The 72,089-nt window shown below is 32.7% G+C and overlaps 6 protein-coding genes across 7 annotated transcripts in view; 4 read left to right on the top strand and 2 right to left on the bottom strand.

The window, feature by feature from the left end:
- LOC8264793 (TBC1 domain family member 8B) overlaps nt 1–2,985 on the bottom strand; it is a 10,038-nt gene extending 7,053 nt beyond the window's left edge. Inside the window, exons 1-5 of the mRNA XM_048375373.1 lie at nt 2,518–2,985; nt 1,835–1,904; nt 537–1,145; nt 285–461; nt 36–149 (exon numbers count right to left, since the gene is read on the bottom strand). Of these exons, the coding sequence (XP_048231330.1) occupies nt 36–149; nt 285–461; nt 537–1,145; nt 1,835–1,904; nt 2,518–2,585 (1,038 nt within the window). The 5' untranslated portion in view covers nt 2,586–2,985. The remainder of the gene's footprint in view (nt 1–35; nt 150–284; nt 462–536; nt 1,146–1,834; nt 1,905–2,517) is intronic.
- An 18,522-nt stretch (nt 2,986–21,507) lies between these two features.
- Nucleotides 21,508–24,692, top strand: LOC8264794 (CDP-diacylglycerol--glycerol-3-phosphate 3-phosphatidyltransferase 2). Its single transcript, XM_002525009.4, has 7 exons — nt 21,508–22,209; nt 22,906–23,003; nt 23,113–23,163; nt 23,279–23,392; nt 23,548–23,604; nt 23,750–23,835; nt 23,991–24,692. The coding sequence occupies exons 1-7, from the start codon at nt 21,657–21,659 to the stop codon at nt 24,109–24,111; spliced, it is 1,080 nt and encodes a 359-aa protein (XP_002525055.1). The 5' UTR covers nt 21,508–21,656; the 3' UTR covers nt 24,112–24,692.
- Nucleotides 24,693–31,910: 7,218 nt separating this feature from the next.
- LOC112535718 (receptor-like protein EIX2) lies at nt 31,911–33,218 on the top strand. Its single transcript, XM_025158422.1, has one exon. The coding sequence runs from the start codon at nt 31,911–31,913 to the stop codon at nt 33,216–33,218; it is 1,308 nt and encodes a 435-aa protein (XP_025014190.1).
- Nucleotides 33,219–33,385: 167 nt separating this feature from the next.
- Nucleotides 33,386–41,260, top strand: LOC107261725 (LRR receptor-like serine/threonine-protein kinase FLS2). The gene is made up of 7 exons (XM_048375365.1): nt 33,386–33,492; nt 33,585–33,724; nt 33,856–34,673; nt 35,381–35,473; nt 36,637–36,797; nt 39,747–39,850; nt 39,973–41,260. Exons 1-7 carry the CDS (start codon nt 33,386–33,388, stop codon nt 41,148–41,150), a joined length of 2,601 nt encoding a protein of 866 aa, XP_048231322.1. The 3' UTR covers nt 41,151–41,260.
- A 14,914-nt stretch (nt 41,261–56,174) lies between these two features.
- LOC8264800 (disease resistance protein RPM1) lies at nt 56,175–58,350 on the top strand. Its single transcript, XM_048376241.1, is given in 5 exon segments — nt 56,175–57,255; nt 57,468–57,599; nt 57,689–57,937; nt 57,940–58,046; nt 58,048–58,350. Coding segments are annotated over 4 exon segments (498 nt in total). The 5' UTR covers nt 56,175–57,255; nt 57,468–57,541; the 3' UTR covers nt 58,132–58,350.
- Nucleotides 58,351–66,950: 8,600 nt separating this feature from the next.
- LOC8264803 (protein IN2-1 homolog B) lies at nt 66,951–70,859 on the bottom strand. Of its 2 annotated transcripts, XM_002525018.4 has the most exons (10): nt 70,590–70,858; nt 70,404–70,478; nt 70,215–70,275; nt 69,823–69,909; nt 69,047–69,145; nt 68,872–68,971; nt 68,713–68,789; nt 68,418–68,525; nt 67,278–67,358; nt 66,951–67,165 (listed from the first exon to the last, which is right to left on the bottom strand). In XM_002525018.4, the coding sequence occupies exons 1-10, from the start codon at nt 70,808–70,810 to the stop codon at nt 67,154–67,156; spliced, it is 921 nt and encodes a 306-aa protein (XP_002525064.1). In that variant the 5' UTR covers nt 70,811–70,858; the 3' UTR covers nt 66,951–67,153. The 2 variants fall into 2 exon arrangements, with proteins under 2 accessions (XP_002525064.1, XP_048232021.1); XM_048376064.1 differs by lacking the exon at nt 69,047–69,145 and having other exon boundaries at nt 70,590–70,859.
- Between the last annotated feature and the right edge of the window lie 1,230 nt (nt 70,860–72,089).

Below are 72,089 nucleotides of genomic sequence, written 5' to 3' on the forward strand. Positions count from 1 at the left end.
CACCAAGTACCAAAAGCACCATAAATTCCTAATACCTGACAGTACCCAACAGAGGGGTTGTGCCGAGCATATGCTGTAAGCAACCGTCTCAAAGCATTTCTACCATCATTATCCAAGGCAGGATGACCTGGAAATGTCCGAGGCAAATCCTGCATTAAAACCAATAAATTAAGAATCTTCAATTGATAATGATAAATAAATGAATGTAACACCCACAACGAAATGAAAGAGCAACACCAAATTGAAAGACCAACACCAAAATAGAAAACGGTGCACGCAATGACCTTCTCAATCTGCCCTTTCCATTTCTCAGGTACACAAACGGGGTCTGTAGTTGACACCTTAGCATCACTATCTGACTGCTGTTCTACATTATTTCCTGAATTAGTTTCTGAAGCAAGAAGATCCTGGTAATACTTATCCACTCGCCGCACCCTCACACCCACAAATGCTTGCCAGAGCTAGAAACACAAAAATAAAAACAATTGTCAAGCTCATGGGCCAAGAAATTGAAATCAAATGAGTGAAAAGCATACCTCTCCCCTGAGTGCCATTGGAACACCGCCACGAACAAGAACCTCCAGTTCTTCTTTCCAGGGGAAGTAAGATTCGAGAGGGGTCCCATCAGCTGCAGTAGCACCTGTGCCAGATACGCTTACACCATCACTTGAAGAGTTGTCTTGAACTGGATCTGATCTTTCCACATCATAAAATTCATCCTCAGAATCCTCTTCGGATGCTCCTTTTGCTGATTTAGCATCTTCATTAGGAGGGTCTTTTTTGGGATCAAGCTGGTCTTTTGGTTGATTTCCCTTCTTTTTTACACGAATGCTCATCATATCTTCAATGGAACGAAGGGAAGGTCTAATCTCAGTCCATATTTGCACCCTATGGACTCTTGTACTGGCTATAGACTGTTTCTCTTCATTTTCTGTAAGATTCTCGAGTGAAACATCAGAACCAGGCTTGTCACTGCTAAAATCATCATCTTCAGCACAACCATTCCTTGTGTCCTGCTCTGTTGTTTCAGTAACCAATGCCTTATTTACCTCGTCCAAAGATAAATCATTTAGCGGCAACTCAGCAGATTCTGCTTGTCGTTCCAAGAAACTCTTCCATCTATCTGATCTTTCCTCCTCTTCCTCCTAAAGTTAGGAGACATAACAATGGGATACGATTATTTCTCCACCTTTGTTGGAAATAAATTTTCTTAAATATCCATTTGATCCCAAATGTGGGAAATTAGAAAACTTTTAGAACATGAATACTCATTTCACTAAAATTATGACGCAACAGACATTAGTGCAACCAATGGTCTACTAAAAATAATTTATTCTTAATTCTTGTTGCTGCTAAGGATATCAGTACTCCAAGGTCACATTTGGTATGCTTCGAGATTGGGAGTCAAATCCATTTCATAAAATGGGATTCCAAGTTTTGTTTGACACACAAAAAATTCAAATACTTTCTTCTGTAGTATATTTTATTTAAAATGGCTGAATTTATAGTGAAAATCATCTCTATTTTCATGTTCTTCGCGAACTGCAAAATCTATTTGGTTATCTCAAAAAGAAAAGGGAATAAGATTTCTTAGACTTAGACAACTATTTCTATCTCCATTCCGTAGCATTTCCAAGGCACATCAGACATGCCAAAGGGTTTCCTTTTCAATTCCAATGACCCATATTTTCAATGATAAAAAGATTAATTTAATCAGCGGCTTGCTCAAAAAATCATAATACTCGAGTATTTAGCAAATAGATAGTGATTAAAAATAGTAAGAAACCAGAAGGGCAGAAAAAGAAAGAAAGAAAGAAAAAAAAAAAAAGCAAACCTTGTAGATATTAGCATATTCCCTGTATCTTTGTACATGCTGAGGTCTGACTGCAAATCCATATGCATCCCTGTCAACACCAGTATCACAATTACGACCTCCATAACAAAAACTCAAAACTAGTATAAAGAAACAGACAAAATATACCCAAAAACCTTCTCCCTCAATTAAAGTTCTTATGTAGCATATACATCATCAGCAACCACAAATAGTACATAGTATGATAACTAGATTATTGAAATAAATATTGCAATCTAAACCTAATCCCAATGCAGTACAGTAGTTAGTCTCTATTACCCTGCAAAGAGAGAGGAGAAAAAAAAACTAGATTCTCTTTCCCATATCAGTCAACATTGTCTCAGATTTACTAGAGAGTAAACAAAAAAAAAAATTAGCATACCACATTTCATACTTACACATTGGCAGTAAAATAAAACAGAAGTCAAAAAACATATAGAATTTACTAACTGATCACTCAATTCCAGTAAAAGAAATACATAAATACAAAAGATCAAGTTATATATAGAAGGATCAACGCGATCAAACCAATTGTATCGCTAATTTTAGAGCAACGAGCGGGGAAATGTACGGACAAGTAGAGAGTGGAAAAATCGACGCGTGGCGAGAGAAGAAATAAAGGAGATATCGAAATCTCAGTAAACAAAATAGATACGATAGGATACCTCTTGTGCTCAAAGGCGATAAGCGGGTTACCAGGCTTAGCGACCTTGGTCTGAGAGAGAGACCTCATTTTTCAGTAGCAAAGAGTAGGTACGTGGATTGATCTGATTGGTCGATTATTGCTAAATTTAGAGATCTTTTAGATTCTGTTCTCTCTCTGCAACTGAATTTTAGAGAAAAAGAAGGAAGATAGAGAGAGAATGCGTGTGGTATTATTGGTTGCTAAAGCTTATTGGGGGGGTTTTGGGGTTTTGGAAGAAGTGAAGTGTAAGAGAGAGAGAGGGCACATGCAGAGAAGAGCGAGATTAGCGTCACATGATTGTTACATGTGGTATGGGTTAGTGAGGGGTGTCTGCGTGTGTGTGTGTGTGTGATTTCTTTGCACAGAATCCGATATGTTTAGCACGGAAAGGAAAAGAAAACTAATCCAGCACTGGAGATTTTTAGAGATCGGAATGCTGTCTTTTTTCGTAATTTCGTGTTTGTTAGAGATCCCCCCAGCACTGTGTAGATCTGAGAATTTCTGATTCCCTGTGATCATGTTCATGGTAAACTATTTTACTTTCCTTGCTGGGATCCACCAGAAATTTGAACAATAATTTTATTTCCTCATTCCCCTATTTACATCTCATCGGTGTAAAATTCTATTTAGAAAATGGGTTTTTTTTTTAATTATTAAAGCTCATTTTGTGAATAAAAACAAAATATGTAGAGATAAAGTGTCCATGATAGGACAAAAAAGAAGGGACAGCTCACCTTAGAAAGTAGCTTCATTAGAGTAAAAGAATAGCATAAGTTGTATAATAATTTTAATTATTTCATGAAATTATTTGTTTTTAATATTATCTTTCTTTTGTTACCATTTTGATCAAGTGACTTTAAATTATTAAAGATAATCATCCAGAAATATAAACTATATATTAAGAATAATTTTTAATAATTTTGATAATTACTTGATAAATTAATTTATTTACATAACCATTTCTAATGCAAATCATAAAGGATATAATTTTTTTCTTTATTTGTTAATATATGGATTTACTCATATTTTACTTTCGCTCAAACTACAAAATAACCGGTTTATTCATCCCTCAAAATAACTTTCGGTGTAATTCCTATATATTAAAATTTTGTCCATCTAACTTTGATAATGAATAATTTTAAGTGATTTTTTTAGTAAATTTATGTAGAGTACTCATTAATAATCAACGTGAATAATTAATAAATCTATAAAATTTTATTTTTAATCTCTACCAAATATTAATTTAAGCATCAGAGTAATTTTTCAGACACATCATTTGAATATTTTTTTTACATATTTTTTAAAAACAGTTGAACCGATTATGAAATTAAAAATTAATCAACTCACATTTTTTTTTTTTTATATGTGCTATTGTATCATAGAATCCATACTATTTTATTTTCTTATACAAAGAAATAAACTACCTAAAATTTCAGTAAATGTTTTGCACCTAGTTAAATGACTTCACTCATAAAATTAAAGGTGGGTGTTAGCCTGAGGAGGGATACTTAGCACACTATTTTTTATTTTACAAGTGGGTTAAAGAAATATAATATCCAATTTTTAAAGCAAATGTGAATGTGACAATTTATGGTATCCCTCACTCGATGATCATTGTGTCGGCAATCAAACTTTTGCCCTCTTCATCAAACATAATGAAGACTTATCCTATGATTCATTTCCTATCCTATCCCACTATATTATATACATATGTATATATTGTTATTCTTATTATGTAAGAAGAAAAATAAATATAACCAGTTACTGCAAGAACATAAGATGAGTGTGGTCCCATACAAGTAAGTATACCCCATTTCATTTAATTATTGGTGCTCTATCAGCTACAAAAAAGTTGCAACTTTTTGTCATGACCAATTTGACCATTGCCAAGATGCTTAACAAGGAGCCTTTGTTTGACTCATCCATCACTCCCTGTTTTTTTTACCTTAAATATATGTCAAAAGATACATGTAAGCGTCTCACTTTCAGTAAAAGAATAATTAAATCCTTTAAATTTAAAATAGTTCAATTATATTTTTAAAATTTAAAAAATAAAATAATTACATCTTTAAAACTAATTTTGTATATTTTACCGTGTAATAGCAATATGAGATCTAGTTAATTTTAGCGCTAAAAGAAACTGCTTTAATTTTTCTCAACTCACATAGTTTAGATAGGAGGAGTTATTAACTTTACTTTTAGTGGGTAAAAATAAAAATAAAAAAAAAATTGATAATTTATCTTTCAATTTGATAAAGAAAAATTCCCATCATCATTAGTTAAAATAGTAAATAGCTCCAAGAGTATAATTGCTCCATTTTTTAAAAGTTAGGGAGGTAATTGCATTTTGAAATTTAAGAATTTAGTTGCAATTTGACAAAAATTCAAGAGTTTATCCATATTTTTGCCTACATATATTTTTTCTGAATAAGTTAAATTTAGCTCCCAAACTTGTTACTCAGAGTTAAATAAGTCTTTTTGGCCTTTATGATTCATTTTAATTCAATACTTGATTTTTTTGTTGAGAAATAATACTTAATATTTTAAGGTCGTTTAACTCTTTTTCTATAAGGTGGCTTGCACACTTATATTGAATAAAATATATTTTAAAATTATAAGATAATAATAATATTTATTTTTATAAATTCATATTTTATTATTTTAATGTACATTTAATTTTTAAATTTTAATTTTTTAGCATTTTTTCTCTACAAATCCAGCACCGTCACTACTCCATAAGTATTAAATCTAACAATTTTATTTTATTTTTGAGTTTATAAATGGGAAGAGAGAACGCAAAGATACTTAATTTTTCTTTTAAAATCCCTAATAAAATATTATGGAATGAGCATTTTTTAGCATCTTTGCAATTGGTCTTTTGATATGCTCCTGCGTCAATAATAATAACACTAAAAACAACAGCATAGACACTACTTAATTTTAATTTTGATTTTTCTAGCCTCCTTGTTGATGTTCTCGTTATTGATGTTTGTGTCGATGTTAATGGCTACTGTTGCTGGTGATTATTTTTTGAACCAAATAGTAGTTGGTTCGTTGTAAGTGGTGTTGATAATTATTATTGATAGAAGGGATAGTGTTATCGTTAATGGCGGTGGTGGTTATTGTCATTGACAATGGCGATAATGTTAACACCGGTGGTGGTAGTGTTGTTAACCACAGTAATGGTTATCGATGTTATCCGTCGCGATAATGTTGTTATTAACCGTGATAGTAGATTTAATGAGATTAATACAATGAGTTTGTATTGAATTTTAATCAGAAAAAAATGTCATTAGTTATTAAATTTTTTTATTTGTTCACTTTTATTTAATATTTTAAATTAGAAAAAAATATTAAATAACTCATTTAATTATTAATTTTCTCAAATAAATAAAATAAATTTAAAATGTTAATATTTTTAGACATCAAAATAACTTATTTGACTCGAGTGAACTTTATTTCTATCTTGTCTATATGCCATTTTATCTTTTTGCAACAAAATATCAATAGATTCATTTATATATATATATATATATATATATATATATATATTATATATATATATATATATATATATTATATATATATATATATATATATTTTCTTCTATTATATCGCAATCGTTTCCGGATAAGAAAAACTGGTAAAATCACCAATAACAAACTATGACAACTCATTTGCAAAAGCTAAATTAACTTCTTAACCAAAAAAAGTAAAAAGCATAACTTTAAGAATTACTTTATTTTTAATCAACTTCATTATTTTGAAAATGATTTTAATCTTTTCGAACTATTTTTAATAATACAAATTAATTTTCATCTAATTTGTTATAATTAAATTTTTTGAATATATTATGATTCTCATAATAGGTAATTTTTAGTTTTATATTATAGTCTTTTACTTTATTAATAGAATCAATTAGTCAATCTCAATAACAGAATCACCAAAATAGCATCTTTATTATTATTTTCGAGTCAAACTATACAAACAAATGATAATTATCAAATATTTGGGCTGAAAGACTCAAGAATTTATAAATTTAGCTAAGATTAATAAATTTTAAATTATTAATTAAATTAAAAGAAAAATTTTAAATTTTTATTTAAAGTTAAAAATCATTATTAGAATAATATAAATTTATTATAAAAAATATATAACAATTTATTATTTTTTTTAAAGACTGGATTTTAGAAATTTCCACCCCCTAATTGAAAAGTTTTAAAATTCTAAAAAATGAAAAGTTTTAGGGAATGAAAAATAAAATTTATACTATTTTTTGTTTACTAAACGATAAATTTGAATTAAATTTATAAATTTTATAAAATCTCTCATCTAAAATGTTTCAATTTAAATTACCATTTAAAATCTTGTTTAATGCAAAATTCTTGATTAGAAATTAAATGGATAACATGCAAACTTTCATACTTTCACTTGAATCTAGCTACTTAGCTTTATTTTTCATATATATTCTTCATTGTTTAAGGTTAACTCCACAAAAAGCCTTTTATTGCTACTTTTCTACCCACTTTTCCCGACATCATGCTCACTCCAAGGCATCATTTTTGGCTGTGTCTTTGGCAGCGAGAAAACCGAGAGCAAGGATCAAACCTTATTCTTTTCTTTTTCTTTTTTTGCAATTGCATATAAAAAATTATATGCTTTAATATGAATTAGATTTATTCGAAAATTTTATAAAGTTTAATTACACTAAAAAAAATTAAATTCTGTCAACACTGTTAATATTTACAAACAATTACCTAAACAATAAATTGTATTTTTTCTGATATATTCTCACATAAAAATTATTTATAAATTATTTTATCATATAATTTATTTGTACGTTGAAGAAAGCTTAAAGTGTTCGAGTAGCGAATACGTACTTTTGCAATTAATTATTTGAAAAGAATATGCCAATGTATTAATTGGTTCAGCTTTGATTAAAGTGTTGTAACATTTTTTATTTGGCATTTAAACCAAATTATATTGATGTGAAAGAAAATGATAAATTTCATTAGCACTACCTGATTCGAAGTCTATTTCTCATTCAAATTTCTAAATTTTTAATTTGTACATAAAACTCCTCTTATTTTAATTTTTATAACACTAAATTTACTCTTACATGCTTTTAGAAAAAAAAATTATTTCCTTTGAAATCATAACTTTGACATGGATTTAATATTTTTATAAGAAGTTCATAATAGAATAAAATTTTTATATAGTTATACTCTAATGAGTCTATATCATCATAAAAGATTTGAAGTAATCACATTATGAGTTTTCTTAATAAAAGAATCTCATTTTGATTTTAATGTATTTTTTTATGAATCAAATATTAATAATTGAAATCAATTTAATTTCTTATCCTATTTTTCGCAACTTAAAGAGAGCTAGAAGTAAGAGATGTAACAAGTATAGAAGAATCTTTTTTTTTTTCGAATTCTTCTCCTTATGCAACAGTTGTAACAAAGATCTTTAATTCTTCTCATACAATAAGCAAGAAATAAAAATAAAAAATAAATATCTTTATCTAATTTTTCGAGTAAATAGCCTCGTTGATACTAAAACTATACTAAATATATCCATTTAGTACCAATTTTTTTATTTATTTCTTTTTGGTACCACGTCTATTATTTTTGTTTCAATCGACAGTACCAATTGAAAATCTGGCCATAATTTGCACATGTGGCAGCTGACAGTCCACGTAAGCTTTCCATAAAGAATTTACATCACAAGCTAACCGAAGTCTTTAATCTTAATCAACAATGTGGGCCTCACCACTCATAATTTTCACCCTCAATTTGTAACCCTAACTTAATTTTTTCATAAGATCTTCACTCTCTCCAAAGCTTACGAGCTTAAATTAGAACCCAATTTATTAACAAATATTTGAAGAAGTTTATTTATATGGAATTAACTACAGTGGTAAGCTAAGAAGATAATAACCCATTTGATTTTTTATGGGTTCTTTCATCTGCTACTCTTTTTTGTTTATTCAATAGTAACATAGATTTCAAAAAATAATCTAGGTGATACTAGCAGCACCACTTCTTGCTGCTATAGAGTAAGAAGGAGAGAGTTTGGTATTATTTATGCACTTTCTTGTCTAACAAAGGCACGCAAAAATATTTAAATAATAAATTCTTTATTTTCTTTCTATCCTTAAGGTATATTGATGTTTTTGGATAATAGATTTTGTGTGGTTTTGAGTTATTAGCTAAAATAGGAAGCAAAAAATGATGAATAAAGAAAAGAGAGAAGTATATATAGAAAAGCAAGATTTTCTCTGCAATTGGGTGTTTCTTCTTTTTTTTTTTTTTCTTTTTCCTTTCAGTAACAAACAAACATAATAGAGAAAGAGAGATAGAAATGGGTTTTGAGTTTTGAACAAAGCAAGAAAGAAAGAGAGAGAAAGAAAGAAAGAGTTGTTAACTTTTCATACAAAATAACTATTCTCCATATGCAACAAGCAAATAACATAAAAAATTTGGAATCAAGGAATTGGTAGAAAGAAAGGGGGAAAGACCGTAAAAATTAGAGTTAGAAATTGAGAAAACTGATAGAAATATGGGTCATTTAGAGTTGGTGGGGCTAATTGGTGACTAAGATTAAGAATCTAATCACCAGATGTTGTGGAATATTAGTAGCATACAACTAGCTGCCAAATTAACAAAATTTGGCTGAATTCCTCTTTAGTACTATCAGATGAGAAAAAAATAATAGGTATGATACTAAAAAGAAATAAATTGAAAGTCTGGTACTAATTGAAAGTAAGTGGCAAAATATTGGTATCAACGTAATAATTTAACATAATTTTTCTTTTATGAAGAACTTTTGAAATAAAATTTAATTTAGCCCCTGAATTTTGCAATAGAAATTAGTTGTACTTTTTTGGCTAATTTAAAATTGAGTATCACATTTTATGCTCAAATTAATCCTTTTTTTTTCAATAATGAGAGAGTGATTTATATTCTCTCTTTATAAGCAAATAAATGTTAATATTTATCATTTTATAATTTCAATTTATCACAAAAAAATAATATTTATCTTTTTCAATAATTATGACAAAGAAAAAATAACACAAATAATACATTTATCAAAAAAAAATAAAATCACAGCCAATGTCACTCTTCCTTTTTCTCCTTCAACCACCACCGCATAGAATCATTCCTCTAATTTAATAACAATTAATTTTTAATAATAAAATTTCTCAATCTATTAACAACCAAATTTATTAAAAGTACAATCAAGTTAAATTCTCTAATCTCAACTAATTTTTAATTAAAAATTTATTCCTACCACCTTCTTTTTCTCTTATTGGAAAAATTTTACAATTACTAGAAATAGTATATTTAATATCAATTATATGGCGTCTTAAAACTTAATTTCAAAAATACTGACATTCATAAAAGAAATTTCAAAAGTATCAACTTTATTTTCTATAACAAAATCTTCAAAATAAAGAAGAAATCAATAAAGATCCAATAAAAATAAATAAAGACAAGTTGATTGATGTAACATTAGTTCAGAAAATGATTGTGAATCCAAAATCAAAAACTATATTCAAAAAGACCAAAAAAAAAAGTAAATTTCAGATCTTTAAAATAAAATTATAAATCTCATAATGTTGTTTTATTTCTCTTGAGATTTTTATTTATTTTGATCGATTTCATACTAATATTAATGAAATCCACATATTTATAAGAGTTAAAAGCTGATTACCGGATCCAAGTTGATTTAAGAAGATCAAATCTAAAAAAAAAAAGTAAAGAACAAACCTATAAATTTTGTTGATCCATCATAAAAAAAAAACATACTAGAAAAATATATAATAACATGAGAGAAAAAAAATATTTACTTGTTAAAAAAAAATGTCTAAGTATTGAAAAGATAAAAAGAGAGAATATTTACATGAAAAAAATAATGTATATCTTAATGATTTCATTAGGAAATAAATATATCATACATATATGTCTTTTGAAAATAAATTATTCTCATATTTTAATTGATTTAAAGTTAAAATTATAAAATAATCAATGTTGCAAGGGTTATATAAAGTTGATTTGAAAAAAAATCAAATTTGGAAAACAAGATAAACAACAAAACCAGCCAAATGTTGATATGTTATTTAAAAAATAACCAAAAGTAAACCAAAAAGCAACATATTAGTGAAAATTGTATATTAAATTAAACTGTAAATTGAATTTTATATCTTAAAAAAATATGGAGATAATACCAGTGTTCATTTAACACAATAAAAGATGGGATCAAAATATGAATTTTATAGCTTTGAAGTCAATGGTACTCTTATATAAAGGGACTGCAATTTTAAAAATTTACTGGATATGATATCAAATTAACTCAAAATTATAAAAGAAGAAAAGTTGTTGCAGATTAAATATCAAATTAAAAATGGTAATCCGCCGTTAAAGATAGAAGATGATGCAAATCTACAATTTAATTTGGAGTTGAAGAAGAAATAAATAAATTTCACAAGGCACCCTTTTTACATTACTATTTTAGAGAAACGGTTGCAAGATACATACTTTGGATCATGATCAAGATCAAATAGAGAAATTACAAGAACTGAAGCAGCTACAGAGAATTCGATCCCTATAAGTGAACAAAATTCAATAGTTGTATATCAAGAAAATACAATTAAAGATTTTGTTGATCTTGCGAATCTTATATGTAAAAGCATAATTCAATAAAGCAACAAAACTGAAAAAGAAAAAGACCAAGAATCTGAGACAATAAAATCTTCTATAATATGCAACATAAGACACATAAAAATTAAAGAAGGATAGATCTACAAAAGTAAGCAAACTTTTAAAAATATATTGAGTTTCTATGCTATAAACAACCATTTTCAATTCAAAATAAAGAAATCACATCAATTGGAATATATTGCAAAGTGTGTCGATCAAAATTGCAACTGCTACTTGAGAGCATCAAGAAATAGTAGGAAAAACATGTTTGTAGTCAGAAAATTCAACAAAAGTCATAGTTGTCCTCTGAAAATTAGGATGCAATAACCGCCAACTTCAAGTGTCGTTGCAGATTGTATCAAGAAAAATATCTCAGTACAAAAACCATATATGCTCCATCAAATATTGTTAGAGATATGGAGATAGAGTATGATGTCACTTTGAATTATGTACAAGCATGGAGAGCGAATGAAAAAGTTATGGAGAAAATAGAGGTAAACCAGAAGATTCTTATTCAATGATTCTGAGTTTTTTTACATATATTGATAAAAAAAAACCTTGGATCAATTGTTAAGTTGAAAATAAAAGACAATAGCACTTTCCTATATGCATTTGTTGCCCTTGATGCTTTGATAAAAGGCTATATACACTGCAAACCTATTATGGTAGTTGATGGAACTTTTATGAAAGCAAAATATAGAGGAACACTTCTTTTGGTAGCAATACAAGATGATGCTGATAAGATCTTTCCTCTCACATTTTGCGTAGTTGACTCTGAGAATGATGCATCTTAGTAAGGGTTCCTTACAAGAATAAAAAAAGCATTCAACTATAGAGAAAGTATGTGCATGATTTCTGATAGACATGAAAGCATAGAAATAGAGATAAAAAAAGACATACATTGAAGCTAGTCATGCATTTTGCATCTACTATTTATTCAACAACCTAAAGGCAAAGTTCAAAAAAAAAATCCAATGAAGGATCAAAGAGCCATTTCTTGCAACAACAAAAGCATATATTGAAGAACAATTTAACTATCATATGAATAATTTAGACAAGGTTGATCAAAGGCTTAAACCTTATTTGAACAATATCAGCTATAATAGATAGTTTAGAGCATTCTCTATCAACAATATATATTCAACTATGACATCAAACATAGCTGAACCACTCAACACAATCAACAAAGTAGCTAGAGGGCTACCTATTACAACATTACTAGAGTACTTATGTACTTTAATACAAGACTAGAGTTACTCAAATTAAAAAATATACCACAATCACTGTAAAAATATTTAAAGTCAACAAAATAACTACCAAAACAACCAAAACAAAAAATAAAAATAAAAAAAGAATAAAAGATTACTTGTCTACTTGAGTAGGCGTTTATCAACTATTCACATATCAAATGGATGAACCAAAGATTTTGCTCCGATAACACCAACACAAAAATCAATATAACTTCTTCCAAAGAATGTTGCCAGCTTAACAAAATAATAAAGCAGTAGTATACTATAAGGTTCAACCACTTCAGCAGCAACCCTATCATTCCTACCGGACCTTAAAGAATTATAGACAAAAATGCACATGTTCATAAAACTCAATCTAGCGAGTAATGTTTTTCACTCTTGATAAATATAGAAAAAAGTACATGATCAACATCTAACAATGGAGTATTGCAGTACATATAGAAGCCTTGAATATACTCAGCTACTAAGTTATCAACAGAAATTACTGATTCAATATTACCACTCTTCAAATACAACGCATATATACTTCGTATGCTTTGATCAAACAAATTATCAATAGTGGTCAACTTGATCTTGTAGCTACTAGAATATTTTCCTTTATTCCTCAAATAATAAAACCAAACATCTATATACTGCAAAAATTAAAAAAAATCCAAAAAATTATAAAAGATAAACAAATTTTTAAAATATAAATGAACTGGCCACCATACTACAAAACATGAAACCACATTTTCTCATATATTAAATTAACTCCAAAATTTAATGGTGGAGAAATCAAATTCTCTGCAACAGAATATAATTTCTTCTTACAATAATGAAAAAAAGTAAAGAACAGTTCACATAAAAAATATATAAATACAGAGATAAATGGTAAAGAAATATACTTAATTTGCTTGTTCATTTCTTCATGGAGCCATAAATCAAAAGCTTTCTGATCTTGAAAATTTGGTGTCTTACCAATATTATCATCTAGTGGAGATATGCTACTGACAATAGATTTACCTTCCTTAAAATTCAGAACTCCAAAATAACCAAATTCATTGAAAAATAAAGATTCATGAAAAAACCAGGCTTAATCTGCTATTTTTGTAAGTTCAGAGTTGCAATAGAACATGGTTGAATATTAGGATTTATATAAGGAACAACCTCTCTAGCTATAATAAGAGGTGCCTTAAAAAATAAAAACATAAAAAATAGAAAATAGAAAGATTAAAATAATAATAAAGCATGACTAGAATTACTAAAGAAAAACTAAAAAATAAATAGACATAAATAAAGAAAAAAAAAGCAAATAAAATAAGTTACCTCAGCTCCCTTGGAAGCAATAGTTGACTTAATAATGGAATCAATATAACCAACAAATTTTGAATTAAAAACTTCATCACTATCGAGTTATTCAATACCTTCTTTTTTGCCAAATACTTCATCAACACGACTTGACGCACAACTATCAATAGACTCTCCATTTATAAGATTACCACCCTCAGCGACATTCTTATCATCGCCACCAATACTTGCATCACCTCAATTTGTATCATCATCAACACCATCATCACTATTTTTCTTATACCATCTTATGTATTACCATCACCATCACAATCTTCATCATCTTTATTTGTATCTTCTTCATATTTTTCTTTATTGTTTTCACTATCATCTCAACATCAATATTTCATTCACCTTCTTTCTCAGAATTCTCACCAGTATCAACATTAGAAATCTAAATAAATCACATATAAATTTAATTAAAAAATATAGTAAAAAAACCAGAAATAAACCATTAAACAATAAAATATTAACTATTATTCAATTCCTTAACAACCTAAGTATCAACAACTCTTGTCTCTTCATTAAACTTTTCAATAGACTATTGAGAAAAAGAAACAACAACTAAAAATATAGTATATAAATTAAATTAAAAGATATAGTAAAAATAACAAAAAAGAAAGTATAAAACAATACAATTTTAACTATTATTCAATACCTTAACAACCTTATTATTATCAGCTCTTGTCTCTTCACTAAACTTCTCAATTGGTTGTTGAGAAAAAAAAAAATTAAAAGAGCTGATAATAATGAGGTTGTTAAGTTTTTCAATTTTTATTTTACTTATGGATTATTGTGTATATTTTATGATAAAAATAATAAATAATAAATAAATATATTTTATAATAATTTAATAAAATGAGTATTTCTCAAATTAGATAAAATAAAGTTGACTCATTATTATAATTTTTATTTTACTTATGGATTATTGTGTATTATAAAATTTAATTATATTTTTATGACGGTAAAAATATTTCAAATGCATACTCTAATTATACTAATTTAATAAAAATCTATTTATTATTAAAATCTCAATTAGTATATAATAGGTCTTGTCTAACTAGGCACTAGCATAGAAAGAAAAAAAATTAAACATTGTATTTAAATATATATAGTCAGTAGTATTGCCATTATTGGGAAATCTTATATATGTCTTAACTTTTAACATAAAGTATTTTCTTTTTAGTCTCATGCTCTTCAGTTCTTAAATATCTCATATTTTTCTAATTCGAATATTGGAGTCAATAGAGTGAAATGTCGGTGTTGGATCATATGGGTTCTTTGAAAAAATGTTAATTCTATTAAAATTTTGGAGTGAACTTACGTTTATATTTATAAATAGTAAACTAAAATAAATCAAAACTATAATTTAAATAAATTAATATATTATTATGAAAACTTTTAGCTACTTCATTATATCCCGTTTTGACTATTTTATATTTTAAAGTTAATTTAAATTTTATAAATATGATTCATTAAAAGGTGAGCGCCACTGAAAAATAAAATTATGAGGCTGGTTTATATGCTCTTTTAAATTAACACAGACTTGTGATATGTTTAGTACGGTCTTCTTGCAATTTTTATGCTTTGTTAATCTTTATTTTCATTATTCATGTTGTTTTAGTAATACTTTTTTTTTGTATATTTTTGTTATATTTTTAGACGTTGATGTTGATTATTTTTATTGCAAATTTAGATTCTTTTTTTTGTTGTTGCTAAATTTGATACTTTCATCATTTCTTGCTATATTTTTAGATGTTTCTATTGATTAACTTAATTATTAAAAAATACTTAACGAGCCCGAGCTCGAATTGTGCTTAATGAGCTCGAACTCGAGCTTTTCTCATTATGCAACCACTTAATAAATCAAATTCGAACCGAGCTCGAGTTATTCATCAAACTAAGCTAGTTGCTAACCAAGCTTGAACTATTCAAGAGCCTAATTATTTCAAATGAGCCAAGCTCGAGCTCTATTATAAGCTCAAATTGAGCTCGAGCCTTTGCCATTAAACAAACCAAGCATAAACTTCTTGATATTTAGTTCAGCTCAATTCTATTACACTCTTATTCATCCCATCACAACAATTGCTCAATAATATATTATTGTCACTAATAAAAAAAAATTATTCATGTTCCCAACACAATCTAATCGAGTAATAAGAGAAAACTCTTGAATAGAAAATCTTAAACGCTTTCCACCAACACAAAACTATAACTAAGTACCCTTAGGTTGCTCTAACTCCCTAAGGAGCAAACAATGTACAAGCTGATATTGGAATTTACAGTTAGGTATATCAAGGAAATAACCAAAACAAGTTTTTCTAAATAGTTCAAATTGAATATCTGAAAGCTTTGACTTCAAATTCAACAATATCTCATTTGACATATTATGTCCAATTTTTATTCTAAAATGTTCATATTGTGATACCTTAAATTCCCAAATCTACAATATAAAAAAAATTAGTAAATAAACAAATAGAAAAAATATAAAAATAAAAAACAAAGAATAAACCAAAAATAAACAGTAAAGCAATAGACTAAACAATAAATAACCAATAACATAATAAAACATAAACCAAAGAAAAACAAAAACTGAACAAAAACTGAATAACATAAAATTTGAATATAAATAAAAAAACTAGAAAATACCTCAGAGCTACTTTTCCCCTTCTCCTCAATATCAATTTTACTACTCTTCTAACTCCTATAAATAGTAGAAGAAAAAGTAGGAAAATCTCTCTTTATTGAAAACTTTTTCCGAAATTTATCAACAAAAGAAGAAGAAGAAGCAATGCCTTTCTTCTTAGAACCTTTAATATCTTCTTTACTCTTTAAACTTTTACCATATGCCTTATTCAAAGCATTAGCAACACATTTCTTACCCATTTCATTATAGTCAACTGAAATACCATCTTTAACAATTGAAAATTTCAATTTTTTCAAGATTTGGAAAATGCTTTTAGATATTGGAGTTTTAGTTGAATGAGTGCACATCATAATATACTAAAAAAACTTTCACAAAAGAAATCAACATATTCAAGTAAAATCAAATCACTCATGCACCGAAAATAAAGAAAAAAAGGAAAAATAGAAAAAAAAGGAGAAAAAAATTACAAAAATGGAAAAGTGGAGCTTAGAATGAGAAAATCATACACAAGAATGAAAGAAATGAAAGAATAGAATAGAAACTGTAAAGGAGGAATAAGAAATTAAAAAAAATATATAAAAAAGAAAAAATGACACCGTAAAAAGGAAATACAAAATAAACTATATTAAAAAAGAAATTTTTTAAGAATTACCATATTTAGTGAAAGTTTCTCTTATCTCTTTTACTCTCTTGATATTATTTTTGTCATTGATCCACTAGCGATCCCTCGTTATGTTCGTTCGATTATTTGTTGGTCACCGTTCAATATAAAAATGTATCTTTATTGTTATTGGTTTGGATTTACTATTGTTGGATTAGATTTCAAAGTTTTGATTTTTACTTTTTTTGTTATTGAATTAGATTTTTATCTTATTTGATTTGTTGCTATTGGTGCTGATATTGGGTTTATGGTGATGAATTTAAAAATTAATTAATTAACTTTAATCTAGAATGTTGAAAACATTTCTAATGGTTATTTATTTATTTATTTTGTTTTATTAAAAACCAATATTTATGGTTTTTTAATGGTTTCACTCTTCTATTATAGAAGTTAAAATATAGAGTTAATTATTTTTTATTTTAATTTATTTTAAACTGCGTGTATATTTCAACAATATTTCTATTTTACTTTTTAAATAATTTTTTATTAATAAAATAAAATAAAAAAATGAGTAAGAAGAGAAAATGTGGCTTTTAAAGAAAAAATTATAGAAAAGATAAGAAAATATATTTATGAGTCATTTTTTATCCTCAAAACTTAAGGATAGAGAATGTGGCTCTTAATTTATTTTAAAAAAGACTGGTGAACTAGTGAATATCTTAGAAACTTAAATTTTATATAAACTCCTTATAATATAGAATGAGTATGATTTAAGAATTTGTTGTAAATGCTATAACATCCATATTTTTTATTATTAAATCATAAAAAGTTAATTTAAGTCAAAAAGACAAATTTAAAATATGTCTGGTAAATAAAATCTTTTGATAAGGATTTAATATCAGTTGTTGGTTGATGGTTTACACTAAATAACAGTTGCGCTGATCATAAGGTTACCTTATTATATATATTTTATTTCTCATTTTTAAAAAGTTAATATTCATTTCTATATATCATTTTAATCCTAGAGAATTTATTTGGCTTAATATACTGTTTCACCCATGTACCTTTTAATTTTAATCTCCGACAGACTTTTATTTTAACCAATTTCATATCCCAACTTTTATTTATAACCAATCTCACCCCTGAAAACTACTTCTAGCGTTCAATCTCATTTATTTCTTGCCATCATGGAAAAGAACGTGTTGCTAAATACTTAGAAGTGCATGAAAACATTATAATTTATTGATGCGGATAGAACGCTCTCTTCCACTTCTTTATAATGACGAATAACGATCTAATTTCTAATGGTTACATCGTTCTTTCTCTTTAATATTCAAATTACTCTTTATTCCTCCTCACTCCAAAGTAATTCTCGTTTAAATTGTTTGGATTACTAGTGGTGTTGCTGACATGGATGGCGGTGGACAACAGTTTATAGTACCCGTTTGCCAATATGGAGAATTTGCTAGTTTGAAGACATCATGGACTAATACAAATCTTAAGAGAAGATTTTTGAGTTGTAGGAACTATGGGTTAATTTTATATTGAATTTGAGAAGATTCTTTGGTTTGCTATTTGGTTTAGTACTGTTAATATTCTATAAGTTTAGTTAGCAGTTGATATTCAGGTGTTTAGTTTGTTGTTTTATGTATCCGGCTGCTTTTGATGTTAAATAGTAGATTTAGGCATATTTATTTTTGGTTTCTTTCCAGGTATAAAACTACCATTGTGCTAAATTTGACTGTCAGAAAAGCTTCCATCTTTGTAAATAACAAATATTATAAAATTATTTTAATATCGCAACATTAGGACCAAAATAGTTAAAATCTTAATAACACTGCTGTGTTTCCTAAAGCAAAATGTTACTACTAAAAAAAGAAACCCTTAGTCACCAATATAATAGCCAAATTACCATTGCATTTGCTTACGATATAGTATAAAGCTTAGTGTCACTAAACTTCGGCTTAGGGTGTTAGCGAAGTCGCGCGGCACTTAGTTAACTTGCTTGACAAAATCGAACTAAGTAAGTCTAGATGAGAGTTGGGAGCAAAGTAGGCAGCAGGGGTTTAGGACTTGGGTAGGGTAGAGAGTTGAGAGCACTTGAGCTTTGAAAATATGGAGAGCTTTATTAAGTTTTCAACCTTCCTCTTCTTGTTCTTGTATGCTCTTCTATGCTCTTCTTGTATATGTTCTTGTTGTATATTACAAATGATGGTGGATAGGGTATTTATAGGCTTCTCACCTCCTCAACTTGTGGCTAGAATTCATTCTTCTAGAATTCTCCACACACATCACATGTACATGTCTAGAATATTCTAGAGTAACCTACATGGGTCTAGAATATTCCAGACTAATCTAGTATGTACAAGAGTTGTCCCCATTCTTCTAGAATATTCTAGAAGTATCTACACCCTTCTAGATTATTCTAGAAGTGCCTAGACCATTCTAGATTGTTTTAAAAAGTTCTAGACTGTTCTAGAGTGTTCTAGAGTACTCTAGAGAATTCTATGTTGTTCAAGAGTGTTATAGGAGAATTCCTTATTTCTCCAGCACTCTTGGCACTATGCGTCGCATGGACAGGCCTTGCTTGCCTAAGGATGAGGGGGCCGTGACATTAGTCTAATAACCTAATATTCTTTAAAACCCTAATTGTAAAGAAGACATGACCTTTTATTCAAGAGTAGACACCAAACCAATTTCACAAGTTTCAGTTCCATTCTCTGCTCTCTTCTATGTGTACAACCAAGTTTCTTTCTACAATGAGTTTAAAACTTCAGCTCTCCCTTGAATCGCATCTCAAAGCCGGCTTAAATCATTTTAATCTCCAGTTACGACTCGAAAAAAATGAAAAATTTAAAGTTCTTTTTGTTATGATTTGCAATACATTTTAGGAATTTTAATTTCATTTAGATATTTTGATCGTCTGATTTGGAGATATAAATTTTTCTAACTATTATTATTTAATATTTTTTAATATATATTTGTCAATTGGACAGCTCATTTAAAATATATCCACGTCATAGTAGTTGTTCACAACATGCCGGTCTAAAAGTTTTTAGGAGTAAAATAAGTTATAAATAAAAATTATAAAAATTAGGATGTGAAATTGGTTAAAAATAAAAGTATAAGAATGTTAGAGGTCAAAGTTAAAAAGTACACAAGTGAAATAACGTTTAAACCGAATTTATTTTATAAAGTAACTTGATCCTTGATTTTTTATTCTTTTAATGAATTTAGTTAATAACTCCGATGTTTTGACCAAATAGACTAATAGCATACTTACCAAATCAAAATTTTGACGAGTAACAATTAAAATAGAAAGATGAAAGTGCATTTATTTTAAGAAAAATAAGGGATGAAAGTATAAAATAGATAAACTTAGGATCACAATTATAATTATCTCATTTGAAATTCTCTTTATGGTAATAAAACTTTTTGTTAAAATAGGATAGAAATTTTTTTAATACTAGTTTTACTCATCGTAGACATAAATTATTATTATAAAAATTATAATATGAAAATATTTAATAAGTTTAGTATAGAATAGTAAATATATATTCCTAAATATGGTCTACTTTAATTTATATACAAATTAAGAAATATATTTTTTTTAGTTTATATCATTAATTGTTATCATTATTTCTCTAAATAGTGTTAGTTAAACTTTATATGGAAACTACAATCATGAACTATAAAAATTAATTCATTTGGTACTATTTATATCAATTAGTAAAAAATATTTTAATAATTACATACTAAACTAATAATTAAATAGTAAATAATAATTTAAGAGAGACCAGAAAGTTTTCTTGATGGAGATTTAATGAACATTTTGAACTCAAATAAATCTAAAGTTATATCTTATAAAACTATTAAATATTAAATATTTTTTAGTTTGTTATTTACCCATTGCCAATATTAATATTATATTTATTAGCATTCTATAACATTTATGAATTCTTTTTCACTTAAATAATTATTTATTTATTTTCTTAGAATTATTTAATCACATTATTAAAATTATTTATTTATTTTCTCAGAATTATCTAATCATATTATTAAAATTTAATGATTACTTAATAAAAATACTGAAGTAAAATCTACACAATGATAAGATTTGATATTTTAGTTTTAATAATTCTTTTTAGACTTTTTATAATCTTTTAATTATAAGTTAATCATAACTAAATAAAAGTACAGATTTTACTCTTTTAAGTAAAAATAGTGAGGAGAAGAAAAATAAATAAATATGAATTTTAAATTACTATAGTGAAAGAAATAAAAAGTTAATAAAATTATCAATAAATAGTAAATAAATACTAAAAAATTAAAAATAATAATTTTATCTCATGTTGGTTTGGATTCATTAAGAACAAAGTCAGGATGATGAGTTATCTTATAAAAAAGATTGGGGATAAAACAACGAATAATATCATAAGTCATCGAAACAAAAAGGAAAATGGACAATAAGCCAAGTAGTTGCTAGAAAATAAATAAATAAAAAATTATTAAAAGGTAAAAAAAAAAAAAAAAATCCCAAATCCCAAGCACTAAGAAACACAAAAATTTGATTCACAATCCACCACTTTCATGGCAGTCATGAAGCTGAGTACGGCAGCTTCATTTTGCGGGAAACCCTACAAATGGGCCCGCACAGTCACCAGCACCACCACCTCCACCGCCGCTACCTTTATTGCTACTCAACACTCATCTTCACTCTCACTATCAATAACCACCACCTCCTCCCTAAATAGCAATACAACTAATTGGCGCACGATAACACCCTACGCACACCTCTCTTATAATAGCAACAACATCAATGCCAATTTATTAGGGTTTTCTTTTCGTGGCCATAAACGTTTCTCTATTTTCTCCAACAATTCCACCTCTGCCTCTTCCTCCTCCTCCTCTTCTTCTTCATCTAAATTCTCCGGATCCGATTCGTCATCTGCCGGGTCGGGTCTTGTAGCTGATATGGGTTCTGAAAGCAAGATAGATACTGTTGATAATAATAATATTAATAATAACAGTCATCTAAATGGGCAAAATCATAAACAACAACAAGATTCATATTCTAAATTACTTACATTGCCTACTATTTTAACGCTAGGCCGCGTCGCCGCTGTGCCGCTTCTAGTTAGCAGTAAGTTTCAATTTAGGTGTTTTCTTTTTCATTTCTATTATTATGGGTAAATTCTCTCTTCATATTATTTCTTTTGGAGATAATGTCGTTTTGTTTATTAATGTAGACAATCTGATGATCTTATAATTTTACAGTGAATTGTGTGTTTTTGGTATTTGATTTTGGGCTCTTAAGTCACGTTTTAGATTAATTTAGGTTTTCTTTTTCATGAAATTTAATATGGTTGATGAGAAAGTGGATGCAACTAGAGATGTTATATTTATATATGCATATGGTATGCCTCTTTTTCATTCGGTGTTAAAACTTGTTTTGATGATCTCTCTGTATATGTGCTTTACTTCCAAATTAGAGATAATTTATCATCTTATTTGTGAAATCATGTGCTAAAATTATAATATAAACGATCTCATTGATCTTCTTAATTTTGGTAAACGAAATTGTAATTGCATGTACTTTTATAGGGTAGTTTTATCATTTAAATTGAAAATTGGAAGGGAATCCTAAAATGCGATGTGTCGAGTGACTTCTGGTGCCATCTCTCTTTGTAGGATGAAAAAAAAAAATGCCCTAAACAACTCTTGAATTCTGGACTTGGAAAAGCTTGCTTATTGCTAAGAACCCAAAAGCTGATAATTCTTAGGTGGGCTCTTTGCTGGCATTTTATGTGACTAAGATGCAATTTATTTTGTTCTTTAGCTTTTTATGTGGATAGTTGGTGGGGGAGAACTGCCACAACAAGTATTTTCATTGCTGCAGCAGTTACTGATTGGCTTGATGGGTACCTCGCCCGAAAGGTGTAATTTCTTTTTCTTAAAGTACAAAAGGGTAAATACAGTTGAGGGTTTTTACCCAAATAGATCTTTTATCATGATTAGGTGAAGTAATTGCTTGCTTGTCTTTCAGATGAGGTTAGGCTCTGCGTTTGGTGCATTTTTGGATCCAGTGGCTGATAAAGTATGTGTTTCTTCTTGGATGATATATCTCTTTTTGGTCAAGCCTGCTTAATTAACTTGTATGGCTTGTTTTAGATTGAGTCATGTTTTATTTAATTTATGCTGGCTATATACAGCTTATGGTTGCAGCAACCCTGATCTTGTTGTGTACCAAACCTCCTGAAGTTGCAATCTTTGGACAAGTACCATGGCTACTGACTGTACCTTCAATTGCTATAATTGGTCGGGAGGTAATAGTGCTGCTTGATATCATAAGGTCCCATTTATGTGCTTTCCTGTTGGTGTTTAATTACTTTAAACCTTTAGACAATAGTAGTCATTTTTATTTGGTATCTTTTAGGATAAATTATTTGATCTGACAAAGCTGTTCCCAACTTTTTTGTAGATAACCATGTCTGCAGTCAGAGAATGGGCTGCATCACAGAATGCTAAACTTTTAGAGGTTTGTTTGCTAATGCGTATTCACTTCAACCACCTCATCTTCCTTGTCTTTCCAAACTTGTCAATGCTTTTGGTTGAAATTGTATTCTAGTGCATATGATCTGCTATTAGCTTCCACTTACATCTTTGAAAAATTTGTGTCTCAGGCTGTTGCTGTAAATAACTTGGGGAAGTGGAAAACTGCCACACAGATGATTGCACTAACCATCCTCTTGGCTACCAGAGAGAGCACGTAAGTACCCACTTTCTATCTTATTGTTCCTCTCTCTGCTGTGATTTATTTTTTTTTTTTACCTTGAGATGGCTTCCTGAAAGGAGAATTACTGGGTCATTTTTTTGAAATATCTGACCATTTTCTTTTTTTCCATCCTTCTTTTTGATGTGCAGTCTTGGAGGACCAGGGGTTTTGGTAGCTTCTGGTGTTGTTTTGCTATATATCTCAGCAGGTCTTTCTGTATGGTCATTAGTTGTGTATATGAGTAAAATTTGGAGAGTATTGCTTAAGTAGTGTGCCGGGCTTGCTGCATGCATTTGGTCCTTGCCAAGGATAAGGATGTGTCTGGACAAGGTCATTTTTCGAACATTTCATGTGAATCGATGGATCTTATTTAGCTAGGTGGTGGATCAGCAGCTGCTTGAAAATTGGAGAATTCTTCATGTTTAGGTTTCTTTTGATGGGAAGATATTTTGGTGGAGGTGATATATCATCTTTCTAAGACCTTGCCAGTCAATTTGGTTTTTGATATACTGGAGTTAGTATGTAGATGTCCAAACAAAAAGGTCTCCCCTTCCAATTCTTTTTACTCAGAGCCAATGGTGGTGTTATAGGCTGATTTAAAGATTCCTGTATTATTGGTTCCATTTGTGGAATCCTAACAGAAACACAGTGCAGCAATTTAGTTGCTGCTGGAGCTGAAGGAAAAAAGAGTCTTGTTTAATCTAATACTTAAACAAACGGAGGATTATGCAACCTTAGTTACGTTTCCAGGGCATATATAAAGCTTTCTGGCTGATGTATTTTTGTAGTATTACTCTTTGTGAAGATACAATTTTATAGGAAACTGTTATTCAACATGCCATTTCATCAAACTAAATTTTGCATGAGTTAAAAGATGGGTCAAAACTACTCATTTTATTATGTCATTTTTGAGGTTCACTGGCATTCTAAACAACTCATAATCCCTTGCCGAAACTGACTCATTTTAGCTATCAGAAGTTCCAATTTTGGAGTTCTTAGGCTTGGCAATGTGGGGAATCTATTCAACTTCACCGTGTCTGAAATTATCAAAGCATTTATAACTTTCTGTAAGGCAGGGGGACAAAAGTCGTAATAATTCACATCTTTATTAGTGTTGAAAACATGGCCAATTTTTTCTAATTATGAACACATAAACAAGACAAGATTATGATTAATTCGGAAGTCTTGAAGAACCGGTGTACTCCATGTAGCTTCTGTAGCATTTGTTCCATTTCATTCAGTTTTTGTTGCATAAATATGTCTTTCTTCCTGGTTTTGTTAGTTATTCTATATTCGATAACACCACTCAGAAAGAGCCAGTATACTCCATGGTTTGCTTTTTGTTGATTATTCATTTTTATTATTGAAGTGCTCATCAGTTTAAGGATTCTGTTGCAAAAGAAAATAAAATTTCTTAGGATGCATTTGGAAAATTGATGGAAAAAGTTTTTCTTTTACTTTTTCGATTCTTTCTTATTTATGTGACTTAAAAGGATAGGTTATATATTTAGAGAGAGAGAGAGAGGAGTGTGAATTTAAAGTTGAAGAAGAGATGAGACCCATCCATTTCAGCAATATATGATGCTGTTAAATCCACAGTTAAAAGGAGGGGCCTAAATGACAGATTCTATGTGATTTGTAGGTTATATACACCAAAAATTTAGTTTAGGGCCAAATATGCACCTTCTCCCTTAGAACATTTTGGAGACTATATAATTCTTTGGTTGGTGAATTTGTCATGATTTTTGACAAACGAGTAGTAAAAACTGTATAGATGTAAATATTACGTTTTAAGTAGCAAATTGCCAAAGCGATTTGTGTTGCTCTCTGTGACAAGTGAGTGTTTGTCTTATCCTCTATAACAGGGTTTATCTTAAGCTTTTTTGCCCTTTTCTTTCATTCTCTAAAGTTATTATTTGTCCTTTCTTCCTCTGTTTCTTTTGTTACTTCAATAAATGGCCTCTCGTTCTGGAAAACAAGTCCTGGTGGAAGAATACTTAGGCCTTTCCCTGGAAGACGAGGATGATGGTGAACCAGCAGTGAAAGGAGGTGAGGGGGAAGCGACTAGAGATGAATCTAAATGGTGTTTAGTAGGCGGCTTTGTGGCTGATCGTCTTGTAAGATTTCTAATTATGAGGAATATGCTCGCTTCTTTTTGGAGGCCGGTTCGTCTCAAGCTTGAGAATCCAATATAAAATCTCTTAAAAATGAGCTTTTTATTAGGCCCAAGCTCACCATTATCAAACTCAAATGTTCCTTTCCTTTGCTAACCAAGAAGAAATAACCTACCTATTAGTATCTTTTTTGTAACAAGTATGCTCATTTATTATTTTCTTGATAGTAAATATATTCTGTAGCTGCTTCTTCGCAACATACAACCTCCATTTGCAGCCACCAAGACATATAACTTCCATCCTCTTTTAACTTGATCTTCGCCATCTCATATCATATACCTATCACATATTTTTCATTTCTGCACAGCTTCTTTCAGCTAGACAACATTACAGAAAATCATTCTAGGAACAAACTCTAATGTATTGTGATCATACTTAGGATTGTAGACAATAAGCTTCTTCTTCTTCCTATTAGGATTAATCTCCAAATCACCTTCCTCATTATTATAGGGAGTATCATACACTTCTTCACATGCATCCTTATAATCACTAATAATTTCTCTATCATTTTGGCATGATTGGTCACTTCCAGCTTGCTAGACACCTTCACTACCAGAAGCACCAATATTAACTTCAATATTAATCATGTCATCTAATCCTAAGTCATTACCATGATATATAATGGTTGTTATGAATATTCTCTTATTTTTTCTAGCTAGGATATACTCGTCATCATCTATGTCAGACACATTTTTATCATTTTTCCTACTTTTATTATCCACTTCTTCTTCTTTAATGTTTCAATCAAAATTATCATCAGTTTGGCTATAACTATTGACCTTATGAGGTGCATCAACAATGGGTACTTCAACTTGCTCATCCCTCAAACTTATTTTATTAGCTTTAAAGAACAGTTTGACAGAACCAAAGTCAGCAACCTCTTTCCACATTTTACTAAGTTCTTCTTCATTAGTAACCATTGTACGATACTCCTATGTTTTAGCAAATCTAGGTTCATAATATCCCATTTTAATAACTGGTGCCTAACCTAGTTTTCTAACCCAAGCTTCCACATCACCCATTCTAATATTCCCACAGTTTGATCATCCACTAGGTATATAATATGAAATTAGAGGTCCATCACTAAACTTCTGACCAATCAATATTTCAATATAAAAACTGCATAAGTAATTTATAGTTGTAAGTTAATTATTTATTTAAGCTATACATGACAGAAACATACAAAAAAAAAATGTCTCCTTTGACATTTATATATATTCACAAACTATTTTTAACATAAAGTAAAACAAGCTGAGCTAATTCTAAGACCATTATATAGAAGAAACCACAAAACAATAATATAATCACAAGAGACAATTATCGAACACAAAAATCTCTAATTTAATATACTAAACCCTAAATAATATTGCTACATTGCACTCACTTTTAACATAAAGTAAAAAAGAAAAGAGAAATATACATACCCATTCATAAGCATCACTATTAATCAAGCTTATTGGGACTAGAAGGAAAATGAAATCACAGAAAAGAATAATGGCAGCTTCTATATCTATAAAGGCAACTTTGACATTATTGTAAGTGACCCTACTTGCAGCTTGTGGAGTTTGATGAGCTTGAAAAAGAAAGCAACACAAAATGACTGCAAAAAGGGAGCAACTGGGAGCAAATGATGTTAGGGTTATTAGCTGGAGTAAACTATAAAATTTGATAAGGGTAAAGGTTAGTAAGAATTGTGTTAGGTGTGGTTAGTTAACTTGAGTAAGTTAATTGATGTAGCTGAAATGGAATTGGACCATACTCTTTAATCTACTAAGATATTATGTGTCTTACACATCATTTTCCATGTCATCCGATTTTGACTGAATTGTTAATTTGACCAAAATTGCATTTATTAGGCCAATTTGTGGATAATTGACAATTTTAAAAAAATTGTTCAAAATAGTAAATTCACACAAAGGATTGGTTTTGATGGCTATTAGGCCTTTAATATAAAGTCACTTGTTTTAAAAAAAAAGAGAGTTTTCACTCCATTTATTCTAAGTTTACCATTTAAATTTAAAAATATTATCTAAATAGAAAATAAAAAGTCTTTTCTATATGATGACAAGTCAACATATTTTACGAATCTTGATAAAAATGAAAAATTTTTGTTTTTCTTAAAAATTAAAAGAATAAAAAAAGAAAAAAAATCTCTGCAACTAAATAAGATATAAGTTTTCAAGCTCAGCAAAAGCCAACAGGGGATTAGGGCACATTATGAGCCGTCCAATTACAATCACGGGACAAAAGGAAAAGTATAAAGAGGAATGAACTAAGCAAGAAAAACAACATCAATGGAAGATGGAGAATCTATTTTAGAATTGACAATTGACAGAATCAATCATATGTCTTGAGTGACCTTTAATTGCAACATTTCGCAAGTCAGAGTGTCGTGCCATTGGAACAGATGCTAGAAGACCATATGCTCCATTTGCAAATTAAACATAATTGCCAATTGAATTTATGACATTTCCAATAGAATCATAACATAGCAATCTAAAATCAGGTATTTTAAAAATATTTAAGAAAATTATGAAAATTAATATTATTTATTATTAAAATTAATATATCATGATGTAATATGAGAACTACACCAAAATAATATAATATATCTAATTTAATATATATAAAAATAATTATCTTTATCAAATATGAATAATTAGTTGTACACCTTTTTAATGCATAATGATTTCAATGTTAAAAACTATGAAATACCTTAAAGCAACCAAGAGGGGATGAATTGTTTGTTTACAAAAATTAATTCTAATAAAAAATTTTTGCTTTGAAAGACTTGAATATTAAAATCAATAATAATGGAAGCAATTAATCAAAACTATTGAACAATTATGAGTATAAAATGTAAGAATAAATCAATCACTACATATAACAAGCATAAATATAACAAACATAAGAGTGTAGGCAAAAGCAAATATAAGATTTATAGTGGTTCGACCAACTCCTTGCCTATATCTACTTCTCAAGTTTCATTTGAGATATCCATTATTAATAATCTTTTTATGGGTGTAAGATCAAATCCAAAGTATTTTTAAGAAACTTCTTACAAGTGCTTTGATGGCTGACACTCAAACTCAAAGTATATTATATGACTAACACTGAAATCTTAAAATCCAAGTGTTTTCCTATAGCTAACACTCAAATCTAAGTGTTTTTCTATGGCTAACACTCAAAGCTTCAAACCTTGGTGTTTTATGGCTCACAATTAAATCCTTACAATAGAGAATAATTTAGAGGAGAAAGAAACTAAGTTCATTCTTACAAATATAGCTTAATAGTAAAAGGTAAAGTGAACTTTTAATCCTCACAGTAAAGTGATTCAACCTTACAAATGAAGAACAATAGGTTTTGATGATGAATTCTATGCTCAAAGATGTATGAAGATGTTTTCCACTTGTATTTGATCTTTGGAGAGCTTAAGAACCTTTAATTTCATTTTCAAGTGTTTATGGTGTTTTCCCTCTTTATAGCCGTTATAAGAGTTGGTTAGATAAAATCTTCTCTAAAAACTATAAAATCGTCATTAAATGCATTATCAGTGTGAATTTTGCGGTCAAGAAATCCTTTTCACGGTCGTGTAAAATATGACCGTTTGAGAATCGCGGTTGCGATCTAGATTGCAATCTTTACTAAACTATTTTTGCTATTTTTTATGTTCACAAGCGTGATTACTTTAAAATTTAATATTTTAAGCTGTAAATTCCAAATGATGAACCCTTTTTTTTATTTGAAACTTTCACCAGCCTACTACAACTTTATATTTGAGCATCACCAAAAGCAGTCATTTTCGTAGTCCAAAAAATTAAAATATTTTACTGCTAATTTTGGCATGACACTTCAGACATACTTTAGTATTTTAACTGTTGCGTCTTCCATACACTTCGAATTGATATAAACCTTTTGCATATGAAACTAGACTTCCAAGGCTATAAATATAAAGAAGGGCATGTCAAAAATTTTCTTGTAGCAATAATAGCACTAATTCTAATCGACCTCGTATGTTGTAGTCCAATCTAACAGTTTGAGCATAATTCACTCAAAAATTTGAAACTCCATTTTTCTACCTCCAAATTTATTCTAATTTTTGTTCCTAAAACTAGACTAATGCAGCTATCCATCCATATATGGCTTGCCCTCATAGACTCTTCCAAGTAGTACAATTAATTCTTCAAACTTCAGCTAATTGATTTTATTCCATGGAGATCATACTTGTTAACACGAGTTTCTTGACTCCACATACTCTTTGTATTGCCCTTATATGTTCTATCACTCTTCCCATCTTTATTATTTCATGATTTTATCTTGATATTCATATTGATTCAAGTCTTTAAGACTTTAACTCTTGAATAAATATTCATACTTATGTCTTCATCTTCATCTTGCATACCCCAAACATTGATATATATTTACTTTATTGCATCAATGGCCATTAAAGAATACCTACTAACAACAACAATACTAAACAAAATTGTTAGCACCATCAAAAGCACATATGAAATCTTGGGGTCAACAAACTACACATATGTGCTAATATATAATTTATTTTATCATTTACTAAAGATAATAAAAATAATAATTTTCTTTCAAGTATGAATAAATAATTAACATATTTTTAAAATATGTTATGACTTACTAAAAATTTAGCCATAATAATTTTTAATAAATAATTGATATTTAATTTTTTAGAATAATCACTAATTGAAAACAACAATTTTAATATATTTATATTGATATTAAAGTTTTATAACCAATATAATGAATTTTTGTAAATATATAAATATTTATTTAATAGATAACTATTTGATAAATTTTTAATTTGATAGTTTTCTAAAACACTAATTCTATATTTAAATTATGCACAGTTAAGAAATCATGATATAGAAAAATTATGCACGGTTAAAAAATAAAATTAATAAATTTCTAAAACACTAATTCTATTTATTAAACTATTTTGGAAAAGTTTGAGATTAAAAAAATTAAATAATTTCAAGTAAAAGAATGAAAATTAAAAACTAAAATTATATCAAACCCTTCCTAAGATTTTCATTTTGTTTCCCTAATGTTTGATTGTCAACAATTATCATAACTGCAATTTTAATATTATTTATTTATTTCTGTATTGGAACCCTTATTATATTCTTGTAGTAGATGAATTTGATAGTCATAATATGGGTGAATTAATCTTGGGAAATTGCATAAACTTGGGGGTCCTAAGAATAAAATAAATTTAGCAGTATAAGGGATTAAATAAATTCTGTTGAATATAATAAACAGAAAACAGTTTTGTTTCTGAACTGTCAATTGTTTTTTCTCTTTTTGGTATAAACGATTCAATTGTTTACTAAGATTTAGAATGTCTTAATAATGTTTCATGATTTAATGACTTTCTTAATTGTTCCGGTCATTTCGATGCTAATTTACACGAAAAAAAATAATTATGCAATTAATATAATATTATATTGTATGTAACAATTAATTAAGTTATAATGGGCTTTTAACAATTCACTCAACATTGCAGGCTAACGAGTTTTACCATGCTTTGCTAAGACTTTGAGTTGAGAAATAATATTTCAATTCAGTCTTTTTAGTTCACTCAAACATTGCAGGCAAATCCTGAACTAGTCTCTTTGGACAATTCTAGATACAATTTGAGTTGAGAAATGAACATTTTCAATGGAATCTCAAATACCAAGAATAAAACTTCAAAAGTTTACTCTTCCGGAACAAAGGGAAAAAAGAAAAGAAAAAAGAAAAACTACAAACTCCATTGGTGAAACTTTATTACAAATAGCAGCCCAACTGTTCAAGTTTTTCATCTGTACAGATTACTCCCCCTATATCCTCACTGTCTCAATAGTGTATTTGGTCATGAAAAGAGCAATGGGCAGTAGTCCTTATGTTATAGCTCTTTCCCTTTGCTCACTTTTCATGGTAGCCATCACTGGTGGACTTTGCTATTCAGGGTGCATTCGGATTGAGAGAGAAGCTCTGTTGAACTTGAAGCTTCATCTCGCTGATCCTTCAAACCGGCTCCGGAATTGGGTTAGTGATGATGGAGACTGTTGCAGATGGTCTGGTGTTACCTGTGACAATTCAACTGGCCATGTTCTTAAGCTCAATCTTTCAACTCTATACAACCAAGAAACTCACTTGGGGCCAGTGCTGCTGCCACTGGGTGGTAAGATTAGTCCTTCTTTGCTTGACCTGAAGCATTTTAGGTACTTGGATTTAAGCAACAATTTTGGAGGAATTGAAGTTCCCACATTCCTTGGATTCTTGGTGAATTTAAGATATCTTAGTCTCTCTAATGCTGGGTTTGGAGGCATGATTCCTCAGCAACTTGGTAATCTCTCAAATTTGCAATATCTCAGTCTTCAAGGAGGATACATAGTCATGCATGTTGATGATTTACAGTGGCTTTCTAACCTTTCTTCATTAACATTTCTTGATATGAGTAGTAATGACCTCAGTAAATCTTTTGATTGGCTGCAGGTTATGAACTCACTGTCTCTATTAGAAGAATTACATTTGCCATGTTGTCAACTACCTAATATCTCTTCCCTTAATTCCAATGTGAACTTTTCTTCCCTTGCCATTCTTGATTGGTCATCCAACTATTTTACAGATTCTTTAGTTCCAAGCTGGATTTTTCGTCTTCAAAATCTAGTTTCTCTTGATCTTTCATCTAACAATTTTCAGGGTCCTATCCCTAGTGGTCTTCAGAATTTGTCCTTGCTTGTTAGAAAACTTGACTTATCTTATAATAATTACAGTTCTTCAATACCTACTTGGCTGTGTAGGCTTAGCAATCTAGAGCTCCTCAACTTAGGCTCCAATTCCTTTCAAGGTCAAATTTCAAGTCTTATAGGAAACATTACTTCCCTCAGGAATCTTGATTTGTCATACAATAGATTTGAAGGAGGAATTCCAAGATCCTTAAAACATCTTTGTAATTTGAGGCTACTTTCTTTTAGAGGTATCAATTTGAGCCAAGAGATAAATGATGTCCTCCAAATTTTGTCAGAATGCATTTCAAATGGGCTAGAGTCATTGTTTTTGGATCACTGCCAATTATCTGGTCATTTGATAGATGATCTTGGCAAGTTTAGGAAACTATCTTTTCTTGTTCTATGGAGTAATATGATCTCAGGTCCAATCCCACATTCTTTTGGAGAAATGAAGTCCTGAACATACATAAACCTTTCCTCCAACAAACTTACTGGAACTCTTCCTGTATCTTTTGGACAGCTTACAAAATTACTAGCAGTTTATATCTTTGATAATTTATTAGAAAGTGATGTTTCTGAAGCACACTTTGCAATCTTACAAATTTGAGTCTATTTGATGCATCTAGAATGGGACAAAACATTGTGTTGAGGGTTGGCTCCAGTTGGGTTCCTCCTCTTCAACTTTCATACCTAGGATTAGGTTCTTGGCATGTTGGACCTCGATTCCTATCTGGGTTCGTAAATTAAAGTCTTTGAAAGATCTTGTTTTATCTAACTCAGGAATTATAGGTCCTGTTCCTATTTGGTTTTGGGATTTGTCTTCCAGGTTTCACTATTTAGATCTATCTCAGAATCAAATTCATGGAGTGATCCCAAATATTCCCTTCCTTGATGATTTTAACTCATTGATTGACTTGAGTTCCAATAATTTCAGTGGTCCACTGCCTTATTTCTCTTCTAATCTGGGTGCATTAGATGTTTCCAATAACTCACTTTTAGGGTCCATATTCAACTTTTTGTGTTACAAAATGCATGAGGTAAAGAACATGCAGTTGCTTAACCTTGGAGATAAACCCTTTTTTCTGATGAGATACCAGATTGCTGGATGAACTGGCCATACTTGGTGGCTGTAAAATTAAACAACAACAGGTTTCATGGCAATATTCCGAAGTCCATCGGAACTTTGAGCTTGCTCGAGTCTTTGCACATTCGCAACAATAATCTCTTTGGTGAAGTGCCAATTTCACTTAGAGACTGTACTGGTCTAATCACACTTGATTTAAGTGAAAATAAATTGGCTGGAAATATACCAACATGGATTGGGGAGAATTATTCAAGTCTGAACATTCTCAGCTTGCGTGCAAATGAATTCTATGGCCACATACCTGAGGAGCTCTGTCGAGTTGCTTCTTTGCACATCTTAGACCTTGTTGGTAACAACTTGTCAGGGACAATACCAAGCTGCTTCAATAGCTTTACCACAATGGTTAAAGTGAATGATTCTATAGGCCAAGTTTATCTTCGAAGTAATTATTCAGGGTCATTTCTGGAGAATGCTTTTCTTGTAATAAAAGGGAAAATGGTCAAGTATAACACCACTCTTAGATTTGTAAGAGCAATAGATCTGTCCCATAATAATTTATCCGGAGAGATTCCTGTTGAAATAACAAACCTTGCAGGATTACTGTCCTTGAATTTATCACATAATGCTCTGACCGGAAGAATTCCCAGTGACATAGGTGCTATGCAATCATCGGAATCAATAGATTTCTCTCGAAACCATCTTTCTGATGAAATCCCTAAAAGTATATCAAGGTTAACATTTCTAAGGTTAACATTTTTGAGCCACTTGAATCTGTCCAACAATAACTTGACAAGAAGAATACCTTTAGGAACTGTGAAAATAATGAAGTTGGTTATTGTTATTTGATCTATGATGAATATACAGTTTTTGTATTCTGAGATTTACAAGATCACATGTTGCCTATATATATACAAAGTGATGAATAACGGTAACATTGATGCCTGATGTCCTCTTATGTTCCTATGTTAACGTTCCATTCTTGATAGGGTGAGGTAGAAGTGACCTTTCTTCCTTAGGGAAGAAAGGTTGCTCCTTAATTCCAGTCTGATGAAGTGTGCATGCGACTTTTTGCATGCACCGAGACCTGACCACTCAATATTATCTTTTGGTCCCTGAGTTTATTGTCCAGGTTTGTATCTTCAACACTCCCCCTCAAGGTGGTTTCAAATAGATTGATAGAACCCATCTTACTAAGGAGTCTTTGGTGACTTGCTTTGTCCAGGACCTTTGTAAATATATCTGCCAATTGTTCATGGCTTCTGACAAATGGAGTTATAATTTCTTTTGATTGAACTTTTTCTCTTATGAAGTGACAGTTAACTTCAATGTGCTTGGTTCGTTTGTGAAAAACAGGGTTTAATGTGATGTGTCTGGCTGCTTGGTTATCGCAGTATATTTCCATCAGACCTTTGCATTCTATTCCTATATCGATAAGCACTTGCTTAATCCAAACAAGCTCACTAGCCGTAGATGCCATGGCTCGGTACTCGGCTTCTGCGCTGGACCTTGTGATTACTGATTGCTTTTTGCTTTTCCAGGTTACTAAGTTTCCTCCTACGAAGGTGCAGAATCCTGAGGTCAACTTTCTGTCACAACTTCCTGCTCAATCTGCATCAGAGAAACCTACAATAGTATTAGCATTATTGTTATTTTTCATCCAAATACCTTGGCCGGGGGAGCCCTTGAGATATCTGAGGATTCTATCAATTGCATCTAAGTGAGAAGTACGGGGAGCATACATAAATTGGCTAACCATACTTACTGCATAACTAATATCAGGTCTGGTAATGGTTAAATGAATTAATTTTCCTACTAGACGCTGGTAGTGACCTATGTCATCTAGGGGTTCACCATCCTATAAGTTGAGTTTTGTCTTAGTCTTCATCGGGGTATTTATGGGTTTGGCTTCTATTTTTCTATTTTTTTTAGTAGATCAAGAGCGTACTTTCTTTGAGACAGAAATAGCCCTTTATGAGATTTGACTATTTCTATTGCGAGAAAGTAAGATAATTGACCAAGATCCTTGATATTAAATTCCTCTTTTAGTTTCTATTTCACTTCCTCAATCTCTTTATTGTTATTGCCAGTTATGATAATATCATCCACATATACTAGGATAATGATCGTATATGTGCGAGTGTGTTTAACAAACATAGAAGAATCAGAAGCACACTTGCTGAAATTAATTTTTAAGAGAAAATGGCTTAGCTTGGCATACCATGCTCTTGGTGATTGTTTCAATCCGTAGATTGCCTTTTTTAGCTTACATACCAGGGAAGGAGCAGAGGTAGATTTGTGACCTGGAGGAAGAGTCATGTACACTTCTTCTTCCAGAGACTCTTGAAGAAATGCGTTCTTAACATCCATCTGAAATAGGCTCTACCCTCAGTTAGTAGCAACAGATAATAAAATACGAATAATGCTCATTTTAGCTACAGGAGAAAAAGTTTCCTGGTAATTCACTCCATAGGTTTGAGTGAAACCTTTTGCTGCTAACCTAGCCTTGTACCTCTCAATTGTTCCATCATGCTTGTATTTTATTTTATGTACCCATTTACAGCCAACAGATTTCTTATTTGGTGGTAGGGAGACAAAATTCCGGGTGTCATTTTTTTCTAAAGCCTAGAGTTCTTCCTTCATAGCTTTATACTAATTGGGGTTGGTGTTAACTTCATAGAAAGAGGTAGACTCAGTGTGTGTTGTGAGATTGCCTAGATATACCCTATATGAATTTGTTACAAAATTATAATTAATGAAGTGATGAATAGGGTACGATACCATGTGGGACACATAGTCCCTTAGCTTGGCAGGGGATCTGGTTGGTCGAGATGATCTTCGGAGGGCAATTTCTTCTGCTTGTGGCTCATGTTCTCTCCCTGAAGAAGTTGCCGCAGGAGTGGAAAGATCTCCCCCTAAGGGGATGGATTCGGAGATAGTCTCTGAGAGCCGCTCCTTGTCTGATGGAGTATCCTGAATTATGCTGTCAAAAAAGGGAGAATTAGATGGAAATAATACTACAGAAGGCTCATGATGGAGAGTGGAGTCATTTGTGAAATAGGAGGTAGTTTCATCAAAGGACATATCTCGGGAAATATAGGTTTTGTAAGTGGAAGGGTTATAGCATTTATACCCCTTTTTTTCAGAGGAGTACCCTAGGAATACAGTTTTGACAGAACTCTTGTCAAGTTTGTGATGGCGTTTAATGTGGACAAAGGCTATGCAACCAAAGACTCGAATGTGTCCTAATTCTATTTTTCTATTTTTGAGAATTTCTAGAGGGCTAAGATTGTTGAGAATAGGACCAGATGAACGGTTGATGAGATGCGCTGTAGTTAGGAGGGCAACCGACCAAAATATGTGAGGAATATTGTTTTGAAAAAGGAGATTCCGTGTGACCTCAAGAAGATGCCTATTCTTTCTTTCTGAAACCCCATTTTGTTCAGGGGTATAAATGCAGGTAGTTTGGTGCAAAATGCCTTCTTTTGAAAATAGTGCGGGAAAGTTTTTATTGACGTATTCAGTACCATTATCTGAGCGAAAGGTTTTGATTTTGACATTATACTGATTTTGAATAAAATTAAAGAAGTTTAGGAAGCACGTAAAAACGTCGCTTTTTCCTTTTAGCAAATAAACCCAAGTAATACGGGAGTAATCATCGATGAATGTGACAAAATATCTAAAGTGATTATATGAAGTGATGGGGGCAGGTCCCCAAACATCAGAGTGAATTAAATCAAACATTTTTTCTAATATAATAGAAGACAAAAGGGTAATCTAGTATGCTTTGAAAATTTACAAACACCACAACAACTGGAATCTATTTTTAGACAAAAAAGTTGATTTAAAACTTTGTCGGTCGGATGCCCAAACCGCCGATGCATCAACATGCCTTGATTCACTGGACTGGTCAAGGCTAGACACTGATTGGTGGATTTTGTGAGATAGTACGGGCCATTTTTAAGGTATCCTTCACCAATCGTCTTCCCGGTGGTTCGATCCTGAAATATCACTGTATATGGTGAGAAAATAACATCACAATTTAAAGTCCTAGTTATTTTACAAATAGATAATAAATTAGATTTAAAGTCAGGTAATAGAAGAATATTTTGTATTGTATTATTAAAAAGATTGGAAGAGCCAAAACCAAAGATTTCGGCTCGATCTCCATTTGCAACAATCACATGTTGGAAATCTGTAGGTACAAAATTGTGTAATTTTGTTGGATCCCAAGTCATGTGATCGATTGCACCGGAATCGATAATCCAATTTTGAGAATTTTTTAAAGAATGTTTGTAATTTTGAGATACTAAACCTGACCCACGGGATTGCTGAAGCTGTAAAATAGACTCGAGTTGAGAAATTATTTGAGAAATTTGAGAATTTTCTATTGGACAGGGTTCGGGTCGGGTTGGCGGGTTGAACTGGTTCGGATCCGGATTGGCCCATTGGTTGCTATTGGGTCGGGCCGGGTTGTTGGAGCCAGGTCAGATGCAAGTAGCGGTGTTGGGCCGGATCGAATTAAAAAGATTTGACTCGCTATTAACATCTAGATCCGACCCGCTAGACGCGTCATAACCCTTAGGGTTAGACGCGTTTGCTATCCCCAAGCCGCCAAACCTTGAGTGGCCAAACCTTTTCCTCTCGTCCCTTTCTCGCCTCCCCCCATTTCTCCTTCACTCGACTTTGCTGGGAGTCGGCTGAAGTTGGGGGTGGAGATGCCAGCAGCGCTCGTGAGAGTGCCCCTGCTTCTTGGAGTGGTCGCACCTCTCGACGCTGACAGGCGCTCCCCTCACTCTGGCCGTCTCTGGCGAGTTTGAGAGGTGTGAGGCGAAGGCTCTATTTTCTGTATTGTCGTGGTTGCTCACTGTTCCCATGGTTACGCGTCTGGTCTCCTCTTGTTGAATGAGGGCTATGAATGCGTCGATTCTGGGGAGGTTGTTAGATAACAGAATCTGTGACCTTAGCGCTTCATAACTCGAATCGAGCCTTTCCAGGTATGTGTACACTAAGTCTTGTTCCGCTCTCTTCCTTGCCTCTTCTGGATACGTTGTTGGTGGGAGGTAACTTTGAAGTTCCTCCCATCGAGTCAATACGTCGGTCGCATAACTCGTGCTGGTCCGAGTTCCTTGTTTAATATGTGCTAGCTCTTGTTTCAAATTGAAACTGTGAGCTTAGTTTTGCTCATGTCCATATAGGTTTTTCATTTTGTCCCATATAGCCTGTGATGATGCCAGTAGCATACACAATCTGGCAATCTGAAGCTCCATCGTGTTGGTAAGAAGAGACATGACTATATGGTCAGCCGTCTGCCATTCTTCGATTGTCTCAATTTCTTCTTTTGTTGGTTGATTAGGGTTGTTTATTTGTAGCTTGCTTCGGGTTCCTGTGATGAGCCCTAGTTTTTCCTGCCACTCAAGCTGATATAAACTGCCCTCGACCATTCGAAGTAGTTTTAGTTGCCTTTTAACATAGTGTTGGTTAGTTTGGTAAGATCACTGTGAGACATGATGAAACATAATTTTTTTTATTGTTGATTGGATAGATGATGACAGGATCAATCCTGCTATGATACCATGTGAAAATAATGAAGTTGGTTATTGTTATTTGATCTGTGATGAATATACAGTTTTTGTATTCTGAGATTTATAAGATTACATGTTGCCTATATATACAAAGTGATGAATAACGGTAACACTGTTGCCTGATGTCCTCCTATGCTCCTATGTCAACGTTCCATTCTTGATAGGGTGAGGTAGAATTGATCTTTCTTTCTTAGGGAAGAAAGGTTGCTCCTTTTCTCTTAATTTCAGGTTTGTGATGAAATGTCTGTACAGCTTTTTGCTGTACAGACCTGAGATCTTGACCACTGGATATTATCTTTTGGTCCCTGAATTTGTTGTCTAGGTTTGTATCTTCATCAGGAACTCAGTTAGGAGGCTTTGATCCATCAGGTTTTCCGGGCAATGAACTGTGTGGACCTCCTCTGACAATAAACTGTAGTGCACAAGGTTAGAAGTTGTAGCTGAAAATATTATTAAAGAGTTAATTGGCCTAGGAATGCTTCAAAAATATCGCTGGGAGAATATGTTAGAAGTTGTTGAACCATATACGAAATAATGTCTGGTTGAAGTGGAAGAACAAGAATTTATTTCTAAAGTTGGAAATTTACCGGTGCGTGCAGTAATTCTTGTTCATAGCAACAACATTGCTCTTGATTTTAAAAAATTTGAAATTCGTACTTTATTTCTGGATGCTGGACATCATTGTGGAGGTCTTTCTTTGGCCAACATGCAATCTATTTGCCAGCTGCAATTCCTGTTGGTCCTGGAAATATGTGGTGACATAGAATTCTTGCCTGATGAAGTGGGATTAAACTTAGTTCAATTGACATATTTGGGATTGTTTAATTCATATTTCCCTAAGCTTCCACGAACTTTAGGTAATCTTCAGAAACTTCAAACTTTGGATATATTTTCGTGTCGGAGTCCATCTGAAATACCAATAGAGGTGCTGAAAATCCAACAACTAAAACATCTTCTGCTGTGGTCTAACAATGATTTAAAAGGTGAAGTTAGAGTTCCAAAGGAGATTGGAATGTTGGTGAACTTTCAAACTTGTGCAGGTGTGTACGCTGGAGATGTCATCGCCAATGAGTTGGCTACCTTAACCCAACTCCGAAAACTCGCTGTTAGCAGTGTCTCTGAAGATCATGCTGTTGATCTAGCTTCAGCCATCATGAAGATGGAAAACCTCATTTCCTTAAGTTTAACTGCAAAGGATGCAGTCCTTGGAGATACATGGTTGAACCTTTTTCCTGAATTTGAACCTTTTTCCCCTCCATATCTTCTTCTAGAGGTTGAATTAGTGGGAACCCTAGTTGACATGCCCAGTTGGCTTGCCTCCATGGATAACCTTACCAGACTATATTTAGAATACTCTGATCTGTCGAAGAATCAAATTTCAGTACTTCAGCATCTTCCCAAATTAAAAGTTCTCACTCTATGGAGTGCCTTCAACGCAAAGATGATTGGTAAGGACTTCTGTAAGGCTCGAGGTTTCCCAGAGCTTGAATATCTCAGAATCAGTTTGGATTTTTTTGTGGAGTGGACTGAGGTAGTGAATGGAGCTTTTCCAAGTTTAATATTTCTCAAGTTTGTTGATTGTCCGACCTTAAAGTTTCTTCTTGAAGGTCTAAAAAACATTTCCAAACTTCAAATATTAGAGTTTTGGGAAGTACATGAAGACCTTTCAAGGCGGCTGCAAGGTGAAGAGAATTACAAGATCAAACACATTTCAAAAGTTATATAGACGGAGAGTCCATTTAGGATTCAAGGCTTTTTCTTTTCACGTCTGTTTGTTAGATTCCATCTTTGCTTTGTGTTGACAGATAAAACTGTTTTAGGCATTTGCTACTTCCATATTTCTTATTATTAAATAATGTATTTGTTATCTCCATTTGGAGAAACAGCGTCTAAGGAAATTAGCGATGAGTCTCTAAACCACCCATCTCCTTCCTAAGATCTTGCTGGGAAGCACACAAAATGAAGATCATTGATAGAGAATTTTGTGAACTTGAACCGGAAAATCTAAAGACGACTTCTAAGTTTCTTGTAGAGTGGACTGAGATAATGAATGGAGCTGGTCCAAGTTTAAGTTATCCCGAGTTCTACTATTGTGTGAATTTGAGATTTTTCTTCCTGAAGTTTTACATAACATTTCCAAGCTTCAAAAACTTAAGTTGCGGGGAGTGCACAGAGACCTTAGAAGGCGCCTGCAAGGTGAAGAGGATTGCAAGATCAAGCGCATTTCAAGGTTAGTTTTTTTAGGAAAGTGCTCGTACCTGAGATAGTTTTTAATAGTGCATTAAGGATTCAAGGATTTTCATTATACTTCTTACTGTCAAATTTCATCTCTGCATTGTGTTGACAGTAGACCTGTTCATGGGTGCGGGCCGGGCTTCTCGGGCTTGGATAATAATTTTTGTCTAGTTAGAAAAAAAATATCATACCTAGCACTTGAACTTGACCTTCAACTTATAATTAAGTGCTATATACCACTTAGCTACCTATTATTTCTATTTATAATTTTATTGTTATTAATAATATATTAATCAAAATAAAATCCTAAATCTAAATGTAACTGCAATTTGGAACAGGTTTAATAGTTGACCGGGCCGGGCCAGATTTTTCAAAAAATTTCAAACTTGGGCTTAGGCTCAGAGATATCAAAAAATTCTCGGGCCTGGGCGGGCTTGGGCTTGTCCAAAATCAAGTCAGGCCTGGTCCGAGCCCGTCCAGGCCCGGCCCATGAACAGGTCTAGTTGATAGACAAAAATACAAAGGCACTTGTACTTCCATGTTTCTTGTCTCGTATCCCTAATGATGTCTTTGAACTGTTGTTATTGATGGGATAGAAACCTAACTGGGGTGCTTGTGATTTGTGATTAGAGGTAAAAACGAGCCGAACCGATATGAACAAGTTATTGTCCAAACTCGGTTAGATGGAATCATATTAGGGTTCGATATCGGCTCAAATTCGAGATATTTTGAATGTGTTCAAACGAGTTAAAAAACGAGCCGATTCCAATACAAGTTTGAACCGTTCAGAATATTAATATTTTTGAACATTTTACTTGTATTTATTATATAAATGAGAATAATAAAATAAAATAAATTTTATTAAAAATGAAACTCATAGAAAAAAGGAAACCACAATGATTAGCCTGGTTAAAATGATAAAAAAAAACCATATAAAATACTAAATAAGAGTATTTTACTCTTCTAAAAAAAAATATTAGCTCGTAAAAGAAGATTATTACATGCTATTTATTTTCTTAAAGTTTTAGCACATAAAAGACGATTTAAAAATTATGTGAATGTGATGGTATAAATAACATCTCATAATTAAGTAAAAAATACTCATTTTAAGATATCTGTTAACTTTATTTTTATTATTCTATGAATAGAATTAATTATATATATATATATATATTATTTCATTATTGTGGATAATTTATATTATCTATAATTAGTTTAAAAGCTATCACGAACTTAATCCATTGAGGAATCTAAACACAGTCTTATTGCTGCAAATCAATATACATCTGGAAACAATTATTATTACAATTTCCATAACAATAATGAGGCAAAGGCCGATATTTTCGAAGCTCCTCCCAAATACCATTAAGCTCAGTAAAATAATGGTCAACAGAATTTGTACCTTGTGTAATTGTACATAACAAATGTTGTAAGTAACAGATCTTTGTATCATCAGGCTGAGAAAAATGTTGTACTTCTTCTAAATTTGTGAAGCGTTGCCCATATGAAAAATCAGTTGCTGGATTGGTTGTGAGACATATCTAACAATCCAAGCTACCATTAAATTGTTGCATCTTATCCATTGCAAGTAAAGCTCATCCAGAGGATTCGGTTTAAGTATAGATCCATCAAGGAATCCTTTTTTATTCTTTATGGACACGGCTAAAAGGAAAGAACGCTGCCATGAAGCATAGTTACTTGAAGTCGGCTCTAGAGAAACTATCACAGAGCTGTGATTCTCAGAATGATGAAGGAAATAGGTGAATAGGATCTTTTGTTTGTGAAATACGATAAGCTAAAGGTTGTCTAGAAATAGACGAGAGATCTGCCATTTTCAAAAGCGAGAGTTTTTAATACTTTCACTCGGAAAAACTTGAACAACTAGAGAATGAGGATGCTCTAAGAGATGTGCAGAGAAAGACGAATAAGAAAATGTAATCATACGAAAGAAAAGTTGGCAGCTGAGAAAGTCGAGTAAAGACAGTGAAGAGCTTGGTGCTTTGAAACCATGAAAGTAAGAGGAAGCAGAAAATGAGATAATAATTCTGAGTAATGATCAAGATGCTTCATTAATGAAAGAAAAAGAGTTTGTATATAAACTAGCAATCTAACTTGTTCTACTAAAGACACATGTATATAAATAAAGACTAAACTATCCTTTAGATTCTTCATAGTTCCATCTTATGAAACAAATCTAGTAGGCTTCTCCTTTTCACAGTATAAAAGGTTCCTACTAAATTGACTAGAATTCCACATATTTGTTAAGGCTAATGATCAAGGAAATCCAAACCTTTTCAACTTTTTGCAATTTTGACTGAACCTTTTAATTCTTGCAGTTCTATCCAAGTGACCAAAATTGAAACAGAAAAAGAATAATATTTTCTAAATCAGGTTAGAACTGTTAGAATGAAAATGTTTGGTTAATATTGTAAAAAGTTGAAAAGTTTTTGTTATTTATCATTAGCCTATAATTAATAGCTATTACCCAAAAAAGACCTTACTAAAACATAATGAAAGGATATGTATCTGAACCATTAAGTTCAAAATCGCAGTTCGGAACTTCATCACATTTAAAAGCACTACTCTTCAAAAACATAAATTAATTTCTTGTAAGGAAACTAGCAGCTAAATTTGAATTTAACGGTTTGAATTTACTAGATTTGGCATGTTATATTATCAGAAACATGAGATAATCGAATATGAGAGGATACGAATTCGGTGAAGCAGAAATGAATGCTTAATTAGGGATGCAATCAGACAAAGTTCCAAAGACATATGATCCTGTTTTATCTTACCTCAATCCAAGCAGCCAGATTAGGCCTTCCTGCAGTGATGTCTTAGTCCCTTACATCCAACAAGGCAGGTTGAATCCAATCAATCAATGGAGCATAAGCGATATTGTTGAGGAACAAGCTCAAATCACAACCAACAAAGACCAACAGTCCAAGACCTCCAGGAAGAACCAACAGATAAAGACTGTCGGTCATGGCCTCAGACCAGATCATCACAGGCACCAAAAACAGGGAAAAGGAGCAAGGAAGAAAGGTCACTTCCACCTTTCCCAAGCTAGAAAGGAACGTTAGAATAGGATCACAGATAGCAAAAGAACCGTTGCAAGTATACATGTATATAACAGAACACATATACTCAAATAATCTCAGTATTCTTATGTAAGATAATCATCATAGATCAATATAATCAGTTTCAACATGGTATCAGAGCAGGCTTGATCCTGTCATCCCCTACCAATCCAAATCAACCAACAAACACAAATAATCTTTCTCACCAATGGCACACAGTGACATCACAAAGTTATCCAACATAGTGCTAAAGGGTAATCAAAATTATTTTGAATGGTCAAGGTCAGTTTACATCAGCCTTAGTGGCAGGAAGAAATTGGGGTTCATCACATGGACCCGAAGTAAACCTCAGCCGACCAACCCAAATTAACCGACTAAGGAAGAAATGGAGGCAACTGAGGAGTGGCAGATGACATACCATTTGGTCATGTCACTGCTCACTAATACTATGGAGCCTCAGATAGCCAGGCTTTGCATGCTCCTGGAATCGTCACAGGCAATATGGAACAAAATGAAAGGCCTCTACGGCCACGAGCGAAATTTTGCTCATATTTTTAATCTAAAGCAAGAATTAGCACAGATTAAGCAAGGGACCAGAACAAGCACCACATACGCAACAGAAATTTTGACGAGATGGGAGGAGCTGCAAAGCTACCTCCCACCAACTGTCGATCTAGAAGAGGCAAGAAAAAGAGCTCAGCAAGACCTAGTGTATACTTACTTGGGCGGGTTGGACACGAGCTATGAAGCTCTTCGATCCCAAATCCTGCTGTCGAGCCATCTCCCCTCAATAGATGCCGTCATAGCCACCATCCAGCAGGAGGAAACCAGACGGGCAACCATGAGCATCAACAATAGCCTTGACACTGCAGAAACCAAAGGTTACATCGCCCACTCATCGCACCCTCGCGAGGCAACTCGGGCGAGAGAAGTGCTTACAAGCGCCGAGAGATGCCACCACTGTGGAAGGCAGGGGCACTCCCAAGAACACTGCTGGCACCTCCATCCCAGCCTTCGGCCAAGGAGCAGCAGGGGCGAGAGGAACGGAAGTGGGAGACGAGAGAGAGATGGAAGAAAAAGGTTCGGCAGGACAACAAGTCTTCATAACCGACCCGACCCAGTTATGAAGAAGAGTTGGGGCGGGTAACTTGTCACGGGTCGGGTCCTTTTAATTTACACCGACCCGAGTCAAGCGATCCAACCCGACTCGGAACAAGTGACCCGACCCGACCCGATTTTTCTGACCCGGATCCGGCCCACTTTGCTCAACTGACCCGACCCGGATCCGACCCTACAGAAACAACTCAACTTAAAGATTTAATTTCTCAACTTCAAACAATGATCCATCGCTAGCAAACCCGGGGGTCAGGTTTGGTTTCAAAAAATTTAATAAAAGCATTACATGCCTCTCACAATTGGATCATTGATTCCGGGGCAACGGATCACATGACATGGGATGCAACAAAATTGCAAAATTTTGTTCCTACTAATTTCCAACATGTAATTGTTGCCAACGGAAATCAAGCCAAAATCTCTGGCTTCGGCTCTTCTCAATTATTGCATAAAAATATTTCTGATATTCTCCTTTTACCTGACTTTAACTCTAATTTATTATCTGTCGGTAAGATTACCCGAAATTTAAATTGTAATGTTATATTCTCACCCTCTAAAGTGCTATTTCAGGATCGAATATCAGGGAAGATGATTGGTGAGGGTCACTTTGAGAATGGCTTGTATTATCTCACAAATTCCCCCAACCGGTGTCTTGTCTCGACCAATTCTGCCAACCCTGCAATGCTGCTTCATCGGCGGTTTGGTCATCCGTCTGATAGAGTTTTAAACCGCCTTTTTTGTTTAAAAATGAACTCTAGTAGATGTGAAATTTGCAAATTTGCTAAACACACTAGACTTCCTTTTCCTGTATCTTCTACTATGTCTAAAAATATGTTTGATCTATTTCATTCCGATGTTTGGGGACCTGCCCCCGTCACTTCATATAACCTTTTCCGATACTTTGTTACGTTTATCGATGATTATTCTCGTACCACTTGGGTTTATCTGCTCAAAGGAAAAAAATGAAGTTTTTTCCTGCTTTCAAAACTTTTTTAATTTTATTCAAAATCAGTACAACGCCAAAATTAAAACTTTTCGCTCAGATAATGGTACTAAATACGTAAATAATTTTTTTTTGGATTTTTTCTCCACCCAAGGGATTCTACACCAAACCACTTGCATTTACACTCCTGAACAAAACGGGGTCTCTGAAAGGAAAAATCGACATCTCCTTGAGGTCACTAGATCCCTTCTCTTTCAAAATAATGTTCCCCACATTTTTTGGTCCGATGCCATCCTAACCGTTGCCTATCTCATCAACCGTCTACCCAGTCCTAAACTCAACAATCTCAGTCCCCTAGAAACTCTCAAAGGCCAAAAAATCGACTTAGGACATATTCGCACTTTTGGCTGTACAGCCTTTGTCCAAATTAGGCATCACCATAAATTCGACAGTAGTTCTGTCAAGACTATATTCCTAGGATATTCCTCTGCCAAAAAGGGGTATAAATGTTATGACCCCCCTAATCATAAGGTCTATATCTCTCGGGATGTGTCATTTGATAAGGGTTCCTCATACTTCACCACCATCACTATTCCCGATCATGAACCCCCTCCCTTATTATTTCCAAATAACTCTCTCCTTTTTGACAGCTTCACCCAGGAACCTACATCTAACAGGGAGCACATATCTGAGGCACCTCCTTCAGGGGGAGACAATCTCACTACCGAGGCACCTTCTTCAGGGGGAGAGAATGAGTCACAAGAAGAAGAATCACAAGAAGAAGAAATTGCCCTACGTAGATCATCTCGGTTAATCAGACCTCCTGCCAAGCTAAGAGACTACGTGTCTCACAAGGTTTCGTATCCAAATTAACACTTCATTAATTACTCTTCAGTATCTGAACAATATAAAACATATTTAAGGAATCTTACATCACACATTGAGCCTACCTCCTTCTATGAAGCTAACACTGATCCAAATTGGTGTAAAGCTATGAAGGAAGAACTTCGTGCTTTAGAGAAGAATAATACATGGGATATTATCACTTTGCCCCCAAATAAAAACCCCGTAGGATGTAAATGGGTATATAAGATTAAGTACCAATGTGATGGTACTATTGAAAGATATAAGGCTAGATTAGTTGCAAAAGGATTCACTCAAACCTATGGAGTTGACTACCAGGAGACTTTTGCCCCTGTAGCCAAAATGAATACTGTTCGCATATTATTATCAATTGCAACTAATTCAGGTTGGAGTTTGTTCCAAATGGACGTAAAGAACGCCTTCCTTCAGGGATCCCTAGATGAAGAAGTCTACATGACTCTCCCTCCAGGAACAAGTCTTCCTTAAACCATTCCTTGGTATGTAAGTTGAAAAAGGCTATCTATGGATTAAAGCAGTCCCCAAGAGCATGGTATGCCAAGCTAAGCCATTTTTTGTTAAAAATTAATTTTCATAAATGTGTTTCAGACTCATCTATGTTTGTAAAGCACACTCACAATAATGAGGAAATTGAAGAAGTAAAATCAAAACTAAAAGGAGAATTTGATATCAAAGATTTAGGTCAACTATCATACTTTCTAGGGATAGAAATAGCCAAATCACATAAGGGCTTATTTTTATCCCAAAGAAAATACGTTCTCGACCTACTAAAGGAAACAGGAAAAATAGGAGTAAAACTAATGAATACCCCAATGGAAACTAAAATCAAACTAAACTTAGAAGAAGGGGAACCTCTTGACAACATAGGAAATTATCAGCGCCTAGTAGGAAAATTGATATATCTTATTGTCACTAGACCTGATATTGCCTATGCTGTGAGCATGGTAAGCCAGTTCATGCATGCTCCTCGTACCAGTCATCTGGATGCTATCGATAGAATTCTGAGATACCTTAAAGGCACTCCAGGTCAAGGTATATGGATGAAAAATAATAACAATGCTAACACTATAACTGGTTTTTCTGATGCAGACTAGGCTGGAAGTTGTGACAGAAAGTCGACTTCTGGATTCTGCATATTCGTGGGAGGGAACTTAGTAGCTTGGAAAAGCAAAAAAACAAACAGTGACTGCGAGATCAAGTGCAGAAGAAGAATATCGAGCCATAGCATCAACAGCCAGCGAGCTCATTTGGATCAAACAAGTGCTTACCGACATGAAGATAGGATGCAAAGGCCCAATGAAAATGTACTGCGATAATCAAGCAGCCAGGCACATTGCCTCCAATCCTGTCTTCCACGAACGAACCAAACACATCGAAGTTGACTGTCACTTCATAAGAGAAAAGGTTCAGTCTGGGAAAATTGAAACTCCATTCATCAGAAGCAATGAACAATTGGCAGATATCTTTACTAAGGCTCTAGACAAATCACGTCATCATAGCCTTCTCACCAAGATGGGTTCCATTAACTTATTTGAACCCACCTTGAGGGGGAGTGTTGAGGAACAAGCTCAAATCATAACCAACAAAGACCAACAGTCCAAGACCTCCAGGAAGAACCAACAGATAAAGATTGTTGGTCATGGCCTCAGACCAGATCATCACAGGTACCAAATACAGGGAAAAGGAGCAACCTTTCTTCCCTAAGGAAGAAAGGTCACTTCCACCTTTCCCAAGCTAGAAAGGAACGTTAGAATAGGATCACAGATAGCAAAAGAACCGTTGCAAGTATACATGTATATAATAGAACACATATACTCAAATAATCTCAGAATTCTTATGTAAGATAATCATCATAGATCAATATAATCAGTTTCAACAGATATCCACCTGTAGAAAATGGAGTATAAATTCAAACCTATTTAGTTTAAATGAGATATATAGAATTCAATCCAGATTATAAAGTGTGTTCTCCAACCCTTGATTAAAATGAAAAGCTTCAGCCAGCAATTTGTGGGAAGCGAATATCTAAACCACAAGATAGATAACAACTTTTTTTGTCCTTACCAGACTAAAACTGCCCAAGGAAAAAGAGTCCGTCATCAAATTTGGTAAGGGATGTTTCGATGAAATCAAGTAGAGCGCATGCGGCAGTTCATCGCCATTACCACATTATTTAAGTTTCTAGCAGATTAAGAAATATTACCAGCTTTATTTGCTTCTCCTTTTAAATAAGGAAACTAGAGCTTTACTGAATGAGTCAATGTGGGCAATCAACTCTTTAGCTAAATATTTCATTACAAGATCCTTTGAATATCAAAACATTAGAATTTTATTTAAATAAAGAGATGAAAACAATAACGTCTAATTGTCTAAAAAATCCAAACCTTTGTGGTAGTTTGCTATTTTGACTAATTCTTTAAAAATTATCAATTTAGCCATAATTTGGCCAATTGAGTGTAATTTTGGCCAAACTTGTTATAAATTAGTGCAACTTACTGATTTATTTTACTGTCATTTATTTGATGTTGTTGAGTCAGTTCTCTGTTCCTCTTTTCTTGGAATAGATTTAGTCAATAATGAGGTGTCAATGTCAGAGTATTCTACTCAAGGATGACTTTTATTGGCTGAAAGAAAAAGAATGAAAAGGATGATATTTTGTTGAAATAGTTTGCTCTGTTCTTTCAGTTTAGTTTGAAGCTTTGGATTGTCTACAAAAATAAAGTGGAAATGGATGAAGAGCTTCATGTCCTTAAACTGAAAATCTGTTAAAATATTGATGGAGTCCTTCAAGACTTTAAACTGAAACTTTGAGAGAGACCAGCATGTCTCAAAATTGAAAAATTGAAGAACACCAACGTGTATAAACTAAAGTTTAGACCAACATGTCTATAAACTGAAAAATGTTAGAGACCAAAAACTAATTGAAAATGTATGGACCCAACATGTCCTTAAACTGAAAATATATTGAGACCAACATGTCTATAAACTGAAAAAATTGTTGTTTGTTGAAGCAAGGTTGAGACTAGAGACTAAAAGAATTGTTTGTCCTTCTAAAAACAGAAAAAAGAAAAAAATTGTTGTGTATTAACAGGATTTAGAAACTAAGATTTGGAAGAATTGATATAAAAGGAATATCTACATTAAAGAAGCTTAGTCAATAGTTTGACTAAGAAACTAACTAACCATCTCAACCGATCAAAATGGGAGAGAGAAAAATTCTCTAACTAATTAAATAAAATAAATTATAAGCTGCGATACCCCCCCACCCCTCAAACTGGAGCATACGAGTAGAAACAGGTAAAAGATGAATGACTTTGTCTTACAATTTTTGGCGCACAAAGTGACAGTCAATATCAATGTGTTTAATCCTTTTATGGAAGATGGATTTTTTGCAAACTGATTGTCGCAAAAAGGACAACAGATTGACAATGAGCAATGTGAAGATCTCTGAGGAGATAAAGCAAGCACTGCGTTTCAACAGTAACAACAGTTAAGGCTTTGTACTCAGCTTTAGAAGAGGATCTGGATACAGTTTGTTGCTTCTTAGACTTCCAAGAGATTAAAGAGGATCCTAAAAACACACAAAAACCAGTAATATATCGTCTGGTGTCCACACATGAAGCCTAATCTGAGTCAAAGAACCCTTTCAATTAAAGAGAAGAGCTACTGCGAAAGATAGACCTTGTCCTAGAGAGACTTTAATGTATCTGAGTACTTTATGGACAGCTTGAAGATGCAAAGCAGTTGATTTATCCAAGAACTAAGATAATTGGTTAACTACAAAATAAATGTCACTATGCAAATACTGTAACTTGCTAATTATCATTCTATAAGAAGTTACATCAACAAAAGAAGATTGATCCACAAAAGAAAGCCTCAAAGATTGAACCATTGAGAAGTAGCAGGTTTAGAATTAATAAAACTTGTGTCATGGAAAATATCTCAGGCATATTTCCTTAAACACAAGTTGATACCTTTTGAAGTTTGAGCTACCTCAAGTCTAAGAAAATACTTCAAGTTACTAAGATCCTTGATCTTTAATTGACTATGAAGAAAATGCTTGACTGAATCAATAAAGCAATAAAGTCTGCACCTTATTGCTTGATGTAAAGTGATGAATAAGATGTGGCAGTAACAAAACCTTGAGAAAGTAAAGAATGAGTGAGTTTGTCATACCATTGTCTGCTAGCTTGCTTTAATCCATAAGAGACTTCAAATGCTTGCAAGTATGATTAGCAGGAACCTTTAAACCAGGAAGGGATTCATGAATACTTCCTGATGGTGGTCATTTTCGCAACTGGTGAAAAAGTATCCAAATAGTCAATGTCATTTTGTTGTATGAAACCTCTAGCAACCAGTCGAACCTTCTCCCTCTCAATAGTGTCATCATAATGGTATTTGATTCTATAAATCCACTTACAGCTAATAGGTTTTTTATTGTCAAGTAAAAGAGCAATCTGCCAAGTGTTATTGCTATGAAGTACTTGCAATTTTACATTCATAGCTTCAACCCACTTTGGATTCTTAATGGCCTCACTATAGGAAGTTAGTTCAATGGATTTAAGGATATTAACAAAAAAAGGTGCGATGTGATAAGGAAAGAGAGGAATAGGATAAAACAGAAGGAAGAGTGTATGGAGTGGAGGTTAGTTGGGATTGTAAACTAGTTGGAAGGTTGACATGAAAATCTCAAAGTAGGTAGGAGTATGAATTTGTCTGGAAGATCTTCTAATGGGTGGGTTTGAAACAGGTGGTTCATGTAAGGATGAATTAATAAGGGAATTATTGGCAAGATCAGACTCTTGAAAGTTCAAGTTGAAATCCAAAGAATAATCTAGAGGAGTCAAGGAAGGTAAGGAAGAAAAATAATGAGGTTGATAAAGAAAAATGTACTCATAGAAAATAATATTTCTTGATATAATTATTTTTTTACTTTTCTAAATCATAGACCTTAAAGCCTTTAGTGCATGTAGATAACCAAGAAAAACACATTTTGATGCCCTTGGAGAAAACTTGTTTTTGTTTTGAGAAAGAGTTGATGTAAAAATAGGCATCCAAAAGTTTTAAGATTGTGAAATGATGGTTTTGTTTTAAAAAGAATTTCAAAAGGTATTTTATTTTGTAATGATGGTGTAGGTAGCCTATCAATAAGAAAAATAACACGAATGACATGCCAAAAAGAAAGAGAAAGTTTTGCTTGAAATCTTAAAGCTCTTAGATTCAAGATATGCTGGTGCTTTCTTTCAACCGTACTATTTTGTTTAGTAGTACGAATACAAGAGGTTTGATGGATGATATACCTTTAAATGCAAAGAAAGATGGAAGTAAACTCTTGGCCATCATCAAATCTGATGATTTTCATAGAAGCAGAAAATTGATTTATAACAAGAGATGATATCTTGGAAATGAATTCTTGCTTCAGACTTAATTTTCATGAAATAGAGCCATGTATATCTACTGAAATCATCAACAATGGTAAAAAAAAAAAAATTAATGACCAACATAAGAAGGTTGTGACAAAGGACCCCAAATGTCGATATGCAACAATACGAAACAAGCTTTTGTAGAAATGAAAACAGAAAAAGATAACTTCTATTGTTTAGCATAGTGACAGACTTTCATCGTTTGGCCCAATCATTGATGCCAAAGAGTAGTAACATCATAAATAACAACAGAATTACAAGTATGTAATTATATAGTATTACAAAAAGAAAGAAAAAAAAGGTTGAAGAAGAAAGTTGCAAGTAATAGAGTTCATGAAGCTTCTTAGCTATACCAATCATCCTCCATTATTAAAGATCCTGGATATATTAAGAATCATGTTGAAAAATGAGACAATGAGATGAAGAATGGGAAGCAGAAATGAGGTTAAAAGAAAAATAAAGGACATAAAGGACAGAATGAAGAGTAAGAGTAGGAGACACTTGAACACAACCAGCATGTATAACTTGAACTTTAGCATTATTTGGTAACAAAAACATTAAAAATTAGTTTAAAACGAAGAAACTTTTAATGAACATGCTATGTGATCAGTAGCTCATATATCCACAATCCAAGTATTGGCAATATCGAGACTAAAAGGAATCTCAGATTTAGTAAAAGAAACAGAGTGCATAGCTGAGATGTTATGATCTGGAGCAAAGTTGTTTGAAATGCCATTTACAGAGACAAGTGAAGGTGTGATTGATTGTTGTTGAAGTAATATCATAAGTTGATTGTATTGATCATGATTAAAGAAGAACCAGATGGTTGAGAGCTTGAAATTTGTAATTCTGAAGAATGATTGTTATTGCTATTAGACTGCATAGCATAATGCATAAAAACAACAACATTAAAGTCTCCTTCATTGTCAAGTGAAGCTTCAACTTGATTAACATATATATTTTGCCTAGGATAAGGCTTGTAATTGGGTGGATAACCATGCTTTTTGTTGCATTTGTCCACTGTGTGTCCCAACATACCATAAAAACTACATATAGGCTTCTTTCTTTGAGCATTAGGACCAGTACTCGAATTGTAATGTGATTGAAATGGAGCAGGTAACAGACCAGAAGTAGAGTTGCAAGAAGTTCCAGGATTGGAAAAATTTTAAAATTGAGAAGCTGCATTAGTATTGCCTTTGCTATGACAAACTGTTGGTTCAGACACATTAGCAAAAGTTGGGCCATTTAATCGACATTCATGTTGCATGACCAAGGAAAAACCTTATTTATAGAAGGCAATGGATCCATAAGCATGATTTGAGATCTCACAGTAGCAAATTATCATTCAACCTAGTCAAAAATCTAATAACATGATCATTTTGTTGAAACTTAACCACTTTAGTCAAAGCACCATAAGCCCACTGAGGAGTACAATTACAAGAAAGAATCACTTGCAAATTGGTAAATTCATCCCAAAAAATCTTTCATTGAGTGAAATACTCAGTAACAGCAAGAGTATTTTGTTGAATAGTGTAAATTTCAGCTTGTAACTAAAAAATGCGAAAAGCATCACCTTGAGAGAAAAGATCTTCAAGATCTTGCATATATCAAGAATATTATCAAGCCAAATGATACTGCAAGCAACAGTATCAGGAACAGATGTTTGTATCTAAGAAAGAATCATATTATTGCATGGTTTCGAAGATTGAAATAAAAGATCAGTGGAGGGAGGCTTTGCAATGGTTCCACCAATAAAATCTAGCTTATTCTTTGATTGAAGAGCCATTTTCATCGCTCGAGCCCAAGGATGATAGTTAAGACTTGTTAAAATTGGAATAACCAAACAAACTGAAGGATTTTCATTAGGATGCAAGTAAAAAGGACTTGAAGAAGTATTTTCTTGACGTTGAATGTATGTGTTTGCTGCCATTAGAGAAAGATGAAGAAAATAGGGTTTTTAAGGACAAAACCACAAGATCTAAGAAATCAATCAAGAGATTATGGAAACAAATCACAAAAACACAATCAGCAAAGGAAGCTGAAAAAGAAAATGTAATTTTATTGAAGAAAAAGCTAAGGAAGAAATATGGGTTTCTGCAGATTCTAGAACAAACAGGGGAAGAAGACGATGTATGCTCTTATACCATAACACAATTTAGAAACTAAGATTTGGAAGAATTGATTTCTCATTAATTGAAGAAGAAGCTACAGAAGGAATATATACATCAAAGAAGTTTAGTCAATAGTTTAACTAAGAAACTAACTAACCATCTCAACCAATCAAAACAGGAGAGAGAAAAAATCTCTAACTAATTAACTAAAATAAATTATAAGTTGTGATATGTATTGATGGACCAACATATCCTAAAACTGAAATTGTTTGTACTAGGCCTCAGAGCAATGATGTTAAAAGAAACCCTTGAAAGTGAAAAGTTCATGTCAAACATGAGTTTGCTTGTGGGTAGAAAGAGTTACCAGCAAATAAAGAAAAGGAAAAAGAGTTGAAGAAAATCGGTTTTAGAGATGATCAAGAAATTGAAGCTAACAACAAAAGAAATCAAATGTCTGCCTATGTTCAAATTGAAATATCCACTAAATTTGTCAAAGAAGAGTGTTAGAATGTGACAAAACTTGTAATTCATTGAATTGTTAAGATTATATTTTATTTGTTGTAAAAGAGTGATAATTCTTATTTTAATTTAATGTCTATATTAATTAATAAATATATAAATAACAATAATTATAAATAATTTTATCAAATATAATTATTAATATCGGCTATCAGCAACCGTTTAGTCGGTCGGGTTTTTAACTTTTTAATTTTTTTAAATTTTTGCTAAAATTTACACTATATTAACACAATTTAGCTGAAAATTAAAATTAATGTGTCAAAGTTTAGCCTTGAATTGGAAATTTAAAATTACATGTTAAATTTGATAATAAATGGAGAATTTTTTTATAATTAAGCCTAGAGCACATTTATAAAGAAAGAACACATGAGAAAAGATAAAGAATTCCCAAATTCTCTCTCTAGGATTTTGTCTCATATGCTACTATCGTAATACAAGGTAACAAGTGGCCATTGATAATGAAGATCATTTTCGAGAAACTGCGGGTTTCTTTTTGTTTTGATTATTTTTTGTTCTGTGATTTTTTTTTTTTTTTTTCATATTTCATGTTTGATTGACGAGAAAGACAAAGTCGGTCTTTTTCTGTGTTTTAACTTGAATGATAAGCCAACGAATGGGTGGTTGGTGCTACCAATTACATATATGAGATTGTGTTGATTTGTGTCGGTAATTTGATATACGTGGTTAATTTGCAGAATGTGTATTGTATTCTAGTAGATGTGAGATTCAGTATTGACGTATATGGGTAATTTAAGGATTGTGTATTGTGTTTTTGTAGGTGTGAGATTGAGTGTTGATGTGTGTCTAATTTGCAGACTCTGCGTTAATGATGATGAAGTTTGTGTTTGATGAAACAAAGGTGGTTGTGGTGGTCGGTGATGGTGGCGGTGATCAGTAATTCGCAGACTGTAGGTTGATGGTGATGAACAGTACAAAATTACAGTAGAAAGAATTAGATCATATCATCTCTAAGCCAAGAACAAAGTTGAACAGCAAATCAAGTGTTAGAACTATGCCTTACTTGTATTTTAGTCGCAAATTAGGCGATTGAGTAAAGATGTATTACATGGAGATGCCCAGAGGAAGCCCTCAAGATGATGTCGTTCCTGTGACATTTGCTATACCACCCAGCAAAGATGAGAATTCTTCTTATATATCAAATTATGAAAAGCTTCTGCCTCATCTCCAATCTTGCTTAGACTACATTTCAATCTTTTGCAGGAGACACTGTAGGAGGAAGGGTGAACTGATTCGGCTTTTGTTGACAGAAGGTCTAATACCAGAAAAAAGAGGAGAATGATGGAGGATGTTGCTGAAATGATTATTAGAGAGTTAATCAGTAGAGAAATGCTTCAAGTAGATCAAAGGTATGAAGCACTAGAAGTTCCTGGCCCGTATAAGAAATTATGTCTTCTTGAAGTGGATGAACAAAATTTTATTGCTAAAGCTGCAAATTTACCTGTACGTGCTTTCATAAAAGATGATGGGAAGAACAATCCTCTTGACTTCCAAAGTCTTCAAATCGGTACTCTGTTTCTGATTACTAATGATGCTACTGATTCTTATCGAGGCCTTTTTCTCTGGCATGTATGCAAGCTATTTGCAAGTTGCAATTTCTGTTAGTATTGGATATACAAGGTGCCATAGAATCCTTGCCTGATGAAGCGGGAAATATGGTTCACCTTAGGCATTTGCGCTTATTTAACTCAAATCTGAATAAGCTTTCATGGACCTTAGGCAATCTCCATAAACTTCAGACTTTGGATGCAAGTCTCTGAGGATCGCTTACAAGTGAGCTAGTTGCAACTATCATGAAGCTGGAAAACCTCATCTGCCTAACGCTACAAGCAGAGAAAACATATCTTGAAGGTACATGGTTAAGACTTTACGTGAATTTGAAACATTCCCCTCTCCATATCTTCTTAAAGAGCTTTTTTTTTTTTTTTTTTTATGCGGAGGCCTAGCTCTGATGCCCAAATGGCTTGCCTTCATGGACAATCTTACCAGCTTAGGTTTATTCTACTCTAATTTATCAGAGAATCCAACTTCAGTTCTTCAGCATCTCCCCAAATTAAAAGAACTCACTCTATGGGAAGCCTACAACACAAAGCTCATTGGTAAAGAGTTTTGTGGGGCTGAGGGTTTCTCTAAGCTGGAAATTCTCAAGATTACTTCTGAGGTTCTTGTGGAGTGGACTGAGATAGTCAATGAGCTTTTCCAAATTTAAGGTATCTCGAGTTTCGTTATTGTAAGAATTTGAAGTTTTTTCCTGTGGGTTTACAGAACATTTCCGCACTTCAAGAATTTCTCTTGTGGGGGAGCGCACAAAGATCTTGGAAGGCGACTGCAAGGTGCAGAGAATTACAAGATCAAACATATTTTAAAAGTTTCAATTTCTTGACAATATTAAAGCGCTACATGGAGAAAACTCCAAGGAGGATTCAAGGCCTTTTTTTCTTGGGTTCATGTTCGATTGTCAAATTCCATCTCTGTATGAATTGGCAGATGTAAATGTAGACTTCCAACTTTCTTGTTTTCTTAACAATGTTTATAATCTCCACTGGAAAAACAGAAGTTTGATGATGAATCTCAGTACCAAATACTTCTCTTCATGATATAATCATCATCTCAGTACCAAATACTTCTCTTGCGTAATGTAATTGTTTCATACTCTTGCATTAGGCTTTATCCTGGTTTCAGTTATGCTACAAATTGGTGAAAAATATTCAATTGTTGCATTGAGCAGGAGTCCTCACATTTATTACAAGTAAAACCCAGTGTTTAATTTACTCGGCCAAGTTTATGTACTGATCTTGGACGCCACTTGCAGGAAATTGGGTTAAGGAAAGGAATCACTGTGATTTTCAGCCAATCATTATGGAGGCAAACTGATGTATTTTAGATTGCATAGATTTTTTATGTTTTATTTTTGCTTTTATTCTCCACTAACGTTGACATTAAGCTCATTTTGTGCCTCAATATGATAGAACCCATGATTTTGCTTCTTTTTTTTTTAGCCTTTTGGCAAGGTATAAAATTTGACCTTTCAGTTTCAGTTTAACCTTTTGATGGAAGAGATCCTGTAATTTTTATTGTAATGCTTTAATACTCTGAGAATTATTCTATAATAACTTGTATCTAAATTAGTTAATATTGTTAATAATTTTAGCTATTAGCAAAAAATAAAATTTTCTTGTCTTGTTAGATAATCTAAAACTTATCAGAATTTACTAGAATTAAATTATGAGACTATATATTTCTTTTCAATTTTTTTTCTTTTAACTCTATAAAAATCAATGTAGTTAGGCTTAAATGAAAGTTAAATTAATAAGAAGTCGAATGATAGTGAAACTACAAAAATTGACATTAAACCAATAAATTACAAGTATTGAATTAATAGTGTAACTGAATTTATATGTAAATTGGTAACTGTTTAATTTTCAGAATATCAAAGTATCACAACTATTAATCTCTTAACTTTCTTTTCTGCAGTTGTATATTTTCAGAATCTAATATAACCCTTAAACTGAGGTAGCTTTATATCCTAACATCTGTTTTTTTGAGCCACAACGTTTGAGTCTCATTTGGTCTTATCATTTGCAAATATGATAAAATTGATTTCCTAGAAACTTCTTTCATCTGTTTTTCTTTTTTTAAATCTCATTTTGTTGGCATGCTTTATTGGATTGGAGGATAAATTGATAAAATGGGATACAACCAAGGGTAAGTGTTAGTACATGCCAAGTGCACAGTAAAATAATTTACAGGAAACACAACTTGAACTTGTACATAGATAATTTAGTCAAGAGATATGATTTGCTTTTTAACCCCAAATTTTCTGTAGTGTTCAATAATGCGACTTGTTCAAATCAAACAACCTGTTGAAAAATAGAACTCACCTAATTGTCAAACAATTAGACAAGTCCCAGCCAAAGCCACCCACTCTTTCTTCTTCTCTTCCCCCTTCTTCTCATAACAGAGTTGCAAATTGCAGAAGGGCTGCAAACTAGATTATATTTCGGTTTTCAATCCCACCCAAATAAAATATGCCTTACTTCTACTTCCGCCATGAATCAGACGATGGAGAAGAGATGTTCTTCACTGAGATGCCAGTAAGAAAGTCTCAAGATAATGATGTTCTTCCTATGATATCGTCTTTTACAGCACCCAGCAAAGGTGAGGATTCTTATTTAGCAAACTATGAAAATCTTCCTCATCGTCTCAAGTCCTGCTTAGTGTTGAAGAACTAAACTCTGAAGCAAGAACTCAGAGGCCAAAGGACAAGGACCAAAGATCAAGGCCTCAGGTCTGTACAGCAGAAAGCTGTAAAGACATCTCATCACAGGCCTTTACAGGAAGAAAGGTCGCTTCTACTTTTTCCAGACTAGAAGAGAACGTTGACATAGATCATAGGGGAACATTAGGTAGCTTAAGGACTGTTACCCCTCAGCATGTATATAACAGATTATACTCATACTTGTAATCTTAGAATTTTATTTATAAAAATCATCACAGATCAAAAAAGCTCACAATCACAATTTTTTCATGGTATCAAAGCAGGATTAATTCTGTCATCACTTACCAACCCAACTTCAAAATTTTTCATCATGTCTCACAGTGATATCACAAAATTAACCAACACTGTGTTAAAAATCAAAACTATTTCGAATGGTTAAGGTCTGTTTATATCAGCTTGAGCAGCAGAAAGAAATTAGGGTTCATTACAGGAACCAGAAGCAAGCCAAAACCAATCAATCCAAACCAACCAACCAAAGAAGAAATAGAAGAAATAGAAGAATGGCAAACGACAGACCATATGGTCATGTCATTACTCACAAACACCATTGAGCCTCAAATTTCCAGACTTTGCATATTACTTGACTCATCACAGGCTATCTGGATAAAGATGAAAGGCCTATATGGCCATGAGCAAAATTATGCTCACATCTTTAATTTAAAACAAGAACTAGCTCAAATCAAGCAAGGGACTCGGACAAGCACGAGTTATGCAACTGAGGTACTGATCAGACGGGAGGAACCAGAAGAAGCAAGAAGGAGAGCAGAACAGGACCTGGTGTATACATACCTGGGGGGATTAGACTCAAGCTACGAAGCTTTGAGATCGCAAATCCTGTTATCAAGCAATCTTCCTAGAATCGATGTCGTCATAGCCATCATCCAACAGGAAGAGACTAGACGCACGACTATGAGCGCAACCGCTAACCTCGACAACAAGAACAAAGCCTACCTTACTCACTCAAACCCTCGAGAAACAGCTTGAGCGAGAGGAGCGCCTGCCAGCGTCGAGAGGTGCGACCACTGCAAGAAGCAGGGTCCCACCCAAGACCGTTGTTGGCACCTCCATCCTCACTTGCGGCCAAGTCATAGCAGAATTGAGCGAGGAAGAGGCGGGGGGAGAAGAGAGAAAGAAGAGAGGAAGTTTGGCGGCTTGACCACATGTAACCCTAAAGGTTATGAAGATATGCTAGGGTCGGGTTGTCACTTAAGTAGCGAGTCGAATCCTTTTAATTCGATCCAACCCGACTCCAACACCTACACCTGACCCGGCTTCAGCAATTTGACCCGACCCAACTCCAATGGCTGGGCTGACCCGGATTCGACCCAACTTGCACAACAGACTCGACTCGGATCCGACCCGACAGAAAATTCCCAACTCTCCTAGTTGATTTCTCAGCTTCAATCCATAATTCAGCACCAGCAACCCCGTGTGTTAGGTTTAGTATCTAGAAATTGCACAAATTTTTTAAAAATTTCTCAAGATTGGATAATTGACTTTGGTGCAACCGATTACATGACGCGAGATCCAATAAAATTACAAAATTGTATGCCTACAGATTCCTAATATGTGATCATTGCCAACGAAGGTCGAGCTAAAGCCAGATTGGCTCCTCTAATTTATTTCACAATAATATACAAGATATTCTGCTCTTACCTGACTTTAAGTCTAATTTATTATCTGTTGCAAAAATAACTAAAACCTTAAATTGTAATGTTTTATTCTCACCTACTACAATATTGTTTCAGGATCGAATCATAGGGAAAACGATTGGTGAATGACGTTTTGAAAATGGCTTATACTATCTCATGAACTCCACCAACCAATGTCTTGTCTCGACCAGTCCAGCCGATCAAGGAATGTTGATGCATCAGCGGTTTGGGCATCTGTCCGATAAAATTTTAAACCAGCTTTTTTGTTTAAAATTAAATTCTTGTTGTTGTGGCATTTGCAAATTCTCTAAACATACTCGGTTACCTTTCTCTTTATCTTTTACTATATCTGAAAATATGTTTGATTTAATTCACTCTGATGTTTGGAGACCTGCCCCCGTCACCTCATACAATCATTTCAGATACTTTGTCGCATTCATTGACGATTACTCCCGCACTACTTGGGTTTATTTGTTAAAAGGAAAAAATGAGGTCTTTACTTATTTCCAAAATTTTTTTAACTTTATTAAAAATCTGTACAATGCCAAAATTAAAATTTTTCGCTCAAACAATAGCACTGAATACATAAATAAAAAAATTTCAGACTTCTTTTTCAGAGAAGGGATTTTGCATCACACCACCTGCATTTATACCCCCGAACAAAATGGGGTTTCTGAAAGAAAAAACAGGCATCTCCTTGAACTCACAATTAGTCGGATGCCCTCCTAACTGCTGCGTATCTCATCAACAGATTATCCAGCACCAAACTAAAAAATCTCAATCCTCTAGAAATTCTCAAAGGAAGAAAAATAGAATTAGAGCACATTCGAATTCTTAGTTGCACTAGCTTTGTCCATATCAAACGCCACCACAAACTCGATAAGAGTTCGGTCAAAACTGTGTTCCTAGGATACTCTTCTGAAAAAAAAAAGGGATATAAATGCTATGATCCCTCCACTCACAAAACCTATATCTCTCGGAATGTGTCATTTGTTGAAAGTGAACCTTACTTCACAAATGGCCCAACTAAAACTCATGGGCCCCTTACCTTATTATTTCTGCATAACCTTTTCTTTTTTGATAGTCAAATACAGGATACTCCACCGGGGAGGGAGCCAATTCTAGAGCCAATTCCAGAGGCAATTCCTGAGGCAACTCCTTCAAGGGGAGAGCATGAGAGTAATAAACAAGATGAGTCACAAGAAGAAATTGCCTTGCGAAGATCCCCTCGACCAACCAGACCTCCTACCAGGTTAAGGGACTATGTGTCCCACAAGGTGTCGTATCCAATTCAACGCTTCATTAATTACAATTCAGTATTCAAATCATTATAAGGCATACCTAGGCAATCTCACAATACATACCGAACCCACATCTTTTTATGAAGCTAATTCTAATCCCAATTGGTGTAAAGCCATGAAGAAAGAGCTCCAGGCCCTAGAAAAAAATGATACCTAGGATATTATCACTCTGCCACCAAATAAAAAACTCGTCGGGTGTAAGTGGGTGTATAAAATAAAGTACAAATGTGATGGTACAATTGAAAGATATAAAGCTAAGTTAGTAGCAAAAGGGTTCATCCAAACCTATGGGGTAGACTACCAGAAAACCTTTGTACCCGTAGCGAAAATGAGTACTGTTTGCATTCTATTATCTGTTGCCACTAACTTAGGATGGAGTCTGTTTCAAATGGATGTGAAAAACGCATTCCTCCAAGGGTCTCTAGACGAAGAAGTCTAAATGACCCTTCCTCTAGGCCACAAGTCTTCATCAGATCACTCCTTGGTATGTAAACTCAAAAAGGCTATCTATGGATTAAAGCAATTTCCAAGAGCATGGTATGCCAAGCTAAGCCATATTTTGTTAAACATCAATTTTAACAAATGTGCCTCTGATTCCTCTATGTTTGTAAAACACACCCACACATGTACTATTATTATCCTTGTATATGTAGATGACATTATCATAATCGGTAATAATAATGAGGAGATTGAAGAAGTTAAGCGAAAACTAAAAGGAGAATTTGATATCAAAGACTTAGGTCAACTATCATACTTTCTCAAGATAGAAATAGCCAAATCTCATAAAGGCCTATTCTTATCTCAAAGAAAGTACGTTCTTAACCTTTTGAAAGAAACAGGAAAAATAGGAGTCAAACCTATATATACCCCAATGGAAACTAATATCAAACTTAATTTGGAAGATGGAGACTCATTAGATAACATAGATCAATTATCAGCGTCTAGTAGGAAAGTTAAAATACCTAACGCTCAATAGACCTGATATTGCTTATGCAGTAAGTATGGTAAGCCAGTTTATGCATGCTCCTCGTACCAGCCACTTGGATGCTATTGATAGAATTCTTAGATATCTCAAAAGCACCCCAGGTCAGGGTATTTTGATGAAAAATAATAATACTAATACTAGAGTTGGTTTCTCTGATGCAGATTGGGCAGGAAGCTGTAACAGAAAGTCAACTTCAGGATTCTGCACCTTTGTAGGAGGAAACTTAGTAACATGGAAAAGCAAAAAGACAAACTGTAACTGCAAGATCAAGCGCAGAAGTTGAATATCGAGCCATGGCGTCAACAATTAGCGAGCTCATTTGGATTAAACAAGTGTTTGTTGACATGGGAATAAAATGCAAAGGCCCGACGAAAATGTATTGTGACAATCAAGCAGCCAGGCACATCGCATCAAACTCTATTTTTCACGAACGAACTAAACACATTGAAGTCGACTGCCATTTCATAAGAAAAAAAGTTCAATCTGAAGAAATTGAGACCCCATTCGTCGGAAGTCACGAAGAGTTGCCGGATATATTTACGAAGGCTCTGGACAAAGCAAACCACCAAAATCTTCCCAGCAAGATGGGTTCTATCAACTTATTCAAACCCACCTTGAGGAAGAGTGTTGAAGAACCAAACTCTGAAGCAAGAACTCAGAGACCAAAGGACAAAGACCAAAGGTTAAGGCCTTAGGTCTATACAGCAGAAAGCTGTACAGACATCTCATCACAGGCCTTTGCAGTAGGAAAAATGAGCAACCTTTCTTCCGTAAGGAAGAAAGGTCGCTTCTACCTTTCCCAGACTAGAAGAGAACGTTGACATAGATCATAAGGGGACATTAGGTAACTTAAGGACCGTTACCCCTCAGCATATGTATATAACAGATTAACTCATACTTGTAATCTTAGAATTTTACTTGTAAAAATCATCACAGATCAATAAAGCTCACAATCACAATTTCTTCACTTAGACTATATTTCTATTGCTTCCCTGACATATACAAGAAAAGATAAACTGGTTCGGCTTTTGGTGGCCAAAGGTCTAATACTAGCTAAAGCAAGAGAAAGCTTAGAGGTTGTAGCTGAAAATATCATTCGAGAGTTATTTGGCCTAGGAATGCTTCAAGAATATCACTAGTCTGAATGTGTAGGAGTTGTTGACCCGTATAAGAAATTATGCCTTATTGAAGTGGATGAACAAGAATTTATTTCTAAAGTTGCAAATTCACTTGTGCGTGCAGTATTCGAAGTTGGCAGGAAGAACAATGCTCTTGATTTTAAAAACTTGGAAATTCGTACTTTATTTATGAGTGCTGAAGATGCTGATGATTCTTATCAAGGTCTTTCTTCGGCCTGCATGCAATCTGTTTGCCAGCTGCAATTCCTGTTGGTCCTGGATATAGAAGGTGGCATAGAATCCATGCCTGATGAAGTTGGATTAAACTTAGTTCAACTGACATATTCGGGATTGATTGGCTCAAATTTGGATAAGCTTCCCCGAACTTTAGGTAATCTCTTCAGAAACTTCAATCTTTGGATATAAGGTGGACTCGACTTTTACATGAACTACCAATAGAGGTGCTAAAGATCCAACAACTGAAACATCTTCTGATGTGCGATTCCATTAATAACGGCGGAGTTAGAGTTCCAAAAGAGATTGGAATTTTGGTGAACCTTCAAACTCGTAAAGGTGTGTATGCTAGAGATGGCATCGTCAATGAATTGGCCACCTTAACCCAATTCCGAAAACTCAATGTTACCCGTGTCTCTGAAGATCATGCTAGTGATCTAGCTTCAGCCATCATGAAGATGGAAAACCTCATCTCCTTGTCTTTAGAAACAGAGATGGCATACTTTGGAAGTACACGCTCACAATCTGAATTTGAACCTTTTTCCCCTCCATATCTTCTTCAAGAGATTAAATTAGTGGGAGCCCTAGTTGACATGCCCAGTCGGCTTGCCTCAATGGATAACCTTACCAAGCTATATTTAACATACTCTGATCTATCAGAGAATCAATTTCAGTCCTTCAATATCTTCCCAAATTAAAATGTTCCACTCTATGGAAAGCCTTCAACGCAAAGATCATTGGTAGAGAGTTTTTGTATGGCTAGAGGTTTCCCAGAGCTTAAAATTCTCATGATCATTTCTGAGTCTCTTGTGGAGTGGACTGAGGTAGTGAATGGAGCTTTTCCAAGGTTAAAGTTTCTCAAAGTTTTTTTATGCTCCAAACTTTAGGTTTCTTCCTAAAGGTCTACAGAACATTTCCAAACTCCAAGAACTTTTTTTGTCGGGAGTACATGAAGACCTTACAAGGCGACTGCAAGGTGAAGAGATACAAGATCAAGCACATTTCAAAAGTTAAAAGAGTAAACAAAAAGTTCATTTAGGGTTCAAGGCTTTTGTTTTCAAGTTTGTTTGTTAAATTCCATCTTTGCTTTGCGTTGACAGATAAAACTGTTTAGGCATTTGTACTTCTACCTTTCTTGTATTACTAAATAATGTATTTGTAATCTCCATTTAAAAAACCAGTGTCTAAGAATTCAGCGATGAAACTCTAGACCACCCATCTCCTTCCTAAGAGCCATAAAATTGTTTTATACATTTGTATTAGGCTTATGCTTGTTATAAATACTTTGTCAAACTATGCAACACATTGCTGAAATATATGCTAGTGCACTGCTGGACTAAACTTTGTCCTGTTGGTGCTATAATTGATCTGATCTTAATTGCAGAACTATCAATTATATATCTTTTGAACTAAATCTTCTCATAACAAAAACTATGCTGTAATTCTACTCCAGTCATAAATAAGATAATCGAACAGTAAAACATTACGCGTAGATGACGAGAGAACGCTGAAGATGATGTTGCTCCTACAACACTGACTGAAGAAAGAAAGGCGTAATGACTACTACTTGTATGGCCGCATGGTGTAAAGATTTGTGATGCAATGAAATAGCCAACCATGTTGACAACAAAGAAGGTACTAAAGAGATTATTGATATCATTATACAGTATAAGCTGCTTATTTCACAATTTATTACTTCGACAAGGACCTAACAACACATGGTAAAAAGCCTTTCAATTTATTGGCACTTCAACAAATAAGATATATAGATTAGGTCCTTTAGAGCTAGCATAAGAAAATACTGACTTCATGGCTGGAGAGAGAGTAATATTGAGCTTAGAGCTGAGCCTGCACAAGAACAGGAGTTAAGAAATTAGAAGTTATTGGTATCATCACTCACAATCTGTAACTTTTTCAGGAAATTCCAAGTTTTAGTTACAATACAGTAAACAGAAAGTACCAAAAAGCGTCTCTTGTAGCTTTCAACATACTCCTTCGGATCTCGCCGGGTTTGGTTGTAAGCCTCATTTTTGTTCATCTCCTGCAGCAAAACAATTTATGGTATGATTTGCAAGTAAATAAGCAATAATAAATAAACTCTACATATATTATATGTTACTTATTACATGATAAGTTCTTTTGTTTCTTTTTATTGGACAAAACAGATGCTTCAGTCATTCAAAACTGAAACCATTTCAAAGAAAAAAAAATCCTGAATAGAAGTGAATGGAGAGGCAGAAAAGAAAGATTCAAGCTCACTAGCTCTAACCAGGTTAGGCAGAGATTCAAGTAGTTGACGGAGCCATCTAAAACTGCTCTTTTATCTATACAAGAAAGTTCTGACTCAATTTAAAAGCAATCTGAGGAAAAAGTTGGATAGAAGTTCCATCTGAGGTGGCAAATCTTACAGGCTTCTCGCTTCAGCAGCTTAAAGAGTTCCTACTAAATTGACTAGAATACCACTTGTTTTTAAGGCTAATGATAAAAAAAGTCCAAACCTTTTCAACTTTTTGCGATTTTGACCAAACCTTTTAGCTTTTGCAATTCTAAACTGATATGAATAAACGCTTTCAGTTCTATCCAAGTGACCAAAAGTTAAAACAAAAAAAAAAAATCCCCAAATCAGGTTAGAATTGTAACAATGAAAAGATTTGGTTAAAATTGCAAAGATTTGAAAAGGTTTGGATTTTTTATCATTAGTCTATAATTAATTGGCTATTACCAAAACAAACACCCTACTAAAAACATAATGAGATCTTCTCAAGTTAGCCTGAACATGACTGAAAATATTTATTGTATCTGAACCATTAAATTAAAAATGTCCATTCGGAACTTCATCACATAAAAAATCACTACTCTTCAAAAACATAAAATTAATTTCTTACAAGAAAAACTAGCGGTTAAATTTGAATTTAATGGTTTGAATTTGCCAAATGTGGCATATCGTATTATCAGAAACATGAGATAGTCTGATTTGGAAGACGACATGTTGTACTATAAGAAACATGGGAGGCTACAAATTCAGAGAAGCAGAAATGAAGCTTAATTAGAGATGGAATTAGAAAAAGTTCCAAAGACACATGATCCTGTTTTATCTTACCTCAATCCAAGCAGCCAGATTAGGCCTTCCTGCAGTGATATCATAATCCCTTACATCCAACAAGGCAGGTTGAAATCTATCAATGAATGGAGCATAAGCGATATCCACCTATAGAAAAAGGAGCATAAATCCCTACCTACTTAGTTTAAATGAAACAAATAGAATAGAATCCAGATTAAATCTCACTGCTAGAAAGTGTGTTATCCAACCCTTGATTAAAATGATAGCTCAAGCCAGCAATTTGTGGGAAGCATATATCAAAACCAAAAGATAAACAACAACCTTTTGTCCTTACCAGACTAAACTGCCCAAGGAAAAGGGGTCCATCATCAAATTTGGTAAGGGAAGTTTCAATGAAATCAAGTACAGCACCTGCGACAGTTCATCCGCACTATCACATTATTTAAGTTTCTAGCAGATTAAGAAATATTATAGCACCAGGCACCCAACCTACCGGCTTCATTTGCTTCTCCTTTAAATAAGGAAACTAGAGCTTTATTGAATGAGTCAATATAGGCAATCAACTCTTCAGCTAAATCTTTCTTTGCAGGATCCTTTGAATCAAAATATTAGAATTTTATTTAGATGAAGAGATGAAAACAATAAACAGAGGCAGCTCTGATTCTTACATCAGGGAAAAGTAATGGTCCATCAAAGTTACTATCAATGTACTGGATCAAATCGAGAGATTCCCCTTTGACTTCATTATTGTGTTCCAGTGCAGGTACCTATATAAACTTCTTGCATAAACAATCCAGAAAGAAAGCAAAAATAAATTTCATACAGCAGACTCTAGCTGTTTTGCAGGAACCTTAGACATCTGCTTATCTCATCCTTCATCTCTACATTCAGCCCCAACTCAAAATTTGATTAGTAAAGAAGAAGTTCACGATGCCAATTATTTTAGCATTGCTTAGCAAAATGAGAATTAGTTTTGATGCCAATAGAGTGAGAAACCTACAAGTTATCTGTTTTATCTCAGAAGCAAGCAAATTGTACTGCTCTTGCACAATCCTTAGCCATTTAGTTCGCTCATCTACTCCAATCCGCCTACTCAATTCTTCACTGGCAATCAACTTATCGATCTCACCTAGCGTAAAAGAGAATCCCTTTCGTTCACCTTTGCCCAACCATTTTTTATTATTTCAGAATAACTTCAAAATCCAAAATAGCAGCCATTTAACTAAAATGTCAATTGAGCATCCAAACATAATTTAAAAGAAACCTACAGGCCAAAATTACATGGACAAGCATTTGGATGTTCATGAAATAAAATAGCTATGATCATTGTACAAGTACTAGTACACTTTTTGATACTTTGAAGGACTGATTAGGGCATTACTGAATTCAAGGATATATGAAATCAAAAAACAATCTTAAGCAAATTGAAATTGCATAGTCTCACCTTATTAGGAGGGTAGACTTTCTCTTTATACCAGGCAGGCCTATCTTGCAGATCAATAGGAACCAATTTTATCAAATCCTGCAATCCCTGTTATCCCATTTGGTTATAGACAATAAAAAGACAAGTTTACCATAATCAAGGAAAATAACACAGTAAAAGAGGAAAAGAAAACTTCACAACTGTTATCTGCTGTAGATAAGCTACTCTTTGGAAAAAGAATCTCCATTCAACTGATTGGCTGAATTGAGATGTTAAAACCCTAAAATTTATAATTCCTAAAAGGGTAAGCACTAGCAAGTCTACGTAGAACTACACCTCTTTAAATATGTATGGAGAAACATGATGAGATTAAAATAACCAAAACTCAAGTCCTAAAAAGTAGTAGAAACAACCTTACAGTTGCGAGTAATCCACACACGCTGTGCATATGGGCATGTGTAAGAAATGTACAACCTTAAACAAACACACAGTGATTAGATTAGACACGAAAAAATCAAACAATTGGAGGCCACATATCTCACCAACATAGTAATTAATTATCATCAGTACGAATAAACAGTTGCTGCAAGTGGGTACTATACCTTGTAGTCCCATCAAAGACTGGAGGTGGGTCTGAAGTAGAAGTTAGAGCAGGCGGAAGAACCTCTTTCACAATTCTGCAAACAGAAAGTTTAGATATCAAAAACCCACTAAAAGAATGCAGCTTTTAAAATCTTCTTTTTCTTTTTCGTTAATTTTCTAAGCTACCAAACAACCTAGCAACTTACCCAGTAGCCATAGTTGCTGATATAGGAGCAGTTTTTGAAGTTCTGAGTGAATCATGAAAGGAAGTGAGTGGTTGAAATTGAAGTGAATAAGAGAATAACTGGATTGTACTATTAGTGTTAGAGAATCTTGCAGTTCTCTTGGAGATTAAACGAGGAGAGCAATGGCTAGAAACAAGTGTTGGAGATGTTAGCAGTGGTGAACTAACTGTCAAAGATGCCATTTTAGTGGGCTCTCTTTCTCTGTTTCTCACATTTCATTGCCATTGGTTGTTATAGGTTGGGGTTAAATATTATTTTGGTATAATATATGGCTGAGTTCTGTATTTTTTAGATTGTATTAAAATCTTTTTAAGTTTTAATAAAATTAATTACTATGCTTAATCATGAATTAAATTGATAATTTAAAATTATAATTTAATATTTAAATTTATTATTAAGTATTAAATTCATTTAAAATTAATTTTATTATTAAATTACAGTAAAATCTTACTTGTAGCGCAAGTTAATTTTAGTGTTTATAAATTTAATTTTTTTTATTTATTTATATCTTTTATTTTTTAGCATAATTTAATCTTAAGAAGATTTAAATATATTAAAAATATTAATTATTTTATATTATTAAATCATTATGTAGTTTAATTTTAAACATTTAAATAAAATAAATAGCAAAAAGCTATAATTGTTATTAAATACTAAAATTAAACTGTATTAAAAATAAAAATAATTATTTGTATTAATCTCATTTAAATGGTTGATAAAAGTTTTATTTTTAATATATAAGATTATCATGATCTTCTTCATTTATAGTGAATTTGTCTACTTAGTGTCTAGATTATTTCATTAGATTAAGACATGATTATTTAATTTAATTTTTATTTTTTATTTAATTTAACTATAATATATAATAAAAATAACAATAGAATGATTTTTTAACTAGAAATATTTATTTTATATTAATAATTAAAATTAAATTATATAATAATTTAATAATATTATTGTAAATAAATAATTTTAAAATATTAAAATTTGTTTGAATTAAATTGTATTAAAATAAAAAATCAGAAAAAAAATATTAAATTTATTATTTTAATTAGATACTAAAACTAATTTGTGCTAAGAATAAGATTCTACTCTAATTTGATAATAAAATTAATTTTGGACGAGTTTGATATTTGATAATAAATTAAAGAATCAAATTATATTCTTAAATTTCAGTTTAATTTTTCAATTAATATAAAAGAGGATAGTAGTTAGTTTTATTAAAATTTAAAAAGATTTTAATATAATAAAAAAAATCAGAAACTAACTCATATATTAAATCAAACTACAAAAGAAAATAGTATTTAGCCCTATAGGACCAAAACAGTACCACATCTTCCAGTTCAAGAAAAACAACATAACATCTTTGTTTATTTTATGTCTATTTATATAATTATCTGTCTTATAAAAACTTGAATTATTATATTATTATATTGGCACTAATCATTTAAAAAAAAAAGA

This window comes from Ricinus communis, chromosome 6 (genome assembly GCF_019578655.1).
Source record: "Ricinus communis isolate WT05 ecotype wild-type chromosome 6, ASM1957865v1, whole genome shotgun sequence".
NCBI lineage: Eukaryota > Viridiplantae > Streptophyta > Magnoliopsida > Malpighiales > Euphorbiaceae > Ricinus > Ricinus communis.

What these genes read in the sequence shown, in the direction of transcription:
- LOC8264794 (XM_002525009.4), top strand. Translation starts at nt 21,657, where the DNA reads ATGGCAGTCATGAAGCTGAGTACGGCAGCTTCATTTTGCGGGAAACCC. An exon ending in ATGGGTACCTCGCCCGAAAG is followed by an intron (nt 23,004 to 23,112) that starts GTGTAATTTCTT and finishes CTTGTCTTTCAG; the next exon opens with ATGAGGTTAGGCTCTGCGTT. An exon ending in AGAATGCTAAACTTTTAGAG is followed by an intron (nt 23,605 to 23,749) that starts GTTTGTTTGCTA and finishes TTTGTGTCTCAG; the next exon opens with GCTGTTGCTGTAAATAACTT.
- LOC112535718 (XM_025158422.1), top strand. Translation starts at nt 31,911, where the DNA reads ATGGGCAGTAGTCCTTATGTTATAGCTCTTTCCCTTTGCTCACTTTTC.
- LOC107261725 (XM_048375365.1), top strand. Translation starts at nt 33,386, where the DNA reads ATGGGACAAAACATTGTGTTGAGGGTTGGCTCCAGTTGGGTTCCTCCT. An exon ending in CATCAGAGAAACCTACAATA is followed by an intron (nt 35,474 to 36,636) that starts GTATTAGCATTA and finishes TGGGACACATAG; the next exon opens with TCCCTTAGCTTGGCAGGGGA. An exon ending in GTCTCTGAGAGCCGCTCCTT is followed by an intron (nt 36,798 to 39,746) that starts GTCTGATGGAGT and finishes TTTGTTGTCTAG; the next exon opens with GTTTGTATCTTCATCAGGAA.
- LOC8264803 (XM_002525018.4), bottom strand. Translation starts at nt 70,810, where the DNA reads ATGGCATCTTTGACAGTTAGTTCACCACTGCTAACATCTCCAACACTT. An exon ending in AAGTCTACCCTCCTAATAAG is followed by an intron (nt 69,146 to 69,822) that starts GTGAGACTATGC and finishes AAGTTTATATAG; the next exon opens with GTACCTGCACTGGAACACAA. An exon ending in AGGAGAAGCAAATGAAGCCG is followed by an intron (nt 68,790 to 68,871) that starts GTAGGTTGGGTG and finishes GAACTGTCGCAG; the next exon opens with GTGCTGTACTTGATTTCATT.